Source organism: Haemaphysalis longicornis, unplaced genomic scaffold, assembly GCF_048455015.1.
Source record: "Haemaphysalis longicornis isolate Haplotype H1 unplaced genomic scaffold, Haemaphysalis longicornis Haplotype H1 scaffold_1, whole genome shotgun sequence".
Taxonomy (NCBI): Eukaryota; Metazoa; Arthropoda; class Arachnida; order Ixodida; family Ixodidae; genus Haemaphysalis; species Haemaphysalis longicornis.
The window spans coordinates 144,192,540-144,264,628 of record NW_027526203.1 but is presented as its reverse complement, the minus strand read 5'-3'; the positions used below and the strand labels follow the sequence as shown (position 1 = coordinate 144,264,628).

Sequence of the window (72,089 nt, the reverse complement as noted above, 5' to 3'; positions counted from 1 at the left end):
CAACGTTTTCTCGCACGCCTTTGCACTGAAAAAGCGCTCGGCCTTCCTATGTATATGAAGAAAACGTCCTTTTGGAGTGCGTTTGAATCTACAAGCAGTAAGAAAGAAATAATTGCCTAAACTACAGCGATGCACTTACCTGATTTATATTTTCGCATATCTGCTAACGCGTTGGTAATACTTCTGCTGCGCCCCTTCAGGCTATACTGTTTTACCACCGATAAATAACGCCACCCTTTTGTACCTGGTCACTTATTCACCTGCCGTTTCTTCACGCAGTGCCAACACAACAAATTGCTACCCGTGACTCAACGTTTTTGAGATGTTTACAACGCTGTTTCGATTCCAGTGGTGCGAAATTCCCGAAGCAGCAGCTCCCGGCCCAAAGATTGCTTGGGGCGATTCTACAAAGGCCATCTACATCATCGGAAGTGGTGTACCTGGACCATAATTGAAGCCCAGAGAATGTACTTTTTATTTGTTTGGTATTATATTGCATGAAGGACATGAGATACCCGTCAGCTTTAGGCCAAACGTTGGGCGTTATACAGTCAGTAGCCTGAAGAAAGACGAGTTTCCTCCCTGTTTTGTAAACAGCAAGCTGCTGAAAATTCTATAAATAAAAACAATAATTTTATCTTGACAGGCCGTTATTTGCTCTTGCACAAAAATATTTTCATTTGTGTGTTCCATAAGGGCAATCTGCTAATATTTGTATTTGTTATTTCAGTATAAGTCGTTTGTGTTCATATTTGTATTTTGGATATCAAATAAAAAGAAAACATCGCTACCTCGACATGGTGTCATTTTGTAATTTTCATCTCACACTTGTGCATGCTCATGAATTCGAGAATGACAAAATACTTAACATTTACCTACCCAACTCAGTTCTCTGTTCGTGTCCCAAGCTTGTATGAGTATAAACTATCAGTTCAAGATCCGGATAGGTTTTAGGTATACAGATACTTGCTTTACAGCTTTGCTTGTAACATGGCATTATAAATAAAGGGAGTTTTTTTTCGTGGTATGCGCATTGAGGCCTGATAAATCAGGTTGCAATATACTGAGATTATGAAGGTAAAACGTCATTGCATAAAAACAGGTCATGAAGATGTTCCAGAAGGGCACAAATTAAAAATGATTTAGGGAAATTGCAGCCATTGCAACCCATTTATTTGTGGCATTGTTTTATACGGCTTAAACTTTCGATGCTCTAGGGTGCGTTCATCCCCAAGTGCTATGGTTTTGGTGAACTGCCTTGAAAGTATTGAAAATGCTGAACCGCGACCTTGCGCTTCGGCGTACAATAATATAACTCGTTAATAACGGAAGCGCGAATGAAACGAGGCCACTTAAAAAAATTGCACGAATTCCGAGAACTGTCTGCTAATGCGCCGCATTTTTATGCCGCTTCTCTTGAGTGTAAGTCTGTTAGAGCAAATTTTATTGGTTTTTCAAAGCCCGGTCCGTCCAATTATCTCCATTTACCCTATCAATCACTTACTTGCGCCAAATCTGCATTTTTTGTAAATGAAGGGCGTAACAAGGCTCAGCATTTCCGTATTTTTTACTGTCCTTGTTCTTTAGTTTTTCATAATTCTGTTCGACCAATTATCTCCATCTACGCTATGATAACGATTAAAAGCGTAATTTCAGCTAAATCTGCATTATTGTGGAAATGCAAATCGTTATACAGGTCGCCATTTTTCGTCATTGTTTTATATTTTTCCTAATTTTTAGTTTCTCAAAATTTTGTTTGACCAATGATCTTCATTTACGATATTATAAGGAATAAAGGTGAAACTTCCGCGAAACCAGCATTTGTCTGGAAATGCAGGGCGTTACAAGTTACACGGCCGGGCGCTTATCTGGCCTGCGCGAGAAAACGCTAAGATATTTGTTGTGTGCTCACGATCCATAAAAGAAAACGCAGTATCTGGCCTCCCAACGGCTCTTTACCTGGGCGTCGACGCAGCAATTCTGCAGGCGTCGCGACACAATGTTAGGTAGAGTGGGTGATTTAATATTGCTTCATTACATTACCAGATGCGTATTTTACTACCGCACCCCTATTACAAAAACAAAGGTCAAAGCATGTAACCGCACCATCAGAAGAGCTACGACGAGCAGAAAAAATTTAGTACACCATTTCATGCTTGGTATAATTGCCACTCGTGACGAGACAGCTCTTATTTGCAGTACAACAGTGCGCCTTACGTGTTAGTTATTTGCAAGCATTGTCATATGGGACACTTTCCACCAATGGCCAAGAATACTTTCGGTAACCAGGCAGAATACCTGTTATCAATACCGTTTGCATCGATTGAATAAATCCCCGCACGGCGCATCATACTGTTGGAACGGGCACACAGCATGACAAAAGGTTTCCGCTCGTACCAGTGTACTTAAATTCCCGCAAACCATATAGTATTATGCCTCTTTGGTAGAGCGATTCAAAAACGGTGGTCTAAAGAAAGCCACCCGCCGCCGAATGTGTTAAGACTCATGCTTGACGCGCAACAGCATGCAGAATACTTGTAAGCCCACGCTTGCACTACCCAGCAGCCCGTGGGTCGTGGCGCAGTGGTTATGATGTCCGCCTCTTGATCGCCCCTTGATGTGTTGTAGTAGACCCAGGTTCGATTCCCCGTAGGGTTACGTGAATGTGCTTATGAATACTTCGTGTGTCTTGTATAACGTAGCGTATATTAGAGCATTCACCACGGTGTGCTGGCGTTGGCCTGTCAATGCGGACGAAAAAAAAAAACGGATAGAACCGATCCTGGCTGAGTGCATTGATTGTTTTTCCTTTTTTTTGATGAAAAGCAACAAGGCCGCTTATTTGAGGGGCCGTATGATTTGGGGGCCGCTCGTAAGCGGGAATATATTAGCATAACGGGCTAATAGAATAATTACGGCTACGGTAGAAAAATTACGGCTAGCGGCCCGCCGAACACATGGCCCGGGATTTAGGTGGCCCTCTAGTTAGGCGGCCCTCAATATGGCCGCTTAAACGCCGGGCCGCGTGTTCGGTGGGCCGCGTGTTTTGCGGGCCGCTTGTGCTCGAGGCCGTCTGAACTGCCGCTTTATAAGCGGCTTTAAATTGACGCGGCGGCCCGCCTGCATGCGGATCGTATAACCAGGAATTGACTAAGAGTGTAGCCTCTCTCGCTGCAACGATATAGACTTATACCTCTGAACTTGCTCGTGCTCAATGGGGCCAAGTATGTGAACAGATGAAAGGTAATCTCAGCATGAGGCGTACTTGGTCCCTCCTTAAGCACATGTTGGATCCCAGTCACTCACGAATAGCTACCAATAATCGGCTCATGAAAATTATTCAACAATTTCCTGGTGAAGATGCACAACTCCTAGACCGTCTTCGTACTCTCTACATAGCTGAAGGGGATACCATGGAGCTGCCGTCATACACGGGCGATAATAATCCGGACTTAGACAGAGAAATCTCCGAAACGGAAGTCAGAGCGGCACTCATGAAGATTAGGCCTGGATCAGCACCTGGACAAGATGGTGTAACAAATAAACTTCTTCGAAATTTAGACAACAACTCCATCTACATCCTCACACAGTACTATAATCTCTATTGGACCACAGGCACTTTGCCTCCTTCATGGAAGCACGCTAAAATAACTCTCATACCTAAACCGGGCAAACCATTGAAATTGGAGTATCTCCACCCAATATCCCTCACTTCATGCGTAGGGAAAGTTCTTGAGAACATCATCCATGCCCGCTTAGTTCAACATCTTACCAAAACCAATGCACTTCCCCACACCATGCTAGGCTTCAGGCAGGGTCTTTCGACACAGGATCTCCTTTTGCAACTTCAACATGAGATCATTGTCCCGGCCTCGAAAGTAGATACAGCTGCTATTCTAGCACTAGATCTCACCAAAGCATTCGACAGAGTTTCACACCGAGCTATACTCCAAAATCTGGCAATGTGTAACCCCGGGCAACGGGTTTATACTTATATTAAAGAATTCCTTACTAATCGTACTGCCGTGATTCACATCGGTGATTTAGTATCGGACACCATTCACATGCCCTCCTTTGGTACCCCTCAAGGTGCAGTCCTTTCTCCTCTCCTCTTTAATCTGGCTCTCCTTAATCTCCCTAAGCGTTTAGCTCAAATTCCACATCTTAGACATAGTCTATATGCTGATGATATTACTCTGTGGTGTGCCGGAGGTTGTGATGCACAAATTGAGGAGGCGCTTCAGTCAGGCACAGACATCGTCGTAGCAGAAGTGGCACTGGCCGGTCTTGAATGCTCCCCAAGTAAGTCGGAGCTCTTGACCCTCCCTGCCCCCCGCCGGTCACGCTCCACTGCAGACGTAACTATACGAATACAAAATAATCCCATACCATGTGTCCCTATTCTTAAAGTCCTCGGTTTGGCCATACAGCGCAACAGAGCCAATACGCGATATATCACTCAACTCACCTCACAAGTCAACCAAACTATTGGCCTCATCCGTCACATAACAGCTTGAAACAAAGGAATGACGGAATTTGAGCGCCTCCGGCTGGTTCAAGCATTCGTGCTCAGTCGCCTGACATACGCCCTCCCGTACCTTAACTCAAGTAAAACGGAGCTGTCTAAAATCAACTGCCTCATACGAAAAATATACAAAGCGGCGCTTTTACTCCCTCAAAGTACTTCCACTGCCAAACTGGAACGCCTCGGCATTTACAACACAGCTGAAGAGCTCATAGAAGCTCATTCTGTCAGTCAACTTCCCCGCCTTTCTACCACTTCTACTGGCAGATACATCCTAGAGTCGCTCGGGCTTCATGCACCGATTGTTACTGACTCCAGAGTCTACATCCCACCCGACTTGCACAATCTCCTGCTTGTGCGGCCGATTCCCCGCGATATGCACCCGGAGCACAATATTAAACGCCGTGAACATCGCGTACGCGTTCTAGCCCGCAAATACCCCATGGGCCAGTCCACCGCCTATGTGGACGCCGCGAGTTATACCCATCACAACGCCTACGCCATGGAGGAAAAAAAAAGCTTAGGAGAGGCCACCCCCTATCCCCGCGCATTGGCAAAAGTGTGGAGGAAGTCACGTGTTTTCGGCGGCCATTGGAAGTCGCGTTAGCAACGGCGTCCTAGCAACGGCCCGCCCGCCGTCCGCCAGTCATGGAGGAAAGGCAGCGCCTGCCTTGTCGTCCGATTGCGAAGATTGCTGCTTCGCTTTGCTGCGCTGTGGTCTTGCTGAACTCGAAAAGGATGCTGCGAGTTGCGACAGCTGCGCCGATGTGAATATGTCATTTAATTTCTACTTGCAAGTGCACCTTGTACCGCGTCAAGCTTTTGCTCCGGTCGCGATCACGACGCGCCTATTGAAGCGCAGATATCGTGAACGCGCCGTCCCGTCGTACGCGTGGACACCCGTCGATTAGATTTTCGGGAAGTGATACACAGTGTGCAGTGCGTAGGCGACTTGCAACCGAACGATTCGCAACTGAATTTTTTGGTTATCGCCGCTGCATGTAGTTTGCTAGGCCGGCGATGCGCGGCAGTGCCTTTGCAATTGTTACAAGGTAGATTCCCGGTTGATATAATTCCATCGTCCCATTACCTTGGTAGGTGTCCGTCTGTTGACTGCAAGAGTGCTGGATCTGGAATCTGTATCTTTTTGTGGTCTCGCTCTGGATTTCGCTTTTCAACGCTTCAGACTGCGATGTTAGTGTATGAACGTTTTCAACTCATATCTTCTTGAATTTATTGACACTGAGACAAGTTGAAAATCGGCGAAAAAAATGTTATTGACGGTGGGTGGCGCCACGCCACCCACCCTCTTCGTTTTTTTTGCTCAATAAAACGTTTTGCCTCCTCCTCCTCGTCCTCCTCCTCCTTCGCAAAAATTCTATCGAAGGCACGCGAACAACGGTAAAAAGATTCCACAATTTTTTAGCTTGAAATCTGCATGAAGTGCTGCTTACCTATATATATAGAACGGCCGTTTAATTGACTAGTCATCTCTGGGATTGCCAGTGAACCTGCAACGCAAACTTGGGCACTTTCCAGTCCGGTAGCCGCACGGCGTTCGCCCAGTGGTTGCGGCGTTCTCCATCGCTTGGGAACCTATAAACGGCGGCGATTGCAAACAAAGGATGAATGCACACCAATGTACAGCAATACTAGTCAGCGGAATGATGCACTCACCGGTGGAAAGTGACGCCCAATTCCTTGGGTACCGATCGCGACTTGCAGCCTGGCACCGAGCCTGGCACCGAGCCTTGCACCATTGTTAGAGGGAGCCGCTTCGCAAAACTGCTGCGGCCACACTGAAGGCCGTGTAACCGCGCGTTTATGTTCACGGTCGCGCGCTGCAAAACGGCCTTCTACCTGCCTATGAGCTGATTTCCGCCGGCTCGGCGCTGGCAGATGCAGACGACAAGACAGGCGATACAGGACGGAGGAGGCGGAGAAGGTGCACCGAGAGCAAGGGAAAAAGAGTCCGCCATTCGACTTACAAAAATGGCGTTTCCGGCTGCGCTGGGTGTGACGTCAGGGCCTCTCCTAAGCTTTTTTTAAATGCAGAGCATTTCTTAGCCTCGCCTCTTCCTGCGTCGGACGGCGTCCACAGCTCCGCGTCCGCAGCAGGTGCGCCTCTCCTCCTTCCCTCCTCTCTCTCAACAGCAGCTGGCGCGCGCATGATTCGTAGTCAGCCCGTTCGCTCCGCCGCGGTCTCGGCGTAACAGGTGCGTGATAGCGGCGCGGTGGGGCGTGAAAGGGCGCGCGCTGCTTGCGCATGCGCGCTCTCACCCCCCCCCCCCCCCGTACTGCTCTCCCTCTACTGCGCGCGCTGCAAATATGAAGCGGCTAGCGGTCGCTCGTGCTTCAGTCACTGCGTTGCTCCTTCCTTCCTTGCTTGACGCTCGCTCCCACGTTTACTCGTGTCTGCTACTCCAGCATCACGGAAGAAGCGACGGAAGCAACACTGCCTTCAACGAGTACTGAGGCCCCAATGCTCTGCATTTACTCGTGTTCCCCTCGCGGGAAGGCGCGGGAATTTTTTTTCCTCCATGGCCTACGCAGTCACCGCCATCTTTGATCCAAACGCAACCTCTTACCATTCACTCACTATCCGAACGCGCTGCCCTGCCACGGCGGAAGAGGCGGCTATTGCACTAGCGCTGACTCATCGGCCTACCCCAACAATTGTTATCTCCGATTCGAAAACGGCCATTCGAAATTTCGCCCGGGGGATTATTTCCCCGCAGGCTCTCCAAATTCTCCTTCAAAATCCTCCCACTTCCCATGTGGAGTTGGTTTGGACTCCTGCCCATGCGGGGCTGGAAGGAAACGAAGGTTAGCTTGCAGCTCGAGAGCTAACCCACCGAGCTGCGCCAGGTCGCACCCCTTCCCATGGAGCCCAATCAACCCGCGACAGCCTTCTGACTTTCCAGGAAATTACCTGCCACTACCGCCTCTCTCGCCGGCGCTACCCTCCACCCCATTGGTCACTCTCTATTACCGAGGAACGGTACTGACGCCTTCTCCAAACCAATACCCTCCCCTGTCGCACCAGACTACATGCAATTTATCCATCTGTATTTCCCTCTCCCCAATGTCCCGACTGTGGAGTCCACGAAACAGTTGCTCATATAATTTAACAATGCCCTCAAAACTCATTCCCCCTCATCTCTTGTGTGGAGCACTGGGAGGCGGCGTTAGGCAGCTCGGATCCGCGGGTCCAGCAAGGACTCGCTGAACGAGCAGCCCAGGTCACCGGCGCCCTCCAAGCGCTGGTCACCACTCGCCGTTGACCCAACAGCTCCAGAATAAAGTTCTCTCTCTCTCTCTCTCTCTCTCTCTCTCTCTCTCTCTCTCTCTCTCTCTCTCTCTCTCTCTCTCTCTCTCTCTCTCTCTCTCTCTTTCTCTCTCTCTCTCTCCTAATCCTCAAAACATCCCTATCGCTGCGCCAAAACACGACCAGAAAAAAAAAGCACTAACTGCTACCACGTGGCTTTACTACTTGTTACATTTATATTCCTGTTAACTCACGCTAACTGCTCTTTTACCTGCTGACCTCTATTACTTAAGTCGAGTCCTACTTCTGCAACATTATCACAAACAAAGGAACGAAAAAAAATCAAAAACTTATCGTTTTCGTCTTCCGCGCCGTCACCTCCGATCCGCTGCCGATCCGCTGCCGACCCCGACCCCGGCGAAATGCAGCGCCCCTAGCGGCCGACGCCTCTGGGTAGTACAAAAGCACAAAAGCAGACGACCCTCACCGCCCTCCATGTGTTTTCAATTCCAAGCCAGAGTGAAAGTTGGTTGTGGCGCTTTGTGGCGTTTAAATGACTGCATACTGTATGAAATAGCCCTTAAAGTAGTTGCAGAGGCGAAACAAAATAATATCCGCTAAAAGAAGCCGATTTGTCGGCTTTCTTTTGAGCGAGCTGTCGCCGTGGTCGCGGCGTGGGACAGTATCGCCAGGTCGAGTGGTTTAATTGTTTGTCGACAGTTACAGTTTTTTCTTCTTGCGTGCGGTCGACAAAGAAAAGTTCACGAGTAGCATAAACACGGAACGCTGCTCATCCTATATCCTGAGGTAACTGCAAAAGGTTGCTTCAGCGGGAGCATGCCCCAAGTAGCACCAAAACATTAGAAGAACATAATTTTTTTGTTTTGTGTTAACGTTAGAGCAATGTTCTTAAAGGGACCCCGAAAACCTTTCTGAAGGTGGGAATCAATTGCATTCAGGTGGTAGAACACATAACGGGGGATTTTTGAGCCAAGTGTGAGTCCCATACGTTGTACGGATAATTGGTAAACAATTTTAAATGCAGAGCATTTCAGTAACTCACGATGTCACCCGCGTTGGCGTCCGTAGTCCGCACGCTCACTGCGCATGCGCGTCGAGTCGAGGCGATAGCGAACACTCTCTCGCGAGGGGCATTGGATTGGATTCGAACACTCTCTCGCGAGGGGCATTGGATTGGATTCGATTGGATTGGCTTGGATTGGCTTGGCTTGGCTTGGCTTGGCTTGGATTGGGTTGGATTGGATTAAAGTGGATTGTGTTGGATTGTGTTGCGTCATAGCCGCGGCACGTTGCGTCATAGCCGCGGCAGACGCGCTGGGGCCGGCGCATGTGCAGTACTCTCTCTTCCGCGGTTTCCTCTCCTTCGGGCGCGCTGCGCATATAACCGGTGTGCCGTTCTCCGGCGAAGCAACATCTGCGCTTGGCTCAAACACCTAGAGTCCACGCCGCTTTACAAGTACGCCAACGTCGTCGACTGGGATCGGCTTACGCAGTCCCCTCAACGTATATAAGCGGCGGAGCGCGCGTTCGGAATTCAGTCAAGGGCGTCTTTGCTTGGCTTTCGCTTGACGTGACGCTTTGCTTGACTCGAGTAGATGCGACGCATTTACTCGAGTTCCCCCCGTGGGAAGATGCGGGCGGCTTTTTTTGAAGATCGCCTTTCTCAGCCGATGGGCGCGACGCCGCAGCGAGCCGACCGCGGCTGATGCAACGGCGACCGCGGCTGACGCAACGGCGATCGCGGCTGACGCAACGGCGATCGCGGCCTGACGCAACGGCGAAGGTGCCCCCTGATTCGCCCAATCGCCGGCGAGGTTGGCCGCCGGCGGCGTCACTGCCATTGGCTTCCGGCAGCTCTTCCTCCTTCCTGCGCGATCCCGAGGACAAGGAGCTGCGCTGCCTGCGCAGGCTTTATGACTGTGTCCAGCTGAATGTCCGATGCCTAAACGTACTGGACGTACCCACAAGCAGCTCCTTGTCCTCCGAGTGAGACGTCACGGGCTGTAGCTCGCGGAGGTTTCGAAAATGCCGCTGTATGATACGGCTCTTGTCGCCGAACCTGTCCTTCAGCAGCTGAACGGCACTTTCATAACAGGCCTCCGTTGTTGGCAGCCCGGCGATGGCAGCTGCTGCTTCACCCGACAGGTAGTTTCTGAGGTAATGAAACTTATCGGTAGCGGTGAGAGCCCGGTTGGTGTGGACTGCGCCGTTGAATTGCTCCCAAAACGACGTCCAGCTACACACGTCTAGGGCTGGATGGTGAGCATGGGCAGACGGGGTCCAGAGATCTGAGATAGAACCGTCGTTGGGGCCTGTGGCGTGCTAACCGCAGCCGAGGGGGCAGGTCGCGCCGTGTCGCTGACGCCGAGTTCCTCGAGCCGGTACGTAAGGCGAGTCAGAGCCTCGAGCGTCTGGTCGTTGTAACGGGCCGCCGACTCGTACTCCCTGAGGCAAGCTCATCAAGAGGCCAGTACAGAAGCTACGTCTTCTAGAACTGAATCCCGCCACACTTAAAGGGGGCCTGAGATGGACTTCAAAGTGTTTTTGTTTGTGTCCGAAATCTACTCTATAGTTCTTGTAGAAACAAGTCCAAAAATAGTAAGCATATTCGCTCACGCTAACAAAAGTTATTACCCCGACGAGACAGAACTATTTGTTGGCTCGGCGGCTTGCGATGACGACATAGTCCGACCTCGTCCGAGGCGAAGCACTCATTTCATGGTTGGCCGCCGGAATGTCCGCGATTTTTGACGGCGGCGGTTTGGTTTAGAGCGTCGTCGTTACCATGGTTACTTTAGCGAGTGGGTCGCACATAAGACGACGACGTCCTTTTTTTTTTAAGCTACGTTTTCAGTCTTTACGGACTTTGAGCAGGAGATACTGGTGATTGCGGAAGTCGACCTTGCATGCGCGAAAGTTTCCGTTAACGGTAACTTATTTTTACCGTCGCTACATAGCGATACAGAGGCTAGAATTTCTACCGACTGTAGTAGCGAGCCCCCTGCGCCGGCGAAATGTACGCTCGCGTTTTGATTAGATTACCGGAAAGTTCCGAGTGAACGCCCTCCCCCCGAAACATCGCCCACCCCCTTTTACGGGTGAAATATTCAATTCACTGAAAGACGCGCGCCCACCCCGTAAAATCCATGGCTTTAGCGCCGATGAGTGAACAAAACAAACCCGAATCATCTCTTCGTGTGGAGATGCGGTCACTTATTCGTCCTTTCCGCGCTTGACCCGAAATTTCGCCCATCTCGTATTTTTCACTTGATATCACTGTACTTAAATTTGGGTGGGCGTTCTTCCGGAACTTTACGGCACAGCAAATGCGCTGTGTTCTGCGCTTCATGCAAGCAATCTTAGTTGATGTTGCTTACTACATTCTTGCTAAATGATGATCAGGAGCACGATAAGTGAAAAATTTTTTTAGAATGAGCGAGAAAAATTTCCGCCCCTACTCCAGCTTCCCACGCTTCCAATGGTTCAGATGCCTTTATGAACTAGCATAGCTCTTTTATGCTTTCAAAATCGTCTTGGGCAAGGTAATATAGGTAACTGCGGAATCATTACAATATATCTTACTCATTTTATATCGAAATATTTAGCGGTGGCGTGAATTCTGGTTAATGCAATACTTGGTCCTAATTCTTCCCACTAGATGGCGGCGTCAACGTCATGTTTTCGATTTTTTAAGCTCTACAGTAGAAGTATACGGCTCTTTTAAAAAAAAATTATTGTATTGTGAGAGTTCAATCTAAGACGTCCAAGATTCGAGCCATTTCAAGCGTAAGCGAACAGTTCTGGGCAACAAACGTTAGTGCGTGGCCTCCGCGATCGGCTGCCGGCGGCGCGCCGTTGCTCCGGCCGTCCCAATCGCCCGGAGAGAGCGTAATTGCGAAGAGGCCGTTTCGCCGTTTTCCGCCGCACCGCGGTGCGCGGAGCCGATGGTTGAAACGAAAGCCGGGTATGCTGCAACGCTACTCGAAATGGCGTTTCGTCAACTTTCGTGCTTCGTATCGCAATGAAAAGAAAGCATAGCTGATGTTATGGATGCAAAGCGACTCATAGGACCTGATAATAATGAATTTATTTTACCTACGATTGCAGCTATGCGACTTCTTTAACATTTGCCGCATGACGCCTTCGACACACGGACAATATTTCCTACTACCAATGAAAAATTTCTGGTGCTTAAATAACGTTCGGTTCGCTAAAAGGTGATTATTTTTCAGGTATTTCTTATCCAGGCTTACGTACTTTATATAATCTGCATGGTCAATGCAGTTCAGTAGAGCGCGGGGCGCAATCGCGTCATACGCACCCCGGATGGCTGTGCTCTTATCTGACCTTCGAATTACTGCCTGTTGGATGGAAGCACCCGTCATATTTTTAGGATTAACACGTTTAAAGAGTATTACTTTGAGCGATAGCCTCAAAGATATGGCAATCTGTTCTAGACATCTGCGTTATGCACGTTAACAGTTTCAATTTCAGTCGCAACAAATAAAACAACTTGAAGTCAGATGCACCCCGATTTCATTCTATTCTTAGACGTATTTTGGTGACGACAGGCAAGCCCAATTTTCCCTATTTTGGACCCAAGACTAAAGACATTTAAATGTTCAATTACTGATATCGAAGCCCATTCATGTGTAAAGCAATGATGGCAGGCTTCATGTTTGCTTTGGACATGTACACACTGCAGCTGTTTTCAGATGCCCGTTCTCCCACACGAAAATATGCGAGACTTGTCCGTATAAAAAAAAAAAGGTGGCGACAACAGTGTTTGCAAAATCATTTTAGTGTGACAGCGCACAACCTGCATAAAACTCCTCGTAAGATGGGGGGGCAACCGAATGCTTGTAATGCTGCTTTCTTTAGATAGTGACAGTGTGTCTTTCGTTGAGAGAAAACTGCATAAAGACGGAATAACACCATCGTAAACGGCGGCTAATTGTTAGCTGAGTTGCACGCCGCAAAAAGCGAATATAAATTAAAATCTTGGAAATAATAAAAAAGACATGTGTGTAAGAATATAATCAATAGGCTGCATAACAGGCGTTTCTTGGACGAGGTATCAAGCAAAAATATACAAATGTTCAACTTCTAAATATAACTGGCAAAATCAAACACGGCGCCAATATAAAAATGCAACCACTGCGCTCGATTGTTGTCCATCACCCAACCTATGCGGAAATAAAAATATAACTGCTGTTCCAACAAGCAAGCACCCGATAATTCTGTAGCCGAGAAGTTTTCGCACCCAAATATCCGCGCACCTGAATGTCCGCACGGAAATGTCCCGCACCGATCAAGCGGAGCAATCACAGCGCGATTAACTTTTCAATGCTGTTCCTCGAAGCTTCTGAGACAAGCGGACTTCATGACCCGGTAATTTGGTTTGTCAGCTCAACAAAAATAAAGCTGCAACACAGTTACGCGAATTCCGGCCGTGAAAACACGCAGCAACTCAGGCCCCACAAAGCCGGCCAGTGGAGTCGGTGCAAGCTGCCGATGATGATGATGATGATGATTAGTGGCTTTCCCTTTGAATCAGGGCGTCGGTTGTCAGCAACCGACTTGCCTGTTTTATTACGTTTACATGCCCTACTCCCAGGTTAACCTATAGATTTGCTTCCTCCCTCCCATCTCTCCCTCTTTTCTGTTTTAAACTCATCGCCCCCACCCCCCTTTTTTCTCCCCTCGCTGTTCTAAATTCTCGTCCGCATGATTACTCCACCTGCGTACCCATCCCTTCCCTGCTTTTCCTCCACCACCACTCCAGTCGCCTCTTCGTCACCTCTATGGCCTTGAAGTTGAGGTTCCCCCTCGCCCCAAATCCCAAGGCCTCCGCCAGCGTCGTTTCCCCCTCACCCCGCGGTGGCCGTATCTCTGTGCAGCTCCTGACAATATGGTCTATAGTTTCCCGATCACTGCCGCAGCATGCACACGTTTCATCCCGCTGCCTGTAGCTACCCGTGTATGCCCGGGTTCTCAGGCACCCTGCCCGTGCCTCGAAGAGCAACGGCCAAACCATCCGAACCATCGGCTAACACCGCCACCTCGCGGCGCGTTGCGGAGTTAGCCAAATTACATGTTTTTGCTGGGGGACGCGCCGAATGGGACGGCCGGAGCAACGGCGCGCCGCCGGCAGCCGATCGCGGAGGCCGTGGTTAGTGTCATTTGCTTTGCGACAAATTCGCCAGATGTCGCTACTCGGCAGAGCCGGTCGACAGAGCATGGGCACAAGCACTCGACAGAGCATGGGCACTCGACAGAGCATGGGCACAAGCGTGGAGACCCAAAACAAGGTACAGGGGTGATGCACCATACCCAAAAAAGGCCAGTAAACAAAAACCAGCAGAGACGGAAGAGCGGGACAAATCAGCACCAAATGGAGCTGGTTCAGCTCATCGCACAGTCCCTGGAAAGCATCCTAGCCAAGAAATGGCCCACCCAGTAGGAGACACCTGCAACAACACCGATGGCCGAGGGAGCCCACCACCGCCACCGCCATCTCTTCAGCAGGCCACAGCCACCACCGTGAAGCCCCCAACCCAACAGACCAGATACATCCCGCAGAGGGAGGGAGCACCTCCTACTGACCCCCGGAAAAGTGCCCAACAAAAAAGGAAGCGTTCCTGTCGACACCGCACAAAGTGGGCAGGAACGGTAAACATCGGCTTCCTAAACCTGCACGGGGCAAGGAAAGCTTCAAAGTGGGAAGAGCTGTATGCAACTCTTGACCGGGAGGCCATTGCAATCTATGCAGTAACTGAGACGCACCTTCGGGGCTCTGAGGAACCGCCGATACATGGAAGTTGGCATTGGGCGGGTTGCAACCGGGAAGCTGACTGCAGAGGTGGTGGGGTGGGCGTGCTGTGGCGACACGGTGATGCATGGGCGAGATTGGAAGGATCGTGCCGGGAACATCTCTGGATCACCGGAAACATCTTTGGTAAGCCCACGATCATCGGTGTTGTGTACCTAGCTGTCACCCAAGGGCCACACGACGGCAACTGCAGCATACTGCAATGCATGGAACAGGATGTGGCACGGTGGGGAACCAACAAACAAGTGCTCCTGATGGGAGACTTCAATGGGCACATTCAGGCCATCGATGGGTTCCAGGACTATAATGGTAACCTTATGGTTGGCCTGACTGAGAAGCTCTCTCTCGAGATAGCCAACCTGCGAGGAGACTGTGAAGGTGACTTTACGTGGTGTGCTCGCAACAGTCGTAGCTGCATTGACTACGCACTGATATCGTCCTCACTGGCAGCACACATCAGACAGGTCCACATCGACGAAGGCGGCCTCTTCAGCCTGGGGAGTGACCACAATCGCATCAAGCTGTCACTCTCATCGCCCCACCAAAAACATGTGCGACAGCCTCGAAAACCTGCAAAGCGCTATCTGCCGGCACCTGCATACAAAACAGTTGCCAGCGAATTCGAGTGCAGCCCCATCCACGCAGGGAAGGCAACGTACTCGGAGTTTGTCGATGAGCTCAAGAGAATCATGCGCAAGCACGAGGTTCGCACAGGCTCTCGTGGAGGCCCTCAGCGAAAGCGGTGGTGGGACAGGGAAATCAAAGAGGCCCTTGAAAAGCGGCGTGCGGCGAACCGGGCACACAGGCATGCAGTGAAAAATCTCACAGCCAGTGAATGCCTCCTAGCCTGGGAAGAGTATCTGCGCTGCAGACGAGCAATGCAACAGCTGGTCCAATGCAAAATCGCAGAAAACGACCAAAGGCAACTGGAGGAGATCACTGCAGCAGGCCGCCACAGCACCCGGAAGTTTTGGACCTATGTTTCCTCACTCGACCGCAAATCGCCACTGCCAAAGCTCCGAGATGAAATGACAGGTGACACAGTGCTTGATATACGTCGGCACCTCCAATCGCATCTTGAGAGAATCTTTGACCATACACCCAACCAAGGTGACGTCCAGCACAAAGCCAGCCCGGTAGGAGAGCCGCCAAGTGAACAGGACTCGTACATGGCTGACTGCCAATGGGAAGTGACACCGCTGGCTCTCAAACGTGCTCTTGCTCGCATTGGGGCTCACACGGCAAGCGGACTCGATGGCATCCCTGCGGAACTGGTCAAGTGTCTGGGGGAAGTGGCGCAAGCACACCTTGCAGCAATCCTCACCGGCATAATCCACGGCGACCCCATCCCAGAGGCATGGCCAGTGGGAAAAGTGTCATTAATACCAAAGAAAGGCGGTGACAGCAGCCTTCTCAGGGATCACAGGCCACTCACAGTCACCAGCGTACTGTATAGGCTTTTTGCCCAAGTGCTTAAGGCCTGGATGAGCGCGTGGGCGGAGCAAAGTGGTCACCTGACGGAGCTGCAAAATGGATTTAGACGGGGTCGTCGGGTGGAGGACAACCTGTTTGTACTCTCCCAGTGCATAGACATTGCACGGAAAGAATCCCGCGGCCTGGTGACATGCTTTCTCGACGTCACTAAGGCATATGACAATGTCCCACACGGCCGTATGCTGCGGCACATGAGCGACCTGGCTATGCCATCCAAATGGATTGACCTTCTGCGGCGCTTATACACCAGCAACAAGGCAGTGGCATGCTTCGGAGAGGTCCTCACGGAGCCAGTGGCAATACACCGGGGACTGAAGCAGGGGTGCCCGCTCTCCCCGCTGCTATACATGCTGTATGTAGCGGGGCTAGAGAAAGCCCTTATTTCGTCGGGACTTGGTTTCACGCTGCCCTATTCTGAAGATGGACTCCCGCAAATGTGGACACTACCGGGGCTGGTCTTCGCCGATGACCTTGTCCTGCTCGCTGGAAGTGTGGCTGAGGTACAGGGACTTGTCACCGCCTCGGCTGAGCATCTGTCAACACTGGGACTGGCCTTCAACACGCGCAAGTCAGCGGTCCTGTGCTTCTCCGACCCAGAGGACAAAGCTCGCATTGTGCTGCTGCCTGGCGGGGAAGAAGTTCCACCGATGCACAGCTATTGTTACCTTGGCATCACTTTCAACACCACTGGCGATAAGTATGCTACACACGAGGCTTTACTGAAAGAAAGGTCGAGACGCGCCAGCTGTATCCTGCGCAGACGGTGCTTATGGGGGTGCAACCGATACCTGTTGGTCCGTGACCTGTGGAAGTCGGTGCACGTCCCATGTCTCACCTTTGCGAACGCTGTGGTGTGTGTGTCGGCGCCAACACGGGGGTGGCTCGAGCGTGGTCAGCGAGAGGTGGGCCGCCTTGCCTTGGGCTGCCATGGCCGAGTGGCTGTGGAGGCCATACAGGGTGACTTGGGATGGTCAACATTTGAGGCTCGCGAGGCCACCAGCAAAATTGCATTCGAAGAGCGACTCCGAGTCATGAACGACGAACGCTGGGCGCGGCGACTTTTCCGCTACATGGCATTCAAGGGTGTTCGCACACAGTGGTGCAACCGCCTCTACCACCTCCGTCGAAAATTCGGCTTCACTACAAGCCCGATCGAGGTGGGCCCGCCGCACAAGATCACGGAGAAGGTGCGCTCCAGGGTGAAAGAAGAGGAACGCGCTCACTGGCAGACCACAATGCACCAAAGTCTACCCTGGAACTGTACCGCAACCACAGGCAAGATATAGGCCGGATGCGTGTCTACGACAACAGCAGCGGCAGCACACTCCTCTTCGAGGCCCGTGCGGGGGCACTGCGCACGCTGCTGTACTGCCGGCACTACGACAGCACACCAGAGGTTCAAGCAGCAAAGTGCAGGGCATGCGGCGACCACGAGGAAAGCGTGGAGCACCTGGTGCTGCACTGCCACAAGCTGCGCCCACCCGCCAGAGTCAACGCCACTATACAACAGGCGCTAGGGTTCGAGGACGGCGTCGACAATGCCATGGACGTACACACGACGAAAGAGCGACTGCAACTCTGGCAGCGATCGGTTCGGCTGGGTGCGGCTGTGGTGACGGTGCAGTGAACGCACGAGTGAACTGCAGTGAATGGTGACAGTGCAGTGGACGTACATACGCATGCAGTGTACCATATGCACAAGACTGCAGGAAAACTGCTACCTTTAGCTTTCTCGCTGGTGGGGACGGTGCAATGACTTTAGGCATTCAGCCGGGGTTTTTTTTGTTTTTTATTCTTTTTATATGTATTCTGTTAACTTTTTCACCTGGCTTGGACATTTCGGTGTCCGCCCGATACAAAGGGTTTCTGGCCACAACGATCATCATCATCGGTAAGCCGGAATGCAGAAACCGCAGAGTGCAATCCTTTCGTTTTCAGCGGCAAACGGCTACTCTTGCTTCATTTAACACGGTAAACGGTAAAGCGCGCTATAAGGACACTAGGCAACATGTTCATTCAGAAGGCCGGTGGAGCAAACCACACTTTCTGCGATCATGATTTGATGGGAAGCAATGAAATGAAACTCTTTGGCAGTTGTCGTTACGGGATGAGCATGCTCTTGCCCTTGTCGCGACCGCCGCAGAGAATCAGCTGCGACAGCGTTTGGGCTTGAACTGATCTATTCAGCCCGCGTGAGCGCACTTGAGCGTGCGCCTCGTGATCACGAGCAGTGCCCGGCGTCGTCCAAGCGCTGCGTGCGGAGCTGCTCCTTCGTCGTCGGCGCGGCGCTCCCTTGGCGCGCCGTTCGTTACCACCTCTGAAACAACGTCGAGGCTACGCTCGAAACACAGATGGTGCAAAGAATCCTTTCGGGTACAGCGTCCAAGAAAGCAAATGCAAAGAAAACTGATGATACTCTAACACCAGACACGGAGCGCTGAGCGATCACGCTGGCTGCAAGCGTCGTTGCTCCTGCGCTCACTGTATCCTTCCGCCGAGAACGGAGGAGCGTCAAGCCCGGTTTGGCCTGGTGTGTAAGTGCTTTACACTCCGGTATAAAACAATATGTGTGACTGTGTAAAAGCACCCACACACAAAAGATGTTTCTTTCTGATGTTTTTACGCTCGTAAAAAATTGATTAAATCAAGAGCGCACAAACACGTCACGATTAGTTCAAGAAATAGCCGTTGCGCTCCGACACCATCGACCCCCCAAAAACCCCCATCTCAGGGGCCCTTTAAGGCCCCGGAGGATGTTGGAGATTAGCGGGCGACGAAGAAGAAGAGACCCAGCGCTCGAGTGGAGCGTGAATTACTATCATTATCATTGTAACCAAGTCATCGCCATTAAAAGGGTCGTTCGATCAGTGGTCCCACGGCTTCGTTTCCTGGCGGCGCACCCGCAACGAGGTGTCCGATCCACAACATTTGGTGCCGAATCCCAAGGGAAAACGAGCGGCTCCCACCGACGTGGACAGCGAGCGACGGCGACGACGAGTTTCTTCTAGAAACGGTCGCCCAAGCAAGCTTCGTCCTTCTCGGTAGGGTGCCTCGATGCGCGCCCGCTCTGCGGAGGGTGGCGCCACTCTTTGAAGGGGTCGCCGCCGCCAAGAATGTCGAAATTCCAAACTCGTCAAATAAAACTCTCACAGCTAGTGAGACACAAAGGGATTGAGCTGAGTTGAAAAAGCAGATGGCAGACCGGGAAAGAAGATACACCGCACTTCAAGAACATCACACACATGCTGAGAACGCAATTCAAAACCTCAAAGAGCAAGTTCGAAAACATTCGAGCGTAATCATCATTACCTGTGTTATAACTGCAGTGAAATGTGTTTGTATCATTTTGTACATAATGTATTATGTATCAGCAGTGGAGGATGTCGTTCATCACTTTGTGCATAGTGTATTTTTGCTTCAAGGTATTAAATGATTTTCCTACATCCGTGTACGCCTTTATGTTTAGATTGCAGCCCAAGGACGCTGGTTCGATTCTCGACCGCGGCGGCTGCTTTTCTGATGGAGACGAAAATACAAAACGCCCGTTTGTTCGAGATTTCGGCGCATGTTAAAGATTCCTAGGTGGTCAAAATTAATCCGTAGCCCTCCACTACGGCGCCTCATCACCTATGTAAAGTAGGCGCTTTAAACCTCACCAATCAATCAATCACGTTCAGATTGCACAGTGCATGCATGACACACTTTGCCGCCAGGCAATCCTATATATGTAAGTACTGAATAATAGTTTCAGTGGCTGTAAGCGTGCCGGACATTCGCACTTGAATATGCAGCAGTTCCCTTCCTTCGTGTACTCCGCCTACTTTCTGCTATGTTTATATATAAACGCAACGACAGCAAGTTCACGGCGCCGGTATGACACGACGGCGTGAAGTTTTCCGCCGTGTCACCTATCGTAAAAAAAGAGAGGCATTCACCATACCTTCGCTTATCACCTCAAAATAGAGAATCCTTCACCAAAACCTTACTCTTCTGTTCATCTACGCTAGGAAAAGAATGTATATCAAAAGTAAAGCCAAATCAAGCCCACACTGTTAGCGAGACCTGGCACTATCAAACGCGCGCCCCGCGCCTAGCGCATGCAAGAAAATGGCGGTCGCGCTAGCAGACGACGCGGTTGTCCTCACCCTCAGCGGAGCGGGCGCGCATCGAGGCACCCTACTTCTCGGAACCGCACCCAGGGAGATAACGCGCGGACCGGGCTGCCTACCAAGCGAATAAGCCGGACTTTTTCGCTGAACGATGGACCGGCTGAATGCGAAACGCGCTGCAAGGCGAGCCCAAGCGACGAAAATTTCGACAGAGGCGACAGCACTCATCGAGAGCGGCTGCTCCGACCGGCTCGCGCTCCGGAAGGTGTTGGACAAGCTCATGGCTAGCCGCGAGGAGCTTAGCAAGATCGACGCCCAGGTCGAGGACGCGGTTCCTGTCGAGGAGCTGGAAAGGGAGTACGAGTCGGCGGCCCGTTACAACGACCAGACGCTCGAGGCTCTGACTCGCCTTACGTACCGGCTCGAGGAACTCGGCGTCAGCGACACGGCGCGACCTGCCCCCTCGGCTGCGGTTAGCACGCCACAGGCCCCAACGACGGTTCTATCTCAGATCTCTGGACCCCGTCTGCCCATGCTCACCATCCAGCCCTAGACGTGTGTAGCTGGACGTCGTTTTGGGAGCAATTCAACGGCGCAGTCCACACCAACCGGGCTCTCACCGCTACCGATAAGTTTCATTACCTCAGAAACTACCTGTCGGGTGAAGCAGCAGCTGCCATCGCCGGGCTGCCAACAACGGAGGCCTGTTATGAAAGTGCCGTTCAGCTGCTGAAGGACAGGTTCGGCGACAAGAGCCGTATCATACAGCGGCATTTTCGAAACCTCCGCGAGTTACAGCCCGTGACGTCTCACTCGGAGGACAAGGAGCTGCGCAGGCTTTATGACTGTGTTCAGCTGAATGTCCGATGCCTAAACGTACTGGACGTACCCACAAGCAGCTTCTCGGCAATGCTGTACGACGTTTTGCTGGAGGCGCTGCCGAAGGAGATCGTCTTGGCATTCCACCGCCATGGACGTCTTATCGGTACCAACTGACTGCGCCTCGAGGATGTGCAGAGAAAGGCATCAGTCTACTGATAGGATCGGACCAACTATGGAAATTTGTGAGCGGCGATATAATACGCAGCACGGAGGTGCAAGGATTGGTAGCGATCAAGACCACTCTTGGATGGACGTTACAAGGTCCTGCTAAGAATACAAGCTTCGTGGATGAAACATCCGAGGTCATGGTCTGTGTTATGCGCGTGCACGCAGAAGCTAAAGGACTGGAGCATGACGTTCTGGAGTCCTTTTGGTCGCTCGACGCAATGGGCGTAGCGCCAGATGAAGAAGCTTGTGGCAGAGCAGACACATTGTCTGTTTTCAATAAAAAAATCACCAAGATTGGGACTCGGTATCAGGTAGCCGTGCCTTGTAAGGAACCGGATATCGAGCTGCTGCAAGATAACTACGGCATCGCACTAAACTGTTTACGAAATCTGATGCGACGCATCTCAAAGACCGAAGGACTGCTCGAGAGATATGATTCTGCGATTCGTCAGTACATTGTCTCCGGCCATGCTGAAGTTGTACTTGACAAGGAATTGGTAGACGGGCATACCTACTACATGCCACATAGAGAAGTCATCCGCGAGGACTCACTCACAACGAAGCTAAGGGTAGTGTTCGATGCGTCTTCCCACGCCAAAGGAGAGAGATCGTTGAACGGCTGTCTGGAAACCGGCCCGAACCTGAACCCGGATCTACTTCAAGTTCTCCTTCGCTTCAGATGGTACTTAATACCGATGACAGCAGACATCGAGAAGGCGTTCCTGCAGGTAGAGATCCGAAAAGAGGACCGGGACCTGTTCAGATTTTTGTGGTTTAAGGAAACACCTGCTGTTCCTTTTGACGAAAATGCCGTAGAGGTTTGGCGGATGACGAGAGTTCCTTTTGGATCTACAGCTAGTTCATTCATGCTCACGGCTACTATACAACATCACTTGAAGACGCTAGTTGATCCTGACAAAAGGAACGTAGCACAACTTCTTCTGAAGTCATTCTACGGAGACGACCTCCTGTTCGGCGCCGATGACTTGGAAACAGCGGCTACTCTTTACATGCGCACAAGAGAGCTGATGGACGACGCTGGAATGCCTTTACGCAAATGGAGTACAAGCTGCAGGCAACTAGAGAAGGTGTTCGATTCCAACGGATCGCATGCCTCCCTAAGCATTGACAGAGCTGGATCCCAGTCGAAAGTTCTGGGATTGGGTTGGTCAAAGGAAACAGACACCTTCATCTACAACCCGGAGAACATTTTTACTTTCTTGGAAAAAGCAAAGGACACTAAGCGATTTGTGCTTCAGACCGTATCGCGGGTCTACGATCCGTTAGGGTTTCTCGCCCCGTATGTAGTCCGAGGAAAACTTCAGTTTCAGCAGTTATGGCTTATGAAGGTGGACTGGGACGAAGAGCTTCCTGTTGATATTGCAGATGAGTGGCGTGACTGGAGAAACGAATTGATACATATGCCAAAGATCCAAGTTACCCGAAGCATCAAGCCCAGAGTTACGTACGTGACATGCAGCTACATGTTTTCGTCGATGCGAGCCTGAAAGCTTACGGAGCTTGTGCGTATCTTCGGGTAGAAGATGCAAGTGGCAAAGTGACTAGTGCTCTAATAGTAGCCAAGTCAAGGATAGCCCCTCTGAAAGCTCTGTCATTGCCACGACTAGAGCTAATGGGCGCATTGACAGGAAGCCGGTTGTTAAAGTATATAGCAGAATCCTGGAGCGACCTAATGACAAGAACGCAACATTTCATATGGACGGACTCCACCATAGTGCTTGGCTGGTTACATCGAGCAACTTCGACCCTAGACGTCTTTGTGAAAAACCGTGTCAAGGAAATCCTGTCCAACACATCAGGCTGTAGCTGGCGACATTGTCCAGGCGAAACCAACCCTGCAGATGTACTGACCAGAGGGGTCTCCTTAGAAGCACTGGCTACCGACGTGAACTGGTGGCAGGGACCAGCTTGGCTGAGCAAGACCTCATCGGAATGGCCGGACATCATGCATCTACAGCCCCAAAGCAACAAAACCTCTTGCATGGAAGCCGCAACCCCTACAACACTACACGCTGCGGGAAGCACAGTGCATTTAGCCCCACTTATGGACCCCGCCAGGTTTGGCGCGCTGCGCAAACTTCTCCGGGTTACTGCATGGGTATTACGCTTTGTCTCCAACGTTAAATGCCAGACGAAGCAAGCTGGAGCCCTCTCTGCAGAAGAAATATTGGCAGCCGAGAGATACTGGATTCACCATGTTCAAACGGAATTCTTTCCCAAAGAAAGAGGTTGGCAACAAGAAGGTCAAGGTCAAGGTTCGCTTTTGGCGAGCAGGTCATGGATAGCCCAACTACACCCATTTTTTGATGAGCATGGTATTCTCCGCGTCGGGGGAAGGCTACAAAACCTCACCGACAGCCGGGACGTGAAGCATCCGATGCTATTTCCAAGTAGACATCGCTTCACCGAACTTGTGTTTGCGGATGCCCATCGTCGAGTGATGCACGGAGGAGTGACGGCAATGATAAACAGCGTACGAGAGCGATTTTGGGTCCCAAGAGCACGACAAGCGGCGAAGAAAGTAATCAATCGATGCGTTCTATGCGCCCGGTCTCCGATGCCTAAACGTACTGGGTATACCCACAAGCAGCTTCTCGGCAATGCTGTACGACGTTTTGCTGGAGGCGCTGCCGAAGGAGATCGCCTTGGCATTCCACCGCCATGGACGTCTTCAAGGTGATACGCAGGGAGCGGTGCCTTCTGCTTCAGTAGAGGCAACCAGTGCCACAACGTCTTGCCAGAAGCTAGAGCAGCTCTTGAGATACACGCAAATCAAGCTCGAGGCAAGAGAGCAATGCGCTCCAGTGTCGACTCCTACCGAATCGAGTGACCCTCTACAAAGTAACGGCCACTCAACGTCGGTTCTGCACGCCTCTCAAGCAGGGATGACCGAAAGGAACGAGTGCTTCTTTTGGAAATCGCCGAAGCACACTACTGAAGCATATGCTACGCTTCTCTGAGCATTTCAGAGAAGAAGAAACGACTATCTAGCGCTAGGCGGTGCTACCGGTGCTAGGCGGTGCACAATGACGGGTCATCGATCAAAGGAGTGCCGACGAAAGATAAGGTGTACGACATGCAAGGGAAGACACGCAACCGTCATGTGCGACCTAGACTATGCATGCAAAGCAAAGAGAGACGAGGCGCACACTGACCCGACCGGCAAAGCCCCGGTGCAGACGCAGGACGCCAAGTCAGCATCACCTGCCCTCACTAGCTGCCAGTTGGGAGAGGACATTTACCTCCAGACCTTCCGGTCGTGGATCATCGCTCCCAATAGAGCATGTTACATACGAGGCATTTTGGACAGTGGCAGCCAGCGAACATTTCTCAAGGAAGACCTCGTGGAGAAGTTGGGACTGAAGGTTGTGGCGGAGACAAGCCTAACTGTGAACTCATTTGCGTCAGCTGTTCCTTCGGAAGAAAGACGGCGCAAAATATTGAAGCGGAGACTACGCAGCCAGTTCGACGACGCCAAGCATGTGGTGCGTGCAATTGCTGTACCAACGATTTGTTCGAACGCCCCAAATACGGAAATGAAGGGTGCTTTCGTGAAACATCTACGGAAGTTCGGCTACAGACTTGCTGACGAATGTACCGTTCCCCAAGAATGTGACAGCCGAGGAATGGATCGACTTATAGGATCCGACCAGCTGTGGACGATCGTGAAAGGAAACGTCATTCGAAGCAAGCAAGTCCAAGGATTAGTAGCTATAAAGACCTCGCTCGGATGGACGCTTCAAGGCCCTGTACGGGAACCGAGTCCTTCGGATCAGACAACGGCACGAGTGTCTTGCGTGCTTAGTACGCAAGTGCCACGCAACGACAAATCAACAGGGGAACCTGCATGGCGTCTACACAGCAGCATTGTTGTCCTATCTCCAGGTGCTGCATCCATCTCACAGCACACCAAACAAAGAAAGGAAGCAAGGGAACATAAGGGTTTTGAAGTGGACTTACAAGATCAAAGACTATCCAGCAAGCATCTGAGTTACCCGGAGCCAGATAAGAGATGTTGGATGCGTGAGCGTGAACATCCGCTTTTTAAGGATTTGAGGCGGCTGCCGATATCACCCCAGGCTTTACAGGTCGCAGACATATGCACTGTGCCCAAGCCAACAGATCAGACGCATTCTATGCCAACGTTACAAAAAGCTTCGCGAAACGATACAGCAGCGCAGGCATACTTAAATGGCTACAGGCATCGTCAGCACAGCAGACACTGTGTCCATGATAATCATCTGAACACGTCGGAAGCAACGCGGTTGAAATCCTGGATGCACCGGAAGAAAGCAAGTATCCGGAAGCAAAGGTGGAAGAAAAAGGCTGTCTAGGTTCTAGTACGTTTGCCTTTCACCAGGACCTGTGGTGCTACGTTTCGCCAGGAGCCGTTAGCAAGACGTTAATGTTTTTCCTACATCTGTTTTGTGGCCGGGAATATGTTGCGAATTGTTAGAAAGAAGATGAGGCTCATGAAACATACCGCACCAGTATCATTATCATTGTAACCAAGTCATCGCCATTAAAAGGGTCGCTTGATCAGGGGTCCCACGGCTTCGTTTCCTGGCGGCGCACCCGCAACGAGGTGTCCGATCCGCGACACGGGCCTATAAGCAAGAAAATACGAGCTGCTCCTGCACACCTTCCGCAATTCTTGTTTTCTTTGTATGTCGCTCACTTTGCACAAACGCCGCCTCTGGCGATTCAATTTGAATATCCGGCGATTAAACGGGTCTCGGTTGGACAGACCAGTGAGAAAGATATAACTACGTCGAACAGACTACGACTGAACAAGCATGCGCCTGCGCATATACTTACGTCTACAACTGCAGTGTGCCAGGTAAACCATCCGGTGCAACGACTAGTGCTGGGTACGCGCGGGGTCCTCTCGGCAGTGGCGAGAAAAGACCCCTTGGGCCAACACTTGCTTGGGCCCTTGCCCTTTTTTCTTTCCCTCTCATATGGGGCGAAAAGGCAGTGGATCTCCAAGCAACTTTCCGCAGCCGCTGTCTGCGGCTCAAACCTGTCTGAATGAACAAAAAGCCGTGGGGGGATGCATCTACACAAAGAAACGTCGCACAATGCGACGGGACACTTATCCACCCGACCTTGGGGATAGCGCCGCGGGGTTCGCCTTTTACATTCGTCTCGACGGACAGAATGAGGAGGACTCGCGAGCAAGATTTAACATTATTTCATAAGGCATGACTGAACGAAACTGATCGATCGTGATGCACGAATCAAGGAACGCTTCATAACCAAACATGAAATACGAGTGGGTACAAGTCCAGTTTTATAGTAGTCCGGGATGTAGGGACAAAATTTGTCAAAAACATCAGTGACATTTTTTTTGTAAACTAGAGCTTAAACGTTTTGATTCACTAGTCAGAAATATGATGCTTCGATGAAAAAAGAATTCTGGGCAACTTAACCAGTCCGGCTGGTGCGTACAGAATAACTACTGCCGTGTGGTCACATAACTACAAAAAAAAGTTTTTTTTTCGTACATGCATGCTTTAAACAAGCGAGTTACCCCTGCAGCCTTGAGCACTGTTAGCGAACACGATTACGTAATTTATCGCCTGATCGCCGATAAAGCATGCCGTCACCAGGAACGCGAGTCCCTCCACCGTTAAATGGCTCCGAAAATTAGTCTCACGACTAGAAATAATAGGATATCATTTCACAGTAAATCACTGGATATTACGTAGCACGGCTAGAAACTGCTCTTTCTCTAATGTTTTCTAAAATGTTTTCTGAGTGCATCTAGAGCAATCTCTCCCCTGCCCAAACAACCACAACTTAATAGTAAATAAGCCACAAAGAGTAAAATCAATCGGCTTTATAATAGGTGTTGCTTGAAGAGTATTAAAGAAAAACATAACAATGGACACAAATCGTAAGATAAACTTTTGAAACGCGGCATTAATAAAAAAAATCAGTAAGTGCAGTAAATAGCCTACTAAAATCAAAATACAACAATACGTTCAAAGCAAATAAGGCATACAAGACCCAGACAGAAGTCGGTGGCTGGTACCAACAAATATATTTTACATGACCGGCTCGAGACAGCGCACCGTTGGCGTTGTCTTATTACCGCTGTTTCCAGAAAACTGCACGTGCACTGCTTGCGTACTCAAACGCTTCGTCGTCGTTTTCTACCGTCGTTGTCTGCTTCCATCGTGGCACGTTAGGAGCACACTACGAGTAACCATATCTATTCTTCAAAATGTCTTTTGCATCGAAATGCCTGTGAACCGAGAAGTCCGTGCATCGGAAAGCCCGTGCGCCGAAACGTGCTTCACCGAAATGTCCCAAAACCGGTCACAGCAGTAACAGGGAGACACTGTGATCGGATGATTCCTTTCATATTAGCTCGATGGCATAGGCGCCAACCAAGTGGGCAATGAAAGGCTCGATCCCCCCCCCTCTTCCCTCCATCCTCCCCATTTTCCGAGGGCTTCGTGTCTTTGGACCGCACACGAGGATGGGAAAAATATGGGTATGCAACTTTTCAACAACAAACACAGCTGAAGGTGTTAAACGAAGTTCGCGCATGCCGAAGACGCCGACACCAACCACCTACTAAGGACGTGCCCTTCCCTTAGTGCAGCGAGATCCAGACACCTTCGCGGCACAGGCCTGCATCCTGGGAGACCTCCTGATCTGCACCGATGGCTGTGGGGGCCCCACCACCGCTGTCTTCTGGATTTCCTCCGGGAAACGAGTGCCAACTTGTACCTCTAAGACTTTATGCCAAAGGGCATACTATCGCAAAAAAAAAAAAAAAAAAAAAAAATTCGAGGCTATATATTGCCCTTCGGCTGATTATCAGGAACGAATACTTCCTAATCGTCTTGCCCTGGCCTGTGTGAAGAATTCTGGCTTTAAGTTAGCACAATGTCTGCAAGGCACAAAATGGAAAAAAAAAAGGAGTCATTTCAATTACATTTGAACCAGGATGTAACGAACTTCCATGTGACTAATTCCTGGATTTAACAACGTTTTTCAAATCCCCATTGCTAACCCCATTGAAAACGGTGCGTTTCCGACCTGATCTTATATAACGAAGGCATGACAACAGTTACACCTTGATGTAACGAATTTGCTACGCTGACGAGATATTGTTTTTTGCACTTTTTTCTGAAAAATTGGCTGGAAATATGCACTAATTTAGAGAACATTGCCCGCACTGCAAACTACCGTGCGTTTCCAATGTGAGTGTGGTGTCGGTTAGGTGCTAGGCCCAGGTTCGTTGGTGATGAGTTCTGCTACTAGAAAACGAAAAGCTTTGTCTTTTCAAGACAAGCTCGAAATTTCAGGAGCCGTCTCCACCGGCAAGTAGGATCAACGTTGTCGTCCGGTACAGTAGCCCAGCTAGCACCTTCTCAAAAAGTTTGAGTGCAGCAATTAAATAGCATCAAGTTCGCGAAAAGGCGCCCTTTCAGCGTACGTTTGCTCCTTGAAACTGGTTAAGGCAGCGAAGAATGTCAAAAGGCAAAATTGATACTTAAGTTACGCTTGCGAATACAGGGGTAAATGACCTTGATTCTTTGGACTGCCGTGTACTGAAAAACTTCGTGGGAAAGCAGAAGCCGTAAATAGCGCATTTTTGCACTGTGAAACAAATTCCAGAAGGGAGAGTTCGTGCACGATCCCTGATGTCAAGTATTTTGATTTAGTCTCTGCTTCATTTACGCGTGCCTTAAATCGAAACTTGCATATAATGAAGACCTGCATGTAACGAAAAATTGAATTTTTATTAACTTCGTTACATCCAGGTTTAACTTTACTGGTAACTCTGTATTTCAACGTGGTGCGCGCTTTTACATGGCGGATAAACCTAGACTTGCAACAAAATTGACGAATTGATTACGTCTGCCGCAAAGGAAAGTTTTCAGTTTCAATTTCGTCTCCTAAATATTTTTATGAAGTTTCATCGAAGGTAATGCAGTTGTCAAACATTATAGCTTTTGCAGTAAATTAACAAGACCGCAGCATCAGTCATCAAAATATTTAGGCAGCAATCGTGCCCGCCAGCGCAGCGCTATGGGGATGAATTGGAGTGACAGCGGAGTGCAGTTTATATACGTAGACGTTAAAAGTTGAAATCCACTTTGAAATAGAGTTATGCGGCTACAAAGGAAGTCTGTACAGCTTGGTTAGATACTTCGCAAGGGAACAAAAATACTTCGCAAGGGTTCCGGCGCTTGACTTCACCTTGGGTCCAGCGCCCATCGACATCATGCAGTCTATTTCCCGACTAAACTTATAACCAGGAGGCTAGCCGTTTGTAGCGCGAGCGTGAGCGTAGGGTGTCATTATTTGTGGGCACTTACGCGCTCGTACAGGCTCGAGGCAGGAGCACGGATGTATGGTTAGCAACCGCCACCAACATGTTACGGAGAGGAAGACGTGAAACGAAGATGTATTTACAAGGCATATTCACACCCGCTGTGGTGGCTCAGTGGCTAAGGCGTTGTGCTGCTGGGCACGAGGATTCTGGTTCGATTCCCGGCCGCTGCGGCCGCTTTTCTGATGGAGGCGAAAAGCAAAAACGCCCGTCCGTACGAGATTTTGGCGCACGTTAAAGATCCCGAGGTGGTCAAAATTAATCCGGAGCCCTCCACTACGGCGCGACTCATCGCCTGCGTTGCATCGCCGCGTTAAACCCTACAATCCATCAACCAACAAGGCGTATTTACAGAACAGAAGGCCCCGCGCAGACCAAGAACGCCAGAGCTTTGTCTACTTCCTTTTCAATACATGTACACCTCAGAGTCGACCTGAGCGCGCCCAGGGTCTTGTTTTGGCTACAATTAAGCACATGTGCGAGCAGGCTAGGCACTGGCGTTCGTGTATCCTTCCTCTGGCTGACGCGCCATAACAATGTACTTTATATGGCAAATACGAAACGAAATAAAGCGAAACTGCGGTGTCGCGGTTTCGCGTTGCATGCGCAGGGCAACTCTGGCTTTCCCTGTAGGTGTGAGTTCGTTGCAAATCTACCAGATCATCTAATGGGTGTTAATTCGATCGCCGCTTTGATAAGAAATAGGTCTCACATTTTTGTTTTCTGCTTCAATAGCGCAGAATTTGCGGTGCAAACGTGACAGGGATGTAAAAATTACGCGTAAAACTATCAATTCCTATTCATTTTTCCAGTATTACTGTTTTTTGAAATAAATTTAGCTTTATGATGCTTACTGAAAATAGTTAAAAGCGTGTTTTCGTGTATATTTGAAGTAACCGGCATTTTATTGCAAATCGTTGTTTCCCGGCAACAAGTGTGTTTCTCGATGACGCAAAGCCCCTTCTGCTGCTCTGTGTTATCGCTCTTTCTTGCGCTCGGTGCAGATGACAGACAAGAACAGGCTTTTGACGGACTTACCCTGCGGGTCATGAGAGGGGGAGCAAGCCCCCACCCACCGCGCGCACCCGCATGAAACACGCCTTGCAAAACCAGGGGAAGGGCGGTGGTCAACAATAGGACTGGTCATGAATGGGACCGGTTGTTGACGGAGCTATTCGGGTCCTTCAATGTCTCTGATTGAACTGAGAGAACAAGGGCAACTGAGGGGAAAGTCGCCTTCCCTGGGAAATGTTTAGCGCGGACTTGCAGCGGCCAAAAACCACAAGTGGTGCCCGATTGGGGCTGTAATTTATCCTTCTCAACATGCTGGCGGCTGGGCTCATAACACAAAATAAACACGCGCGCATACACACTTACAACCGTTGTCTCGATCAGCACATCTCCGGCGTCAAACTGCAGTCAAGCACTGAAATAATGTGGCTGCTATTTTTAAAAGCATTGGCGTAGCCAGGATTTTATACGGGGGGGAGGGGGGGGGGGGCGATGTTTGTTAGCCTTCCTTCCCGCCCTCACCAGTAAAGCTTACCCACTAAACTGCCTTTCTGTCTCTTCGTCATGATGTCTGCTAAGAACAGACAGTTGGTTTCACTCGCCTAGAGCGTCCTTTTTCTTTATTTCAAGCCTAATTCGAGATAGCTAGGTGATTGTGTATACTCTTCAACCAATTTAACAATGTAACAAACGGGGACCTTATTTCAGGTCATAAGATTTAGGTTACGCCAGGGCTCGCGAGTTGAAGAAGTGGAAGGGGTTCGGACACAAGAAGCGCGGCACATTTATGTATTCGGAACAATTTCAAACAGCTGCCTCTCCCTGCACATTGACTAGAGCTCTGATCTTGCTAATATCAGGGGCCCAAACAGACATCTGTTCTCCTTAATTGTTTCTCCAGTCATTGACCAAGGCTTGTGAAACTTCATCGAACCTAGTTTCCATGGCGCAACGCATGGTTTAGGAACTGTGACGGGAGGTAACGGAGGTTGCGTGAAGGCTGCGGAAAAGATTAAAACGAAGAGCTGAGAGAGGCACGCGTCGATCGCGGAAAAGAAGATAGAAAGGTGGCCTCTTTGGTGCAAAAAAATATATACGTGACTGGCTGAACGAGCATGTGGCTTCCGGTGGTCTGTCAGCTTAAGACTGGTAATACGCTATTAGGAATTGTTGGCCCAAGCTGCCAGAGCTGCTCAAACGAGCCGGAAGTTGGCCTCGGAAGACACGCCAGAGATAGCAGAATCGGTGGCGACACGCCGACAGCACGAGATGGAAAGTTCCATATATGTGAAATAAGGAAATAACCCGAAATATCCTCCTCCTTTTAGTATGTCAAAATGGTGAAGAGGGAGCCAGAAGAACCGAGCGGTACGCGCTGGAGCCTGTAATACCCGTCCTAGATGACCCCCCCTCCCCCCCCCCCTTCTCCACCCCACCTCCCTCACAAGAAATTTCGGGGGGAGGGCATGGTTTGACCCCCTGTACCCCTGAGGACTTTGGTAAAAGCCAGTCGTCGTATTGTGCAATTAGTTTGAACATTTCTTTAATGCTTCAAGCATAACATTACTCTGCCGTTGTAACTTAAATGTTATGCTCACGTTCAGATTTATTATGTTACCTGACAGTATTACCTCGAGCATTTTAATAACGTTAAATTTCTAAAGTTACTTCAACGTTATGCCTTGAACATTGTAATAATGTTGCAATAAAGGTGTTACCTATAACGTTGCTGTGCGGTTGCTTCCTAACATTATAATAATGTTTACATTTTTACATCCCATTAATGTTCTGCCGTGAACATGCTCTGAACGTTATTATAATGTTTGAATTTTTACATTACTTTAATGTTGAGTCCTGAGCAAGAAGTTTTTTTTCCGGCCATTCGGGGTGCACTCCTCGACATGGTGGACGGCTTTCTTCAGCGCGGAGTGCGACCTGACTCCTTCCGTGAAGGCCGTGTCATCTTGATCGCAAAACCAGGCGGGGATCCTACGCAGCCCCAGGCGTACCGACCAATTACACTACTGAACACTGACTACAAGATTGTAGCATCCATTTTGGCCAGACGCACCAGTACCGTTTTGCCCGATATCATAAGCCAAGCGCAAACGTGCAGCGTACCAGGTCGCACAATTTTCTCGTCCCTGGCATTGACGCGCGATTTGTTCTGTTACGCGACAAAGATTAGCGCTTCTGGGTGCTTAATCTCTCTCGATCAAGCGAAAGCTTTTGACAGAGTGGAGCACCGATACTTGCTGGGAGTTTTGCGCCAATACGGCTTTCCGCCAGACTTTGTCGCTATGCTCGAGCTGTTGTGCTCGGACGTCAGCGTTCGAATCCTTGTCAACGGGCTTTTAAGTAGTCCGTTCTCTGTCACCCGTGGGATAAGGCAGGGCTGCCCTTTGTCACCTTTGCTTTTTGTCATTTGTCTCGACCCACTGCTGCGCCGGGTTGATGCAAGCACTGCCATCCGCGGCTTTCCGTTGTCAGGCATAGGCCAAGTTAAAGTGTCCGCGTATGCGGACGACGTGTCCCTGTTCATTCGGGACGAGGACAGCTACCGAGCGTTTATGCGGCTATTTCAGGAGTACGGTGAGCTGTCTGGAGCTCGACTGAACAGGGGAAAAAGTATGGATGTGCGCTTCGGCACATTTGCGTCTGGCTTGGCGGGCGACGTAGAATGGGTGACGGGTGTTCGAGTACTAGGTGTGGTTTTTCATTAAAATCCAGCAGGGATACCGTCAGGCCCAGGCGCCGACGCACCGTTCAATTTTTAACACACTCACTCAATTCGTCGGCATCCACAGGAGCACAGAGCAACTCAACCAGGTGATCTGGCACGCATGGCAGCACCCCACAAAATGCGCTAAGCTTGTCCTCGAATTCCTCTGCATCCCAAGACACGCTCTCGGTCGAGAAAAGGGTGCCAAAATGTCCCACGAACACCTCGGCTATGTCTTCAACCCTCGTGCTAACCGAACCATCGGCAAGTGTAACTTGTGGAACAGCGGCTAACCCTACCAACCTCGTCAAGCGAGCCGGCTCGAATATGCCGGAGCATACATGAACACAGTGAACTTGCCAAAGAGATCATCGTTGGAGTCGGTGAAGTGTTTCAAAACAGTTAAAAAATTCGGCTTAATATTAGAAATATGCCGATGAAACTTGTAACCTAGAAGCTGCAGGGTGTTGATGCACAAAATCTTTTTAATTGAAAAGCACAGTACCTTTTTCGTTTTTGCTTTTATATTCAATTTACGCCATTATTTAATGCCTCATAGTAACTTTTTACGTCCGTTGGCGGATGCCATTCGAGCTTGTACATCCGTTTCTGATTGATTGATTGATTGATTGATTGATTGTAGGGTTTAACGCGCTGACGCAACGCAGGCGATGAGGCGCGCCGTAGTGGAGGGCGCCGGATTAATTTTGACCACCTGGGGATCTTTAACGTGCACCGAAATCTCGTACACACGGGCGTTTTTGCTTTTCGCCTCCATCAGAAAAGCGGCCGCCGCGGCCGGGAATCGAACCCGCGACCTCGTGCTCAGCAGCGCAACGCCTTAGCCACTGAGCCACCGCGGCGGGTACATCCGTTTCTGGATGTCCACTGTACGAGTCCGAAAATGTACGTCCAAAATTGGACGTACAGTGGCCGTCCGAACTGGGCTTTGGATGTCCGGCTGTATTTCGGACGTCTCACGGACGTCCGTGGTTGCTTGAGAGGGAGAGGGGCAGACTTCTTCAGTATGTCAGATGCTTCGTAAATGCTTCCAATATCCGGAAAAGGGTATGTGTACGGGCTTTGGCTTTACCCTGCACAGTGCGACATGCGCTGTAAGCCACCGTGAAGGGCGAAACACTCAGCGTGTGGTTTCCCCCATGTTACCGAAGGTAGGGTCACGTTCTTGACAGAAAAGGAGCATATGTTCTTCAAACTCTGCACTCACAGGGAAGTCACCATACTTAGCGTTTTTATTGCTGGGTGGGGCCGCGGGTGCGCTTCTCGCTTGACACTTCCTGCTCGGGGAAGTTGTTTCGGCTGGTACTTCGAACGGAAGATTGGAAATTGCGTGGGCACAGCTTCCCGGGGCAATTGAGGCCTGCCCCTGTTGATTGAAACATTGTCTTCGTTCACGGTATGTTCAATATGCACCTTTCGCCGAAGTGTAGCTCGCACACAGCGGTGTTTTCCTTGAGCCGCGTGTCCTCCAAACAACGACAGTTTATTTTTGCAGGACCTGAACACCATAGAGCGGCCAGACACGAAACTCTGGCTCTGCTTTTGCGGAACTAATGCACCTTTAAACTTGCGGCACAGGAAACAAGCGGTACTTCTCTTTGGTCAAAGCGGCAATCGCCTTGCAGACGATAACTCTATGGTGTAACCGATCGCCCGCGCCCCCTCGCGGATCCCTATCGGCGGCTTCAAAGCGCCTCGCAGGCGCTGCATGCCGATACACGGCCGGACTGGAGGAGCGGCGAGCGCGCACTTTCATACGGCCTGCGCACCCAACAAGGAAACGATACAGCAGATTCTTGACAGAGTGAGGGCGCTTCGAACCAACCCTCTACCCTCCCAACCCTCTTTTTAAATGCAGAGCATTTCAGTAACTCACGATGTCACCCGCGTTGACGTCCATAGTCCGCACCGTCGTTGTCCCTACTATATTAAAAAAATACTATCCGGCGCCCGGTTTCGATCCCTCGACCCTGCGGGCGGAACTCAATGTACATGGTGCTCTACCCACTGCGCCACAAAGCCGACACAGAATGGGACGCTACGAACGCGCCTTATATCGTTGACTCATTCAAATTACTGCTGACGAGCGCTCTCTCGTCAGCAGTTGCCACAAGTGCAACAACATTAACGAAGCGCAAACTACTTAACGTCGTGCGCCCCCGGAAATGCTCTGCATTTGATCATGCCCCTCGCGAGGGGGATGTTTCACTGCGTCTTCTCTCGGTCGCGGGACCCGTGGCGCCATCTGGCGGAGGCGCGGCACAACTCATAGCACTTTGAAAAGATGCGGCGCCAGCCAGCTGTGTGTGTGCGTGCCGCACTTGTACAAATGGCGAGTGCATTGGCTGTCCAAAGAGCAAAGCATTCGTGCAAGTAAGCCGTTGCATCAGTCAGTCAGTCAGTTAGTTAGTTAGTTAGTTAACAACTCCGCAAGCATTTGCGTTTCTTGCTTTGTAAACAAAGCGAAACACGCAAGAAGGACAAAATTTCCTTGACTCATTCAAACTACGTCAAGAAGCTGCTGACACAACGCATTCACTACCACCAACTCCCCAAACACTAAACGTTAACGCAATACACCCACCCCCTATGCGACGCATTTACTCGAGTCCCCCTCGCGGGGAGATGGGCCCAATTTTTTCGTTGTATTTGAGAGTCCCTCGCACTGATACTGCCTGTTCCTCACTCGCCGATTTGCAGATGGGCCCTATTTTGCTGTTAATACTAGTTATGTAGCTGTGTCGCCCTTATTTAACCTGAAAGAAGCTATCGGACATGCGTCGCTCGACGACACAAGCCACGGCATTTGGGCCGTAACCGTGTTTCGCTTGCTGCTTGAGCTGTCAGAATCGCGCGGATTTCACTTGTTGCAACCTCATTTTTCTTAAACGATCTGATATTTACAATCCGTTCGACTAGGCGTCTCCCAAACTCTTCCAAAGCGGCTGCCCGCTTTCGAACGACGAACACGGTACGTCTCGGTACCGTCCGGCCAAGTCGCTCGGGTATACGGTAGGTTTCTGCGCATGCGTGGTGGCGTCCAGACGGTAGACGTTACCGTACCGGAACCGTTTTTCCGATCTGCTATAACTCTCTAATTTTAGCAGTCCGTCTGTTCCGTCGTGTACGTAGTTGCCGTGTTGACCGGTACCCGTCTGGACACTTGTGCATTCGTCGCGGTAGAGGAATTAGTTCCGCGGGCCGGCCTTCGCCATGCCCGCGCATTCGTCACGGTGGGGTGCGCCTCCTCGCCCTTCCGCGCGCGTAGGCGCAGTCGGTCCCGGTAATCACGGTAACTACGTACACGACGGAACAGACGGACTGCTAAAACTCTCTTTCAATGCTTAATAATTAAAAATACTTAGCCTGTGGAGCCCGTCACAGCGCATTCAGGTTTCGATTATTTTAACAGCGAAGCTTCTTTGTTGATTCCGGCGTTTCGCAAAACTCGGTATAACCGTATAGAGAAACCACCGGCACCAGCAGACTTCAAATCCGTGTCTATAGTAGATCAACGGAGTTAAGAGTCAGTCGTCCTACCCACTCGGCTACGACCGTGAGTTAGCAACCTAGATTCAAACGGCTTACTCACTCGGCTGTGACTTTAAGGAGAGGAATCACGCCACCTGCTCGACATAGAACACATGATCGGGTGCTTGTCGCACCTGCGGGCACCTATTTTTCTTAGTCGACGCATCGCCTCTGGCCGAGCGAGCCGATAACGTGCTTGCCGCACGTGTTTTAGATCTGCCGCGGAATATCACCGGTACCAATGAATGCCTTCGCTGCTATATCTCACCAAAAAGAAGACTCGTTGTGCACTTCGAATTGCATGATTAAGAGTTTTAGCTGTATGTTTTTGACAGGGCGCTCGCTGCCAGCGGTCCGCTCAGCCCGACCGGAGCGTGAGCAGCAGAAACACGTTTAGCGAAGCGATAACCGTATCTCCCTCGGCGGGAAATCATTCGCGTCACGGGTCGTGCCCTGTGCGCGTGCAAACCAAGGCATCATCCGAAAGGAAAAATAAGAACTGATATTTCAATCACGGAAAATGGCGCGTTTATTGCCTGCCTCACCATTTTCATATAATACAGTCGCTGATAAGATATGAAGGCCTCGCATATTTTTCTTCATGAGCCCCGAGTTGAAATGTTTCTTTCAATTTTTTCATTAGGCGCTTCCGAGTGATAATGTTAGGCTGTTTGACCCTATTAGACCGAAAATTCAGAAGGGGGGAAGGAGTCGCCTATTTTAATGACGCACATGTAAATTTACACGGGCAGGTATCACATGTAACCACGGCAGGGTTAGGGCAGTGGCAAATGCGTGCGCGCCGCCGCTCTACCCCGCCCGTGCTGTAGGTCAACCGGCGAGGGTTAGAGTTCCTGTATATAGCTCCCTGCGGGAGCTATATACAGGAACTCTAGCGAGGGAGGGGCTTTAGCGAGGGTTGGTCCGCAGCGCCACGAACTAGCGGCGGTGAAAGGTGGGAACTTTACACGAAGCGCAGACCGTATGAACACGGCCGCTGGATGAAAGGCGCACTGAGTGCGCTCTCATCCAGCGGCCGTGGTATGAAAGCATAGAGTTAATACTACTGACTCTAGAGCAAAAGCTGCCCGGCCAGCCCGTGCATTGAAACTGTGCTACACACGGGCGCTGAGATGATGCCACCCTCACAGCGTTGCCCGCTGCCTTTTTGCCTACTAGAGTTGGCGGCACTAGTCGGTATTCACCTAGTAACCAGCGCATTCCATCATGGCAGCCACCGTTGCTGTGAGTGCGCCGTGAAAACTTTGCTGTGCAGAAACGTTGTGTGAAGTTTTTCCTGTGGTAGGTAGCGAACTTTTGTGCCATGCTGCCGCGTTAGATGCAGTTTTGCATTCTCCGCAACTGAAAAGGGTAGCGCCTAGATTAGCGGGTACTTCGTACGCTCGGCGAGGTAGCTTTTGCGGGTGCGTCAGGGGAGTTCGGTCGTCGCTTCGGAGTTGAGCGGACGTGTTTTTTCGTGCTCCTGTGCTTCGGAGGGGCTTCATTTCGGCGGCCCGTTGCAAGCGCGGGCCGTTGGACGTCGCCTGGCTTTCGCTCTGCTGGTGTGGGCGGTCGAGTACCCAAGCTTAATATTACTGAATACCCAAGCCTAATATTACTGAAACTCTCTCAAGAGATTTTCCGTTTTTCTAGGTACGCTTAGAGGATTTGTCATTGATTGTATGCTTGGGGACGTTGCACAAGGTACATGATTAATGTTGTCAGGTTACATTAGGTCGCAATAATTCTATTTAATAGCAGCTTAAACAAAATCTCGACAAAAGCAAACCACAGACTAGAAGATATCATGTAGAACGCGCATTTCCATTCTGGGTTTGTGGAACTATAGCTTTCAGTACTTTCAACTACAAAAAAAGTAGTGCAATTGTTCATTAGTCGCTGCAGGGCTCTTTACCTTTTAAAATTTCATGCCCCCTCTCCCAGAATAAAGAAAGAGGAAAATTGTGTGAGGAACTAACTATTTCCAGCAAAGCTATGGCAGGTTTAAAGCCAATAAACAGACAGGGTTAAAAGCCAAAAAACCTTTTTGAAGAAAAAACAATTTCATGATAAAAAAACCTACGCACTGGAGAAGAGGAGAAGAACGAAATAAACAAATACAAGCAGAGGCAGCATAAAAGAGCAAAAAATCAACAAAGCAAATGCAATTCTACGAGGCAGTTAGTCACGAAAGCTTCCACGAAGGAGCAGACACTTCAGGAGAAATTTAAAAAAAATAGAAATTATGTACCCTATTTACATTATGTACACAGAAAATCAGACATATTTCAGTGGTTTTAGACAAGATGGAGCTGAAGTAGCCAAATCAGTCCTTGCCTTGAAGAAGCAGATTGCAGTGATTAAGAGAGAAAAACAGTCACAGGTGGTGTAGGGGTGTTACCAGCATGCAGCATCCTTTGTTTGCCCATTTTGTCATTCTGCCTGCTTCTTTTATGCCTATCTTTTTTTCGCCCATGGTGCTGTCTTTGTACTGGCCATTTCCTCGCCATGCTTTTTTTTTTTCCTCGAATTTTTTATCCTTTATTTTATGCCAGTCCTTTCCTTTCCTTTCAAGTTTACTGTTCCCGTTTCCACATGTACCACAGCCAGCTGGACAGTTCTTCTTTACTTGGTTAACCTCCCTAGCTTTCTTCTACAGTTTCTTCCTTTCTTTGAAGTCGCACATTAGGTCATCTTAGCCTTGCTCTTACCATCACAAACTTCCCTAGAGGTCTGGTGGTATTACTGGTGGTGAAATAAAATTTGTTGGATAAGAATTGCTTGTACATATGACCCTCTTGCTTTTTCTTCGTTTATTTTTGCTTCTGATACACGGACTGATGGCATTGCGATGGCCCATTATTTTTGATGAAAATAAGAATGCTGATGACCACAATCTGAATGAGCATTAGCCAGAACTTTCATAATCAGCTACAGCATTACTGGAACCCAGCTTCGGTAATGCAACTTCATCATCCTTGTTGCTGTGAGCACGCTGGAATGGAAGCATGGAAATTCTACAAGGTCTGGTGTGGCCCCTTTGTGGCCACCGGTTTGATGTTGGCATAAATGAGAAGGCTGTGCTACACATATCGAATTCCTTCGTTCTATCTTGTATCACACTCGCATATCGCATTCCTTCCTTTTATCTAGTGTATACAGCTGAAGAACGTCTCCAGATGGCCCTGGCTGAACCGATACGTGCAGATGTAACTGTCGCAAATAATAAAATTGAGAGTTCAATTTATTGTCGGCTTTCTTAATGACTGCCATATGCAATGCACATTAAGTGTCTGAATACTCAATATTAGCGATTGATAGTCTCATGCTAGGCAGTCTGATTCACCTGCTATAGTTATGTTTGGCAGCTGTTTCAAAATTAACCACTATGATTGAACTAATGAGCGGCAATAACAATTTATAGGTGCACTCAAATTAATTTACTTTTCAAGGGAGACGTATATCCTTCGTCGACTTCGCCTTGCACAAAATACATGACGGTCCCATCGCGACCCAAGAAAGCGCAAATGTGTGTTACCTCAACATGCTTCCTAGGCGGTTTCTGTTGACAGACAGATTTCCGGCCGAACCCGCAGGCATTTCAGGCAAAACCGCCTGCAGGCGGGGTGGTCCTAATAATTGGGCGTGAACAGAAGTGGCCGTTTCCGTTCATTGGCGAAGGCACCCAGGGAAGGACAGAATAATTTTTCTTAACCACCCACCACACGGGTGCCCATCTCACATGAACGAAGTTTACTCCTCCCCCACCTCCTCTGTGCAGGTATACTATACATGGGCCATATGAGAGCAGAGGTGCAAGTATACGTAATTAAACAACGTCGCTGATCCGCTGAATTTAAGAAATGTGTCATGCAAAGCGTCAAATATATTCTCGAAAATTTCAGATTGCGTGTTTCAGCGATCGAAGGAGCATGCACCAATCGCACACACCCATACAGGAGATTTCTGCACCTACATTCGGGATTACCTTTCGGCTTCGCCTTGTCCTCCTCTAGAAAACCACCTTATCGTGCAAATAAAGTTACCATTATTATTATTAGTTGGCGGTTGTTTTATCTCTGACTCAAGTAAAAAACCGTTCAGTGAAAGTATAACAGCACCCGTAAACAAGAGCCTAGTTATACGCTAGGCATGGTAAAATGGTTCGTACATTTGTTAGTTTTTAATTTACGAATCATATACGATTAAAAGGAGCCGATCTGCCCAGACATGTTTCGCGTAACATGATATGACCGGCTGACGGCGAGTTCAAATCGGCAGCAGCCACTACGGACATGTAGAGAAGGTGTCCTTGAAGATAGGCGGCGGCGGCTTTATTCCGTATCGTCGGCAGTCTTCGCAAGCGTGTCTTCGCAAGCAACGAAGTGACACAGCAGACACTAAGGCGTGTTAGAGTGAACCTTTGTAAATTAGCCCCACGCGACTGACGCTCCTCACAATATAACGAAACTGAATTTGGCGCCTCAGCCCGACGTCTTTTTGCTTATAATTTCATTTATTTTTGTTCGTCAAGCATGAATACTTCAAGAAAACTAGTGAAAAGCATACAAACTCGTCAAGAAACTCAGTTATTTCCATAAAAGTTGCCTAATTTTAGCTTAGGGCCCTAAATCTGTGCCTCATTTTTAAGAAAAATTGTTAGCCATATCTTAAACTACTGATCTGGCAACTACAGCGTGGCATCATGGCGGCATTCGTGTTTAGCAGTGTTTAGACACATTTTTGAGCCAGCTTTACCTGCCTGTAAACAACCTCCGTGCTATCAACAGCTATCAACGCAGCGCGGCCGGTGACTCGGTGCGGCCGGAGCTTTAAGCCTCGCCTTGGGCCATCGGTTTTTTCTTATTTGAGAAGGACTAGTAGTGCCATTTGGTGGAAAGATTTTTATGTGCCCCTGTCACACGAGGAACGGCCGCTAACAGCATTTGGATACGGCGACAGCTGTGGACAGCTCGCTGGTAAGTGGTCTGTTATCAGTCGATGCGTTTGTCAAACGTTTGGATAGGATTAACTGCGAAGTACCCGTGCCGCACACAGCACGTACACGCACGGGCAAAGAAAAAAGCGCACACTCTTTTTATTGCACTTGTTTGTGGCTTTTGGGGTATGCATTCGCATTCTTTTGTAGGCCGGTTTGTAACAGGGCATCGAAGGCGAGAGCGGGCTGGCTACAAGTGCGGTACGGTCGTGGCCGGCAGGCAACCAACAACAACAGCGACAACGGCACGGGAACATCAGATCAACTCCACAAGTCATTGGAGACCACTACGGGCCAAGGTAGGCCCACCAAAACGCTCACCCGAGCACAATTCGCTCGGAAAGTCAACAATGCAACCGAGAAAGCAGCCCGCATGCCGCGCGACATGGCTAGAGACGAGAACAAGGTGGTGATCAGACCACGAGGCGGACTCACAGTGGGAAAAGTTAAGCCTACCAACCTCATGCGGGCCATCGCAAGGGCGGCAGGCATGGACCTACAAGATGCAGCGGCAGAAGACACGGCTTACCCCAACGCCGCACAAAATATCATCGTGGTCAGCACTCCTAGCGAAGAGAGAGCCAATCGATACGCGGATATCCGAAGAATCGAACTGGACGCACAAACTTTCGAAGTCTACGCCTACGGCACGGCACCGGACAACACGGTAAGGGGAGTTATACACAATATCCCCGTAGAAGACACAGAAGAAGACATCAACGCATATCTCAAATGTAGCTACAATTCGACGGTCCTCGGAGCACATCGCATCGGTACATCCGAAGCAGTCATAGTCCTGTTCCAAGGCGACCGGGTACCAACCCACGTCAGATACGCCGGAGTAATGATCAAGTGTACAATTTATAAGCAACACAGGGAGGGGTGCAAGCACTGCGGCCAAGTAGGACATCGCAGGGATGTTTACCCCACGCCCAACCTCAAGGTCTGCTTCGGCTGCGGAAAAGCCGATCCGGACCAAGACCACGAAAAGACATGTCAACCACACTGCAAACTATGCGGAGGCCAACACCCAACCGGTGACAAGAACTGCAAGAACCGATACAAAACGCCGTTTCAAGTCAAGAAACGCCAGTGGGAGGCCAAGAACGCAAAGACCGCTGCAAACGCCGTCGGGGAGTCTCGCCCATCGTCAGCATTAAAGACGAGACTATCGAGGGAAGACGAATTCCCAGAACTACCAAGCGCTGGCAAGAGAATACGTCATCCATCATCGCGCGGCGCCAGCCGCGAGAGATCGAGCAGTAAAACAAGAGGTGCCAAGACAGCGGGATCGCCGGCAGCGACCGCCGCCGCAGGTGTGACATGGGTCCGAGTAGCAGCCGCCAATGGAGGCGGAGCCAAGCAGCAGACCGGCCAAAGTGGCCTGCGCTCACCCAGCCGAGGAGACAACGACAGAATACAAGCTCTAGAGAAGATGGTCAAAGACCAACAGGAAACCATCGCCAAGCTAACCAAGCAACTCCAAGAAATCTTCGTCACGGGAAGGTGCAACATGGCAGCACCGCCAAAGACTCCTCACGAGATGTGGCTAACAACGACGGCAAACGTAGCAGTCACGGCACCTACAGCACCCCCACCAACAGAAGTAGACGTCAATCACAACACTGCAGGCGGTAACAATGAGGAAACAGAGACGGAGGAAAGGGAAGACGGCGAAATCATTGAAACCGACCAGAACACATACTCCCCGACGCCAAGGCCAGCTATAGCCGAAGACCCGGAAAAGCTGAACCACATCGGCTTCTCGGTGAGACTCAGCCACAACACCAGAAGAATCGAGAGAATCGAAGCTCGACTCGACAAGCAAGGAGCGCAAATAGACAAGCTTGTGGCACAGTACGGAGAAATCAAAGTCAGCCTGGACGAAACCAAGGCCCAGTTTCGAGACCCAATCGCCAGACTGGAGCAATACCTATACGAGAAGCTAGGGGCGCCAAGTACAAACGTGACTGGCCACAACGCCGCCGGAGACACGACCCAACAACAACAACATCATGGCTAAGAAGACCCGTACCACACTCAAAGTCTGGCACTGGAATGCCAATCGCCTCCGATGCCGACTGGCACTACTGCAACAACACGTGCAAGCCGCGGACCCCCCACCAGACATAATAATGGTCCAAGAAACACACCTGGAAAAGAAGCCAACACTCCCCGGATACAGAACGCACGCAACACCTCCCAGTACGAGAACCAGCTCCAAGGGTGCCGCGCAGGGAGTGTGCACGTTTGTCAGGAAGGATCTAACAATCATCCCACACGACCGCTTCCTCGGCCAAGACACCGCCCTAGAGATGTGTGCGACCGAGGTGGTGGTCGGCAAAAAGAAGCAGACAACAGTCTACGCCATTAACGTGTATAGCAATCCACAACACCGAAGTCAACGGTTCAAAGCGATGTTCCACAAGACGTTGCGACAGGTTGGAAACAACCCAACAATAATAGCCGGAGACTTCAACGCACAGCACAAGGAGCTCGGATACGGGCTCACCTCGGCTAAGGGTAAAAATCTGCTCGAGGAAGCCGAAGAGACCGGGTTCGAGCTCATCACAGATCCACAGCAACCGTCCCGCATCGGTACCTCCACCGCCCGAGACACCAACCCCGACCTCGCCTTTGTGCGTCTCCCCAGCGGCAAGGCGTCCAAGTGGCGAAACACGGGGCATAGTCTCGGGAGCGACCATTACATCATAGAAGTGGAGGTCCCCATCAGGGGGGCGGACGCAAGGACCAACAAGAATACACACAAGCACAGGTTAACCGATTGGAATGCCTTCCGCCGAATCGACACCGACTCGACCATCGACGATATCGAGCAATGGACCACGAAGATGGTGGAGGCCAGCAAACAAGTCACAAAGGAGATTGAAACCGACGAACAGATCCATGTCATGGACCCTAAACTGGCCTATATGATCGAGGCCAGAGGATCCCTGCAAAGACGATGGAAGAGACACCGACATCTACGAAGCCTGCGCAAGCGCATAGCGCACCTCGGCCGAGAGATCGAGAAGTACAGTCGCCAGCTATGCGCTCAACAATGGCACGCCATATGCAACGAGGCCGACAGACAGCCGCACGCCAGCAAGACGTGGAAGCTTCTCCGGCACCTGCAAGACGAGACGCAAAGCAAGGCCTATCAACATCACAGACTTGCCCAGATCGTCTACAAGGCAACCAAGACGCACGGTACTGAAAAGCTTGCCAAGCTACTTAATGAACAATACCTGCCTGCCACCCCTAACACTGACCACCCACATTATAGAGGAACGGCAAACCCCGAACTCGATAAAGACATAGAAGAATGGGAGGTCCGCAGAGCGGCGCAGGAACTGAACTGCAGATCGGCTGCTGGTCCGGACGCCATAAGCAACAAGATTCTAAGAAACATGAACGAGACGGCAATCAAAGCCCTAACGATGTACTACAACAAATGCTGGCGCTCGGGTGAGCTCCCAAAACAATGGAAGACAGCCCGTACAATACTGATCCCAAAACCGAACAAGGCAGCCAGCATACAGAACTTACGACCCATCTCCCTCACATCATGTGCAGGGAAGGTGCTGGAACATGTCCTGAACAATCGGTGGCAAGACTACCTGGAAGAGAACGACATATACCCCGACACCATGCTGGGATTTAGACCAAAGCTCTGCACACAGGACGCAATGCTTCTCCTGAAACATGACATGCTCGAAACTCCCAGCAAGGTTGACTGCAAGGCGATCCTAGGCTTAGACTTGAAAAGCGCCTTCGATAACGTCCGTCACTCCGCCATCCTGGAACAGGTCAACAGACTTGGTCTAGGAAAGCGGACGTATAACTACATACGAGCCTTCCTGTCACACAGGACGTCCAGCATCCAAATAGGGCAATTACAGTCGAAAGCTGGGCAGCATAGGCACGCCACAGGGGTCGGTCATCTCCCCACTACTATTCAACTTAGTAATGATACCGGTGGCCGAAAGGCTAGCCCAGCTGCCGGACCTACGACACACCATATATGCAGACGACCTGACGCTGTGGGTAACAGGAGGCTCGGACGGACACATCGAGGAGACGTTGCAGCAGGCAATACATACCGTCGAAACCAGCCTCCACGGCACGGGGCTACACTGCTCACCTCAAAAATCGGAGCTGTTGATCATACCACCCTCCGGCCACCGAAGAAAGAAGGGAGAACAAGAAGCACACAGAAACATCAACCTCTACACCAAAGACGGAACCACCATCCCGCACGTCAATACCATCAGAATATTAGGCCTACACATGGACGCAGGCAACGGTAATCACACGGCGCTCGAAAAGCTGCTAATGAAAATAGGCATCACCACCCGCCTCATAAAGAGAATTTCGACGCGGCGTGACGGCATGCGGGAAGCCAACCTCCTGCGACTACTGCAGTCGTTTGTGGTGAGCCACGTATCGTACGTGGGCTCTTTCCACCGATGGCTGCAGTACGAGCGGGATAGGATTAACGCAGCCATAAGGAAAGCATACAGAACGGCTCTTGGACTCCTGCCATGTACTAGCAACCAGGCCTTGGCGTCCTTGGGAGTCCATAATACTCTCGAAGAGATATGCGAGGCTCAGCGTACAGCGCAGATACAACGACTACAGAACACCAGGACTGGCCGGAAGATTCTACAGCGTGCGGGCCTCAGCCCGACAACAACTAGAGAAGAAGAAGAGGCTAACATGCAAAGAAAGAAGCTGCCGCCTATCATTAGTAGACAGCTGGTGATCTCGCCGCTCCCGCGCAACATGCATCCGCAGAGGGACAAAGAGCGCAGACAGGCCAGGGCCAGAGCGCTGACCGAGACCTACGAAAACGACCGCACGGCTATGTACGTCGACGTCGCTCAGATGCCGGAAAGACCACAGCACTTCGTAGCAGTGGTAATTCGCGCTGCGGACGGAAACACAGTCAACGCGTGCAGCCTCCAAGCCACCAATGCCGAGCAGGCGGAAGAGGCCGCTATCGCCCTAGCTCTGTGCGGCGGCGACGAGGCCCGAACTGTACTGAGCGACTCGCAAATGGCAATCACCAACTACTCCAGAGGCAAGGTGGGAATGGTGGCAGCCCGCATCCTCCCCAAGCACAAAGAGACCACAACGCACATAAGGTGGTTCCCGGCTCATGTAGGACCCATCGCCGGGGGTGTGGCCAACCGCAACGAGAAGGCGGACGCCGTCGCACGAGAGCTCGCGCGCCGTGCGGCGCCCCACCGCCTCGCCTCTCAGATTGCGGTGGAGAGCGCCCCTGACATGGAGCCCATTCTCAACTACAGCGAGGTCCTGGCCTGGCATAGAGTGGAAAGGGCGCAACTACCCCCGCCCCACCCAAGATTGAACAGAAGAGAGGGGGTGCTGCTACGACAATTGCAGACGAGGACAGTCCTCACACCGGCCCTGGCTCGACACATGTGTCCCGAAATCTACGAGGAAGTGCTGTGCAGTGTGTGCGCGGACGAACCTGCAACTCTGGCCCACATTATGTGGGGGTGTGGTGCGAGTGACTACAGTGCAGTGTCGGACCCACTGCCACCGGACATGGTGGACTATGTTAGTTCCTCCAACCCGAAGGAACAGCTCATCGCCGTCCAGCGGCTCGAGGACGCCCTTGCCCAGCAGGCGCGAACGGGAGACCCTCCATCCCCTAGCGGGAGGAAGCGGGCTCGCCAAGTAGCCAAAGCTGGAGCATCGGCCTAGAGTTCCCCGAGGTCTAGCCTCCCGATAGGGGGCGGTGAAGCCCTGCGTGGCCTGACCCGCCCCTGCACGCCGGACACAAATAAATGTCATTTTCTCTCTCTCTCTCGAGATGAAATCGTTTGTCGCGCGCGGAGTCGTTTCAAAGCAACGTGACGGTTACTAAGGTAGCCGAATCGCCTCCGACAGCGGTGCATCGTCGGGCCGGGTCGTATCTATTTGTTAACGCTCCTGATGGCTTACCTGTCCAAATATAAGTCTTTGTGTTGTTTTCGTTCAAGGCTCTGACTCATTCTTAGCGCTCTGGTCGGCGAAAGCCGCAGATCAGACGGCCACCCCCTTCGAAAACTGTGCCCTGTAGATTCGGTGGGGTTGTTTGCTCGCTTGAGTCGACTCTTCACATCTAACAGCGTACCCTATTAAGGAAACGGAGACATGCGTAAAAGATGCTATGAGCCTATCGAACGATTAAATGCATATAGTGTGGACCACGACGGCGACGTGGTTCGAAACCGAAATGTTTTTATTCCCTTTCGGATGATAATGAGGGGTGTGTATACAATCGGGGCCCGTCAGTCGCCAGCTAAGGCCACGTAATTAAAAACACAAATTCATGCCCTTATGCAAGAGAACCGAGTTTGCCGTAGCATGACGCAAGTCTGCCGGGCATAAAAAAGGATATCATTTTTTAGAAGAACAATGCACACACTCTTCTTTTGTTGGTAATAACTTTGTCATAATCAATAGTAAGACCATACACAAAAATTACTCGATTCATCTGACACTCGATTTTGACACGGAGCTTGCAGCTCCAAAAAGTGCACTGTGGTTTTGCGTGACGGAAACTTCTACAATCACGGTAAATTAACTAAGGCAGGTGTGTGTGGCATGCAGCGTTGGTAAGTTTGCGAGAATAGCGTTTCCATTTCAGCTGTTTTTTTTGGTTGCCATGCAATCACAAGTAATTTGGTGCCATGAACGAGGTTTACGTTAGCTAACAAGGCTGTAGTAACGGTTGCGGCTACAAATGACCTTATGCACCAATCATGCTTGTCAGCTCGGTGACACAGAATATTAAGTTGTCAGAATACGGATGACTGAGTCGCCTAGTTTATCACTACTGTAAAAAAAGAAAGTGTTTTCTGACCCAGTGAAGGACTTTCCTGTATGACTAGCTGTGTTATGACAGATGACCATACTTGATGAGACAAGCCGTAACAAATTAGCTTTGGATGTAACACCAGGAGGGAAATAGGTGGAGGTATCTGCAAGTGTAACTGAAACAGTGGGTGCCTGTCCGGCATGAATTCATTATTTGCTGACACGATTTTCTTCTGCAGATCCTGATACATGATCGAGTTGAATGACTTCATAGATCTTAAGGCAGGATAGGCTGTGCTGTACAAGGCAAGGCTGCATTCGGAAACCAAGTTGGCCCCTCCAGCAGAAGTGAGTATTGCCACGGCTTGCAACAGCCGTCCAGCTCAAAAAAGCTGCACTTTTTCTATGAAAGTGAGCCACCATGGTAGGGGAGAGGCAGTGTAAGGGTTTGCATCTTTAACTGTGTGCCCATTCACTTGAATAGATGCAAGCTGGCATCTTAAAACAGCAGTTAACAAAATCATGCAATACCAAAGTGTTTTTCAGTCAAAAACAAAAACTAATTTATCAACCTACAGAAACTTGCATTTTATCTTCACTGTCATTTAAAGTTGTGCTCGAGTATATTGTGCGGAAGTAATATCTTTTTTATTGCTGCTAAAGCCACGACTGTTAATGTACTGGCACTTGGTTTTATGAAGCCTTTGCATTCCTAATTTAGGTACTGGAATTCGCAGGGAACCTGGCCTTACAATTTTATTACTGTACCGAATTATTAAGTTCATTTAACCATAGTGTCTATTTTGAATTTTACGTGTGGGGCATTTTTTTTTCTTTTTTGTTTTTTCAGGCAGATGTTCCTCTGACTCCCTGCCTGCATTCCGTGAACGGGGAAGTTAGCCTCCACATCGATGGCCAGCGTGTCTTGACTGCATCATCTTTACTGGGAAGACTGTGTAGTCTGTTTGCATCGTTCTGGGTTTTCAACATTCACTATCCCAAGAAGGCACACAGAGCTCTAACGTTTGTGGAACATGCCTTTTTGGACCTTGCCAGCACCAAACCACGTGTGAAGGATTTAGAACTAATTAACTTTTATCGCATCAATATCGCTCACTAATATTTGTTTTCAATCCTGTAATCATTGGATAGTAGTCAAAAAGAATTCCGTATAATATTTTCTTTTTTTACTGAAAAGGGGATATTTGATGGGCCGTTCTGTATGCTGATAATACAGCTATCTTTCAGTGAAGCAATAATATTAACAAACTAATTTAACTTGAAACAATTATCCAAATAATATTGGCAACTGGTGCGAAATGAATCAACTAAAAATTACCCGAAAAACACGAATTTCATGGCTTTTTGTTCTCACTCTAAAGAAGCTGTCGCGATACCACCCATTCTGTTCTATATCATTGCCATTAACCCGTCAGACTCGGTCACTTTTCTTGGTGCATTTGTGTCTTTATCAAAACGCACTGGTATTTTCCGCAGCATATTTTTCGTTCTTTATATTACTCATTTATCCATAGCCATCTCACTGCAGTCTGTCTCCTACATCATTTATCTCTTGTGCCTTTACCACCTACAAAATGCTTGTTACCTTTCAATATCAAATCGTTGCACAGCTGTCGCTCATTTCACCACAAATAGAAAAATTGTTTTGTTGTTGTAAACCACTGCAGCCATTTTTTCTTTACTTTGTGTACTTAGTACTAATTCGTACTGATAAGTTCTGATAAATACTGACGCGTTCTCGATCCTCTAGTATTATATAATGATTTCACTTACCATGCGGTTGTGTTTGTGCCTATCAGTTTTTCAAGTATTTCCAGTTCTTGTATTATTATTGTTTCTACAATTTGTTCAACTAGCACACAGCTCTCGCTCATTTCACCACCTACTGAATTTTTTTGTTGTTGTTGTAAACCACTGCAACCATTTTTTCACTGTGTACTGAGCGCTGATGCGTACTGATAAGTTCTGATAAGTACGGACGCGTTCTCGATCCGATAGTATTCTATAATTATTTCACTTACCATGCGGTTGTGTTTGTGCCTATCTTTGTTTTTCGCGTATTTCTAGTTATTGTAGTAATATTGTTTCTACGGTTTGTTCAACTAGCATCGTATTGCTGTCTTCAATTCCTAACTGGCGTGTTATTTAGCAATGTACCATTTGTGATTTCCAATATGAGGTCTCCATAAGTATTTATTTCGGAACCTCCTTGTGTACACTATGTACCATGTAAACTTGTCTGCGAAAGTTCGTTTGAAATAAACCTGAAATCGAGAAAAACCGTGTGAAATTAGTACTCCCGCAGGGAACTAGAAATTCTCCCTTGTGGCCTTGAAAACCTCCTTTCGGAAGGCCTACAAAACTCCCCAAGCTTTCGTCAAACTCCATTCAAAAGAAGTAAATGCTTCCCTTGAACCTCCTAAAAACGCCCCTAAACTAACATAAGTACTTCCAAAGGGAGCCATAATAGGCTCCTATTCAACCGCCTAAAAATTCCATAAACATCACTTAAAATCGCCCTTCAGGAAGTAAAGGATACTCCATTTTGACCTCCTTAAATTCTCCCGAACATTTCTTAACACTCCCTAAATACCTCCTTTCTATAACCTAAAAACGCCCTGTTTTGAGGAGGTAAACAAGACCTCCCTGTTCCATGTAGTAAAAAAGCTCCTACGAGGAGGACCACTAGAGGACAGGCGAAAAAGAACCTCTAGGGAGTATATGGGAGGGAAAAAAGTTTAGAGTGTAGCGGCCAGATGTCTGTATGGGGTCTACATTTTGTTTTCCCGCCCTGAAAACCAATGCTTAACGTATCTTTGCCGTACGACCACTTAAAACCATCGGGTTCTGGTTACCCAGGAGGTGCGGTTGAACAAGTTAATCAAGCCGTATGAAGAAAGGGCGTAATGGGCGCGACGCTGCGCCAAAACAGGCCCAAAACAATCGTCGCTAAAGCAGACGACAAAGCCAACAGAAGGGTTCCGCCGACGCGCCCGCCGGGGTGAGCACGGGGAACGCTGGGTTATACCGCCCAATCGCCGCGCCATCTACATTCTGCTCCGTGAGTAAAATGCGCCCCCACCCCCCTCCCCTGCCGTGTTCGGAGTTTTTTGTCCTGCACGCCACGAATGCACCATTGGCTGGTAGAGGTAGAAAGCTTTGCTTTAAAGAGGGGGCGCGTTCTTCTATAATCCCTCAAGTGTAGTTCGGGCGGTCACTGCTAGAGGGCTACGCTAGAGTGTACTAGAAGTACACTCTAGCTACGCTATTGGAAAAAGGTCTAGTAAGTACGCTCCGCCATATCATTGTGGACTGCAAGGAAAACCACGACCTGCCACTCCTTCCAAATGCCCTTTCCCCTGACCAGTGGGAGATACTGCTGTCTAGCGGTCGCCTGGAGGACCAAGCACTCCGTGTAACCCGGGCTACGACATCACGGTAAACACACGGCTTCATGAACTAAGAATACACCCGTACATTTGCAGCATAATAAATGTTTCATCTCTCTCTCCCTCTCTCGACCACCTTCGGAGATGGGCAACACTCAGCGGATCGAATCGCTATTGATAGAAAGGGGGGGACGTACCAGGTGTTTATGCTATGCAGTTAATTTTGTTGCCCTTTCCTTTTTTTTTACTAGACCGCTACTTTTAAAAATGCACCCACCAGAGAAAAATATTTAGGTCATCCGCTTGTAAGATTTCTTCACTTATAGCGTCCTCGATAAACACGCACCGGTGTTGCCCCCAAAACCGGCGCGGTGCACAGTGCCCCACGACGGTGCGTACTGGCAAGGGGCGTTGATTGAAGACAACCAACTCATCAAAACGTTCACAAGTGGAAATACAGCACTGTAATGAGACACAGCGGCATTAGAAAGTGATATTTATTGAAGGCCAATGATTATATGTACGCACAACTTAAATCCGTCACACATGCGGGACAACGTACCGCCACCGCTTCCACTAAACAGTTAGATACAAGCTGCTTCTCATCTTCGTTTGAGCCATAACGCGAGTGCCTGTTTTGTCCCGCCCGTCCGTTACAGCAAAACAAGTAGGTATTCATGGTCTAGGCACTCCAGTGACAGTTCATGATAATTTAATAGAACGAAACGAATGCCAATCCCCAACTGGCTGGCAATGCAAGCAGCCTTCTTTGAAGTACACGTAGTTCGCGTCCTCATTTACAATCTCTGGCCGTTGTTACCGCTAGTTCGGAGTCTGTCGCATCGTTGCATGCCCGATGAATTCGCAACATAGGTCGGCAAAACAGCAAGAACTCACTCAAACTCATTCACAATTTTTTTCATTGGCGCTGTACTTTATCAAATTCAGACTAAAAAAACTCGTCTGTTCTCAAAATCACTCATACTTACTCATCACATACTCATTTGAAATCGTACTCACTTGTACTCAAACTCATTTGTCCACACGAGTATTCGTACTCAATCTGTACTCATGAGCACTCAACCTGTAATCATGAGTACGCAATCTGTATTCATGAGTACTCAATTTGTATTACTCACGAATACTGAACTCAATACTCAATACCCCAGGCGCAATTAAGTGTCCGCGTAGATTGGCGTCCGTTCGTACACAGATCACTGTCCGCTTATTCGCTGTTGCTCGATGCTGGCGTTTGCTTTTTGTTGTTCCAAATACTAGAAACTTCGTTACAGGGCTTTTGTCTCAATGAGGTTCGGTGAATATCAAATCGGCTTGTTTTTTAATGTGTGCGCCGTGGTATTCCCCTCGTCGTATCTGAACTTGACAGCGTTTACGGCATTGCGTTAGTCACATCGCTTCCGTCGGCGACCGTGTTCGTGTAGCTCGTGTAGCTCGTTGCGTGCTTGATGCATGTGGGAGCGCAGACGGCTGTTTTGTCCGCTGGCGAGCTTCGGTGTGCAGGGATGGCATAGTTCAGCGCGTTGAGGACATTGCTTCGATTGAGGTGTGCGTTGCGTATGGTGTGGGAGCCGGTTGGCTTTTCGTTTAGCGTGCGGTGGCGTGGTGTTGTCGTGGGGTGGCGTGGCGAATCGGTCAAAATCGTTGCGGCTCCGTGCTCGCTTTCGCCTATATTGCTTCGAAAGTGAAAACGTTGTTGTTGGGAAGCGGGCGTAGTTCGTCTCGTTCGTTCGGCCCACATTCCTTGGCGTCGTAAGCGTCACTTCATCGGTAGGTCGTTCGATGCCTTCGTCTGGATCGGGCTCATTCGTTGGCGTTCTTGCCGTGTCCGTGTCGTCGCTCAAGCTCTCCTCCTTTGCCCGTTGTTTCAAGAATGCTAAAATCTTTATCTCTCCCGTACAGGCAGGCTCGAAGGCGTTCCGTTCGTCCCGAGCCCGCTTGCTCGCGGTTGCGTCCTTTTGTCCAAAATGGGGTTTGTCGTCTGAGTTTCGATCGGAGCGGCGGGCGCCGGTGATCTTGTACGTTCCGGCTCGGACGTGCCGCAAGCGCTGGCCGTGTCGTTGCTCGTTGACGGACCTACCTGCACGAGTGCAATGTCGTTCGTTCGCTGGACTCGGGTTGGAGCAGCGGGTGCCGGAGAGCGCAAACGCTCCCATAGGGTTGAACCGCGCGCGCCGGGTTATTTGTTGCTTGTGGCAAGGTTGATTTCTGCGGTTGTGACATTCGCTTGCCAAGTTCGGATAGCAGCACCGGGAGCGGAGGATGTCGCAAATATGGGTTTCCTGCGTGTGTGCTGGCTTGGTCGCGTTCCGTGCGCTTTGCCTTTCGTTCGCCGTGGTCAGCTCCACCGGTCCAAGTTGGATGTCGTTCGTCACCTCTGGTCCGTTTCGTGCGCTGTGCGTCTCGTTTTTAAATGCAGAGCATTTCAGTAACTCACGATGTCACCCGCGTTGGCGTCCGTAGTCCGCATCGCTCCCCCTACACTATATAAAGAAATAATACTTACCGGCGCCAGGTTTCGAACCAACGACTCTGCGGGCGGAGCGCACGGTACATGGTACTCTACCCACTGCACCACAAAGCCGACACAGAATGGAAGGTTACGAACACGCCTTATATCCTTGACTCATTCAACCGTCGACCACAGGTGCGCCCTCTCCCCCGCGTCCTCCTCGCCTTCTCTCCGCTCGCAACGCCCTCTCTCGCCGCGTTCGGTTCGGGCGCACAACAGGTGGGGACGTGCGCAACACCCTCTCTCGCCGCGTTGGGTTCGCGCTGATAAACAGTCGGTTCGCGCGCAAGAACATGTGGGGGCGCTCGCATCGCGCTCTCTCGCCGCGGTCGGTTCGCGCTTAAACCACATATGTCGTTCGCGCGTGCTCCGGTCGCTAACATCTGTGGCGTGATCGTGACGTCAACATCACGCGTTCGTGTGGTGGCGCGATTTTGGCGCTATAACACTCTCTCGCGAGGGGCATTGGATTGGATTGGTTTGGATTTGGATTGGATTGGATTAAAGTGGATTGTGTTGGATTGTGTTGCGTCATAGCCGCGCCACGTTGCGTCATAGCCGCTCCACGTTGCGTCATAGCCGCGGCAGGGGGTTCACGGCACGTTTCACCAGCGACTTCATCGACAATGTATACGCTGGAAGACAACAATTACAACAACAACACATACGTAATCCATACGACTTGCAGGCGCGCCCCCCGCGGAAATGCTCTGCATTTGATCGTGCCCCTCGCGAGGGGGATGTTTTTTCGCACTGGCTTTGGTCAATGTTGGCAAGGATCTTGGCTTCAGAAAAGCGCAGGGACACTCCCCGAATGAGTCTCTTGGATGAACCATCGGGCGCTAGTCCATACAGGGTGACGGCATGGGTAGTATCGGCGATCCTGAGTTGTCTCACGTTGCTTAGAGCCTTGGGTGCATCTGAGGACGGAGTGCTGATCGTGACTACATTTTTTCTGGGAAACTCCACTAACATGGGTGTGCGGTCATTTGCCACGTATGCTGCGTTCCGTGCGCCGTGCGTCTCGCTCGTCATGGACAATCCACCAATTCGGATGGAGTGAAACTTTATTTTTATTAAAAAGAAAAGAGAGTTAGGGCCTGCGGCACTCCGCACAGGTGCAGTCCCTATTCCGGGACCCCATTGGTCAAGGCCGCCGCTCTCGCCCGTCGAACTAGAGCCCTTTGAGACTCTAGCCCCGAGCAATTGAGCAGGGCTGCCTCCCATGCCTCTCTGGTAGGGGAAGGGTTGGGGGATAACGCAGGGTTGCTCTGGCATGCCCACACCATGTGGAAGGTGTCGGACACCTTCCCACAGTGCAGACACCGCCCATCTGTTTTAGGGTCAAAATGCTTTGCAGGGCACATACATGTGTTGTATGCAGGGCACATACATCAAAATGCAGGGCACATACATGTGTTAGTCTGCAGGCGCAACACTCTAAGAAAAAAGGGGGTCAAAAGGAGTCCCCGGAGCCGCGACTACCTTTTACGCTTGGTGAGTCAAAAGGGAGTCACAGAACATAGTCATAATTTTGGCGACCCTTCTTTGACTCGGGTTGGGGGTCAAAAGGAGTCAAAAGGAGTCCCCGGCGCCGCGACTACCTTTTACGCTTGGTGAGTCAAAAGGGAGTCACAGAACATAGTCATAATTTTGGCGACCCTTCTTTGACTCGGGTTGGGGCGCAACTTTGCGGGAGAGGAGAACTGATACGAGGAGCATAGAAAAAAAAAAAAAAAAGATGCCGCTCTTATTGGTCGACGCAGGTGTGACGTCAGGCGTTTCCCGCGAGCAGGCGAGCAGGCGCCGCGGAGTGGAAAATTTTGAACTGCCGGCGTGCTCCGCCGGAGGGGCGTTCTTTGTGTTGTGGCCGTTGGGGTGGTTTTCGTAACTACGTGGTCTCGCTGGTCAGTGTCGCGACAATTTTACAGTGCTTTTGCCGTGCTCCACGTGAGGACAGCGTCCATGATATGGGAAGATATACGGACGGAGCTGCGGCAACACAGCAACTGCATCTGATAGAGGTAAGTGAAGTATTCACCGCGGCGAGAGATTTTCCCTCGTGAAAATACTTCGTGCACTCTGCGAATAACGCTCAATTGTGTAAGATATGCTGCTTGAATACTATGCGGACAGTCGTGGCAGAAACGTCCAACCACATGTCTGCGTGAGTGGCAGGTTTTTCGACGGCCTGAGTATGCGAACAGGGCAGCATGACCGTTGGCGCTAGCCGCCGCCGATGGCTCACCGCCGACGAAACGGCGACCTTGAACACGATGGCCGCTCCACGGTCTAGGCGCAGTGAAAGTTTGTTTTACTTCCTCTGGCGCTTTTATTTGACCCTGAACACGGAACGCTCAGTGCGCTTTGATGAATTTGGCTCAGGCTGACAGAGGGCGAAATGTCAACATGAAAAGAAACGAGTAGGTGTTCGACAGCGGCTTATTTCGGCGCCGAGCAGCAGTCACTTCGTACAAATGCGGAACGCGTATGTATTGGTAGAATATAATTTTGCGCTAACAGTAATGAACAATTCAAATACGAACCGCGGAGCGCACGGCCGAAGATCCCGGTGCCGTCACCTGGCAGCGGCCGAGGAAAACGTACGGACATGCGTAGTTGAGATGTCGGGAGCGAGGCTGCGTGTCCCACTGCGATATGTTGCTGTCTGCTCGCTCGCATCGCATGTTTGCTTTGTCGCCATGCCGCAAGAGCGCTGACAATTGCTAGTGATCCGGCGCGAGACAGTATGGTATCTACGGCCGCTGTGTGCTCGGCTCACACGAGTGCCTGCTCCCCCTGTGTGCTGGCGTCACATTGCCGACATAGCTTTGCATGTAGGGTGCCGTAACTTGAGCAAATAACGATGGACACCTGGGTCGCGCCCAAACCATGCTCAGTACTGCCCGCTCCGCAGATTTTACTAGCACTAATGGGCCTGCCCTCCTCCCCTCCCCCAGCCCTCACTCTCACTATAATGTTTGCGAAGGTAAACGAGTGTTAAATAAGTTCCCTTTGATAACGGTTGAAGGTGTATCAACTGTTCCATTGCAGTGGCCATCAACCAAAGGAAACGCCGGGTACCTCGAGGAAGCGTGATTGATTGAAGGGTTTACGCACCAACGCAACGCAGGCAATGAGGAAGGCTGTAGTGGAGGGTTCCGGATTAATTTTGACCGTCTGGAGATCTTTTAACGCGCGCCGAAATCCCGTACACACGGACCTCGAGGAAGCTGGCGTAGCTTTGTGGTTAAATGGTACGGCGAGGCATAGTGAAATGCGGTTTTTATTTTTCAGGTTTTTCAGGGTATGTCTGAATACCGCGTCGGTAAGCTTACGGTGGCTGGTGCTAGAGGAATATAGGAGGTACGCAGAACGCTTTTAATGCTACTCCAGCGCAGAGACTGTGCTCGTTATGAGACCATTTCTATGTTTGGCTCGCAAGCCTGGTCTCGCCTGCTCCAGCAACGCGTATATGTTTTGTTTTTTGTATAAACATGAAATTGCGCACCATCCTGCTGCAGCTTGCGCACCGTAAGCGTTTTGTTCATAGGCCGCCGGTCTAACGAAAGGTATATTAGCATTGTGTGGGCTTTGGAGTGAACTATTATTATGCGTTAGGGTGGCGCAGGAGCGTTTGCAAGGCCACATGCGGGAGCAAAAGGCGGGGAATATCCTCCTTAACGAGCACACGTACGTGGAAATCAGGCACAAGGAAGCAGGCAAGGAAATTTGTGTGCACGCTATGTCCGGCTATACCTAAGTATACTCAGCGTTATCTTGCACTAGATGACAATTCCTTTGTAGTACTATAGCTCCACACAGCTTTTGACTCTATTTATAATTGTCAGCTTCACGGCGAAATGCAAATTCGGCCGCTTCGCGCTAGCTGAGCCGTCAAATAAACGTTTCTAGCGCTAGCCACCACAGCTACACGTTCGGAAAAAAAGCCTATAAAGCGCGAGCGGTACAAACTCAAAGAAAGAAAAAAAACAACCCCTGGTGGACAGGCCACGATAATTTTTATCATGGGGGTGCGACAACTCGCCTTATACGCCGCAGGTGCGTTACGATAGAGAGGGAGAGCGAGGAGGAGGGAAGGAGCCGCCAACTGCCGATGAGCGGCCGGGATAAATGTGCCGGCAGTATTTCTCTTTCGCCTTGAGGAAAAGCCAACTGTAGGTGTGTGGGGGGGGGGGGGGGGGAGGGGGCATTCCTGCGTCATTTGCCGTTCGATATAGCGGGTTTCGCTTGTATTTTCATTCGATATAGACGTAATTTTTGCTATATGTTTCGCTGCAACTATACTGTTACCGGAAGGAGTTCGACATACTGGATAAATCGATGCAAATGGTTTCCATCAGTTGGGTTCGGCTGTACAACTTTAGTTTGTTCTCTTTACAGATGCAAAAGGTGTCAGCGCTCCTGTTTGGTTGCCCTATTTGGCGGAGGAAAGAGAGGATGACATCTTCACGATACTGGTGAGCACAGTGAGCTTAATTTGGGAATTAGATGGCAACATTGGCAAATGGCTCCTGGCTTGAGTTGTCATCGGCATTAGAAATATTAGGGTGTACCCAATCTTAAACTAAAAGAAATGATCTACATGTAAGAGAGAGCAACTGGGAAAAAATTGTTGCTCTTTAAAAGGCTGGCTGACGTGTTTAGGCTTAGCGTTCATGGTTACTTTGACCACAGGTAGCGAAATAGCCCTGACCCTGTACTTTTTTGCTTTCCTAAAGGTGAAGTGCACTTAAAATTTCGGTTTCTTGATAACCTCAATTTTGTAACTTACCATAAAGAGAAGCCTTAAAGGAGCCATGAAGAGAAAATAGAACTTCGTGTAATTTGAAAGAACTAGGATTCAGTATCTCACTCAGCTTCATTACAACCCCAAAAGATGTTTTTTAACGAAAAAAAAGCGAGAAGTATTTAAAAACTTTCAAATTTTGCGCCACAGTGACGTGTTATGAGCAAGAATGACGTCATACGGGCGAACAATAAATCATAATTTTCAGTGCGTTAACTGCACATTAGCATTCAAGTGATGCTGTCAAATGGAACTAGAGGCCCCATTACAGACGTCCAGTCATGTGTCCTCGCGACAGGTCAGTTAGGCGGCCGCCAATCGCACAAACAAGGTTCCGTGACGTCATAGAAAAGTTGCGGGAAATTGGCTAGGGGGTCGCGACTGCTTCACACGTTTTCTTTAATATCTCCGTTATTTGTTCGAAGATTGCGATGATATTGGTATCACTGTTATCGGGACTAAGCAGTCTTTCAAATAAACCCAACTTGTACTTTGTCTTCATGGCTCCTTTAAGGTGAGCTCCAGACCCTGGGAAGGAACCAGTGTGTTTAAGATATCAGCCAGCAAAGTCAAGCTTTGGAAAGATCCACAGTGGGGTAGTTGCTAGTGCTTTTTAACATCTTGAAGTAGCACAGACTAGATACATACATGTGAAGTCGAAAATGAACAAACAGCGCTTTGTAAATGGTTCGGCGCAACATGGTATTTACTGTGTAACTTGTCCTCATGCAATTTGTGAGTGCGTGACCTAAGCACCTATTCCAGGAAAAAAACATTTACTTCCACAATATGTGCGCTCCAAAAACGTTTTCCTGTGTTAGCTGTGTGCCATGGGATAAAGCTGAACATAGCAAAAGTGCGAGAAGAATGCAAATGCAATGGGTGAAGCAGGGCATTTTCTGAAGCAGGACATTTGCTAAATGGATTATTCGTGAACAAAGAAGCAACGAATGTAGATGGAAGGGTTGGCGGTAGCTCAGCGTTTTTTCGGTCTCTTCGGTTATTTTGATCTTATCACCAAGCGTTAGTGGCATTTGTGGCATTTGTTTGTTGTGCTCAGCCAGAAAAATAAAAATTGACCTTGTGGCTCTGAGCACCCTTCACCGATTGTGAACAAAAAAACAGGCACGAGCGGCTGCAGTCGCGATTGCTTGAGATAATGCCTTGAGCATACTGGGGTAGTAAAGAAACGAGTAGAAAAAGAGTGGTGCCTCAAAGGGACAAGCCGGGAGATAGCGCAATGTTAAAGGAAAGGCTGTGGCTAGCGTTCCGTCCGGACGGAACGATATACAAGTGCTAAAAGTCCATCCAGACGGAACAGAGCGCTGCGAGTTATCCTTCCGTCCAGACGGAATACAACTGAGAGCTTAGCGTTCCGTCCAGACGGAGCCGGCGTGAAATTTGTACAGTTCCGTCCAGGCGAAAGTAAAACCGGCTGAGTAGACGCGACCTCGAGTATTCATATTTGGTGTAGGGGTTGTGCCTCGGGTAATAGCACAATCGTACCGGGTTCGATTCCCCCCGGACATTTTTTTTTTGCGTGGTTGGGCCAGCGTTTTGTAACAGCTAACTTAGCGCACAATGTACAATTGATGTGGTGAGAGCGGTCGGTCTTAACTTTGTACTCAACAGAGCCAAGGCCGACGTAGCCATCGCTAGATACGCCCGATCTCCTGTAATTATTACCAGTGATTAATTAACAGTGATTCAGGCTAGTCAGTGAGCGGAAGCGGTTTGGCCGGTTGGTTAAAGATAAGAAAAGACTGCTCCCAACGCGAGTTATGTTTCCTCTGGACAGAACTTTAGTGACAGTTGCCATTCCGTCTGGACGGAACGCGAAGAGAAAAGTGCCGAGTTCCGTCCAGACGGAAAGGGCCACTAAAGTTCCGTCCAAAGGAAACACAACCCGCGTTGAGAGCAGTCCTTTTTTATTTTCACCCAACCTGCCAAATCGCTTCCGCTCACTGACTAGACAGAGTCACTGTTAATTATTACGCGAAGAGAAAAGCGTCGAGTTCCGTGCAGACGGAAAGGCAGCTGTCACTAAAGTTCCGTCCAGAGGAAACACAACTCACGTTGAGAGCACTCTTTTTTTTTCTTTTTACACAACCGGCCAAACCGCTTCCGCTCACTGACTAGCCAGAATCAATGTTTATTATTAGTCATTATTAGTAATCACAGATGATCGGACTAACTCTAGCTCAATCCGAACGGATCTCCAAACCGCCACACGCGACCCGCTTCACAATATTTCAGCGACAGCACTCGGTATTGATTTTTACCCAACCGGTCAAACCGCTACCACTCACTGAGACTAACCTGAGCCCCTAGCTGTTAATTAATCACTGGTAATAATCACAGGAAATCGAGCGTAACTAGCGATGGCTACGTCGGCCTTGGCTCTGTTGAGTACAAAATTTAGACCGACTTGGCGCAAAGTTAGCTGTTACGAAACGCTGGCACAACCACGCAAAAAAAAAAGAAGCATGTCCCAGGAGAATCGAACCCGGTACGATTGCGCCATTATCCGAGGAGCAACCACTACACAAAATATGAACACTCAAGATTGCGTCTAATCAGCCGGTTTTGCTTTCGTCTGGACGGAACCGTACAAATTTCACGCCGGCTCCGTCTGGACGGAACGCTAAGCCCTCAGTTGTATTCCGTCTGGACAGAAGGATAACTCGCAGTGCTCCGTTCCGTCTGGACGGAACGCTAGCCACAGCCTAAAGGAAAATGTGGCAAAAAAGCGGCCTGAAAGGTGGGAAGTATGCAGGTTTTTTAACCGCATAGGGGTGTCAGGTTGCGAGTCGTGCATCACATGAAGCTAGCTGCGTGTACTTGTGCGTTATACAACCGGTGTATTTAATGCGTAGGTTCTAAGGGCAGGCTGCTGCGACCCCAATGATTAATCATAAGAAGCGGGTCTTCTCATAACCGGGGGGTGTACTATAACTGAGCTTTCCCTGTAACTTATCATCGCAGGTATTTTCTTTTTCAGTCCACGTGGCATAGTAAAGACAGTCAGAGTAATAATTTATACCTATTAATGGCTGTTCACATAAAGAACTTTTTTACAGCAACTAAATTTCAGCATTATTTATCTTTTTTTTTTACAGGACCCAAATACTGCATACTCGCACCCGACTCTGCTGTACACGGAAATCAGCGCACTCGGGTCCGAATCAATTAAGGTGGTGTGCGAACATGCATCCGTTAACGTCTTTGACTTCACGTCAGGAATCGCTCTTGTATGTGCCATGTCCTGGGCATACAACCTGCAGTACGTAAAGTCTGCAAAGCAGACCTTTACAGTTTTGGAGGAACTGATGGTGGTGCGAAAGGGCGCATGCTTGAGCACCTTAATGCCTGCGACAAAGGTAGTCACTACCTTGAGAGCTCGTGCAGGGACAGCCAGGGAATAAATACATTGTCCAGGGCCAGCAGATCAAGTGGTGGGTGTTGCAACATATAGCCTCCGAGTAAATTTCTGTGTTCTAAAATGAACAAAATATTCTCAGGAAAATAATAACAATCATCAATTAATAATTTTTAACACCCTTTTTTTATGTTCATTTGCATTGCGTATGAGTGGTCAAAGTGGCCTTATCATAAAGCCGAACCTAGCTGTATGCATTAAATATGAATGTGTTCAAGATTACAATTTTATTAAGCAATAACACTCTCCCGAACTCTGTTTTGTGTATTTTATTGTCCTGTTTTCAATTTGCGAGTTGTATTGTTCTATAATTTTTTCACTTCAGTTGTCTAAAGTGACATTTTCAAATATTTGTTATAATGTGGTTTTAAGAAAATTTGTTTTCATATTCACTTAACATTTTGTTAAGTTGTTGAGCGAGCCGCTGATGGCTGATCACTGTTGTAGGGTTGTATTTTGTATATGTGAACTCAGTGTTGCTTGTCCCGTTCAATGTAACTAGTTTTTGTTATGTGAGACACAAATGTTGTCTAAGGTGATAATTTTGAATCTTGTATTTCTCACGTTTCTCATGTTGTCTAAGACAAAAACTCGTGATTTTTATTTTGTATCAATTTTTTTTAGTCATTGAGCCATGCATAATTTAAAACGGTTGTAGGCTTTATTTCAATAAAATAGTTGTGTTGGTACTTTGCATTGATGTTTCTTGCATGTATGCATGGCTGTCCTTATACGGTCATAATAGTCTCTGTATGGTATTTTTTTACCCTATCGACTCTGAAGGGATTCTGTTTGCTCGAGTCGGAAAATAGTCGACTGGACTTTTTCTTTGCAGATTTTCAGTGTCGGTGACGGTGCTGCAGAGTCCTGCATGCTCTATCTCAGGGGTCATGGGATTCCCTATCAGCAGGTCAGGGCGACTTGCCTGGGGTCATGTAGTAGCCAAAGTAGCCACGCGGGCTATCTATAGCCAAACAGAGAATCTGTGTGACTGTTCGATTCCCGGCCGCGGCGGCCGCTTTTCTGATGGAGGCGAAAAGCAAAAACGCCCGTGTGTACGAGATTTCGGCGCACGATAAAGATCCCCAGGTGGTCAAAATTAATCCGGAGCCCTCCACTACGGCGCGCTTCATCGCCTGCGTTGCGTCGGCGCGTTAAACCCCACAATCAATCAATCAATCGAGTCTGTGTGACTACTTTTACTAGTCGCAAAGTAGTCATGAAGACTCTCTTCATTTGAAAATTAGGAGTCGAGGTGACTTACCTTACAGAGTCCTGCATACCCTTTTTTGACTCGGTCTAACAGAGTCACAAGACTCTTTTCCAAACAGAGTCAGGACGACTTTCACTGCTGGGCCATAACGTAGTCAAGCAGACTCTTTTGGTTTACTAAATCGGAGTCACCGTGACTAATTTTCAGGAGTCCTGCAGACTCACTTTTGACTCTCCGTCACGACTCCCTCCCTAAGAGTCCCAGGACTCTGTTTGAAAGAGAGTCTGGTGGCCCTCCCCATAAGAGTCCAAAGGTAGTCAATTCTGTAGCAAGCCAATGACTCTGTAAAATGAGTCGGTACTGACTACCTTTTTTCTTAGAGTGAACAGTATTCGCTCATCGACCTTGCTCAGACCCTTTGCAGGGGCTGGGTAAAGCGGGTGGTTAGCGCAGTAATGTTTTACAATTTCTCTAAATCGCAGAAGTGGTTTGCTAATCTCCGAGCCGGGAGAGCATGGGTAAGGCGCCCGGTGGGTAAGCGCTCGGGCAGCCGCGGGCGCTGCCTCGTTACCTCTCAGACCCTGATGCCCTGGAGACCACACAATTTATTTAGGTGCGGGGCGCTAAATAGCTTTCACAGCCTCGGCGAGAGTCCGTGATTATTGTCCTTGACTTCGGGTCCGAGGCGGCGAGCGCTATGGCAATCGCCTCGGCTTGCGCGGCCGGTAGGAGAGCCCATCGACTTGCTGGTCCCTGTGAATTACACCGGCACTGAAGAACCCTAGAGGCGACGGTCCTGCAACATCAACGTAGAACACACCGCGCCTATTTCCGTATTTCATTTCCAGGGTCTTAGTGCGTGCTTCCCTCCTGCCTTCGTGAGTGTGTTTTTCCATGTTACGCGGAAGTGGATGCACCCAGAGCCTGTGCCGCCACAACTCTGGGAGTTTGCGCGTATCCTCTGGGGTGCACTCGTGCTTGATTTGTAGGCGATTAAGCAAGTGGCGCCCCGACGCCGTCTGTGCGAGTCTTGTGTACTTATTTGTGAGATGAGCCTCTTTCAGCTCTTGATACGAATTGAGCACTGATAACCTGGTGTTGGGGGTAGCCACCGGGAGGCCAAGGGCTCGTTTTGTGGCCTTCCTAATGATGACGTCAATGCTATTCTCGTGTTGCTTGGTCGTACGTAGGTAGGTTGCGGAGAAGATGATCCTACTGGTCACAAAGTCATGGGCGAGCCGGAGTGCGTCCCTGCCCCGTAACCCGCCGCGCTTGTTGGATACGCGTTGTATCATTCGACCGACCTGTTCACCTGTTCGCTTCAGTTTGGCAATGGTGGTGTCTGGGCTAAGTTTGTTGTGGTTAAGCAGACACAGGATCCTGATTTCTTCCACTTCTCTGATAGAACCACCTTTTAAAGAGATGTAAAGCCTTGTTTTAGGATTTGGTTTAATGTGCAAAAGTTCTGATTTTCTTGGGGCACATTGGAGGCCCGACAATGCTGGCAGCCCTTTGAAGGCGGTCCTCCATTTCCCCGAGGCTGCCTTCTGTGCTCCAGATTGTTATGTCATCGGCGTAAAGGGCATGTTGTATGCCCTCTACCCGAGCTAATTTGTGTGGTAGCTGCATCATAGCGATGTTAAAGAGTAGCGGCGACAAAACCGCTGCTTGTGGAGTACCTTTTGTACCCATGTAATATGGACCGTACTCCTCATCTTCGATCCTCAGAAATGCTTGACGTTTGGAGAGGAAATATCTGACGTACGCAAAGGCTTTCTGACCACAATCCGTTGTGCTTAAAGGAGCCATGAAGAGAAAACACAAGTTTGGTTCTTCAAAAGATTGCCTCGTTAGAATCATACTGACACCACTTTTAACGTAAACTTCGGTCGAATAAGCCACATAATTAGGAAAAAATGGAATGGCCATGCGACCCACCAGCTCATTTCCCGCAACAGAACCTATGATGTCACACGAGACAGCTCTGCGATTGGCGGAGGGCGGCAAAAGCAAACGAAAATTAGGCAGAGTATAAGTCTGCCGAACGAGCTATTTGCCTTAAATTTAGGGCACATTCTTTTTAAAGCCGTAAGAATGGTGGTAAGTGTAAGTTACGAAAGCACATGTAAACATAGAAGTACCGCTGGGTACTGCTGCTGTTGGTACTGCGCGCACTATTGTTGTTTAGCTGCACAGGACTTCGGGGCTTTGGGAATTGTCTCAGACGACACTGGCCGATTGATTGACGCGACGGTGCCTTACGTGAACATATTTGTCGAGCGAGCAGTATGTTTCACGAAACGATTTTCTCCCAGAACGAAAAAAAAGGCAGAAAACAACACGTCATGGTATGGTGGCGCCACCTAGGTTCAGTAACGTAAACAAACGCGGGAATACCTCGATTTAAACTCTACCGTACAGGGTGGAGAGTCGAGACACCCTTTGAACGGTCCCGTGCCGCTGTGATTGGGTCAATGTGCTCAGCGCGTTGTTCGTTTCGTTTCCCACGCGACCCAGCAACGCGAAACAGATAAGTTGATTCAAACTTTCCCAGTTAACCGCGTTGCAGCGATACTTTTAGCGCGATTTTGATACAATGACTTGCTTCGGCGGCGAGCGAGCGATCCAAAATGGCGGCCCCAGCGTGTACGTGTCTCTACCCTGTATGGCGGACGCGCGAATCAAGGGATCCTAGGCTGCAGAGCGGTCTGTGATGTCATTGCAGCTACGAAAACACACGATTTAGCGGGAAAATCAAAATTTTAACATAAATTGATTAATTTCTCAGTGAATAAAGCAGCGTTTGCATTCGAACAAGCGCTGGGGGCACTACGAAACACGAAATCTTTCGAATAACACAAACTTGTATTTTGTCTTCATGGCTCCTTTAATTTTGCTAGTATGCTGCTGTACCGGACGTTGTCAAATGCCCCTTGAGATCTAGGGCAAGGATGGCTTTATCGTTGTGTCGCATTGTAGTTGGTCGAATTACGTCGCGGTGTAGCTGGAGAAGGACGTCCTGTGCTGACATATGTGGGCGGAACCAGAACATAGTGTCAGCAAAGAGGCCCGTGGACTCAATGTGTGAAAAGAGACGATCCCGGACCATCGCCTCCATGAGCTTACCCGCGCATGAGGTGAGCGAAATTGGCCTCAGATTATCAATATTAATAATCTTTCCTGGTTTGTGTATAAAAGTGACCAAGGAGGTGTTCCATTCTGGGGGGAGTGTCCGGCCGTCCCAGATTTGATTTATGTAATGTAACAGTTGGAAGTAGGCCAAGTCCGATAGGTTCGCCAATAGTTGGACTGTTATACGGTCTCTTCCCGGGGCTGTACCACAGCGCATCTTAGCTAAAGCTGCCCGAAGGTCTTGTAGTGTAAAGGAGGCATCCATGCCTGGGTTTTGTTTGCCGGCGTACTGATACTCAGGTCCATTGGGGTCTTCCGTGCGGCAGAGATATCTGTCACATAGAGTATTCGCGAGTTGGGTCGTCGTACCTTGGTACCCGTGTAGGGCTTTTCGGAGTTGACGTTGCGTTTCCCCTCTCGTCTGAGTTGGGTCAATGAGACTGCGAAAAAGGCGCCATGTCCCCTTTGATCCCATTTGACGCGCAGCCGAATTGCACCTCTCTATCCAATTTGCGTCGCTAAGTTGGACAGCGTATTCCGCCGCTTTTCCAGTTAGTTCACTGATGCGGGCTCGAAGCTTGCGATTAAGTTTCTGTTTCTTCCATCTTTTAGTAAGGCTCCGGCGTGCCTCCCATATATGCATCAGATGGTTGTCCACAGTTGGGTTCTTTTCGGTTGTATGAATTGTTGTAACGTGTTGCTGTTGTAAGGCGGTGATCTGTTTTGCCCACTCCGTATAGCTGTCTGTGAGGAGAACAGGTGGAACTTCTCGCAGCCTAAATTAATGCCAGTTGATTAGTTTGGCCTGGCCCCACTTTCTTCTAGCAGCCTTCGCCAAGAGGTTGACCCTAATGAGGCAGTGATCGATACCGAGTGTCTCCTCCAGTTTTTCTCACGTAGCGTCTCTACTATTTCTAACTAGGGATAGGTCGGGACACGTGTCGCAAGTTACCGAGTTTCCCATACGCTTGGGACATGCCGGGTCCGTGAGCAGCGTAAGTCGAAGCGTGCAGATTAACTTCGCTAACTTGCGTCCCCTGGCCTGCTCGAAGTGGTATCCCCAATGAAGGCTTGGGGCGTTAAAATCCCCAACTATCACGAGGGGTGCTTTGTAGGTCGATTTAAGTGCTCGATAGAAGACTTCATTAAAAGTTATGCGGGGCTTGTGCGAGTGGCGGTAAATGTTGAGCACATGTATTGGAGGATCACGACGTCTAAGTGGAAGGACCTTTACCATACTGTATTCCTGTTAGGTTTCCAGATCTAGATCGACTTGGAGCGCCGTATACTCCTTGTTCGCCAGGATGCAAGTCGAAGGGCCCCCCTGGAATGAGCTATACCCTGGAAGTTTAGCATCTGCTCCAGGCTCTTGAAGAGCCAGAATTGCTGGTGCGGGGCTGAGGGACTGTAGATATAATTGGAGATGCGACCTTTTTTTCCTATTCCGAAATCCTCTACAGTTCCATTGAATGATCACGAATGTCTCATCTGGAGTTTTGCTTCGGGCTTTCCGCTGCGGTCGGTCAGCCATGATTGAAGATTATTGAGATTTAAGAAACATGGCCTCCTCCCAGGATTAACGGTGTCTCTAACGGAGGCACCAGTGGTTCCGTGGGGGTAGTGGCCGAGCTGAATTCCTGCGGGCCTATGGCCGGGCGAGGCACCACCTTACGCCTACGCGAATCCGATCGCGGGGATCATGAGCGGGAGCGATTGTCTCTGAGTTGTGTGCTGACCGACCCAATCCTGAACTGTGTCCATGACTGAGTCAGTTACCGCTAGAATTATCTGAGAAAGTTCCTGCTGCCAGAGCTCTGCAAAGGATGCCCCGACTCCTTCTAGAATTTTCTTTGGCAGTTCCTCTATTGTGCGCTCCAGTTTTGTCAGCCGGTGTTCCACCTGTGGCACACGTTGTACAAGTGTGCAGTCTGAGCATCGGGAAGCGCTAGACGCCCCAGACTAGGGTGCCTGGATGTTCCTCCTCGCCGCCCCTCGGCGGGCGAGGAGGAACATTCAGGCACCCTACCCCAGACGCGACCGAGGCGCTCTCATCCCGCTCTGGTGGCTCGGACTGCTGCATTGGCTCCGAAGTCCCAGCTGTTGTTTGGGACTCCGTGAGCCCAGCTAGCCTCGTTTCTAACCCTTGAATTTTGTTCACAAGAATTTCGCTCTGGCGCCTTAGCTCCGCATTTTGTAGGGTGACTTCGGTTGGGGTTTTGGGGAAGGAAGGGGAACAGAGAGGCCTGGAGGCAGCCCTAACCCAATCGCTCACCTCGTTTTGGGCGTTTGGCAGGGTTGGAAAGTCCTCAGCACTGAAAATCTGCGTCCTTAGCACGGTCCCGGATCCGGTGTTGTTCTCGGACCGGAGCAGGTCTGCCCGACGCTGGGGTCGAAGTCTTGTGGCTTCCCTTGCTTGCTTGAATTTTCTTGAGGTCTTCTTTCCGTTTGTCTGTGTTTGGTGAGGTTCCAGGCTTGATAGGTTTCCGGTATTTGCCGTTACATCCAGAGGTGCCGGTGAGATGGTCGCCCCCGCATGCATATGAGGCAACGGGGAGTGCATTTGTGTTCGACAGGGCCCTCGGGAGTGGCAACGACCTCGGAGACGCATTGGTCGCAGCGTCCCGGCTTGGGTCACGGGCAGATATCCGCCCTGTGTCCCAACGTGTCGCAACGATGACAGGCGGGGATCGTTTTCTTGTAAAATTCTCACCTGGATGCCATGGTCGTTGTAGTAGATTTGGCGCGGAACGAATTTCCCCTCGAAGATGACCACAGCGACGTTGCTGTTGCCAAGTCTTCTCACGTAAAGGATTTCGCCGCTTTTTCATCGCAGCTTGGGTTTGAGAGAGGCCGACGTATCATTGGGATCGATGGTGACGACCCCTTTGAAGACGTCGCCTGTGGCTTTGGCATGTCCCCGGAAGGGGAGCTGGCGGCCGTCGACTGTCAGCGTGACATCACCGAGCAGTCGTCAGGCGGCAGGCTCTGAGTTGACTCCACACACTATCACGTTTTGTTCCCACACCGGCCACACAGACAGTTCCACGTTACCGCATTAGCGTAGGAGATTGCGCACTGCGGATCCGACTTTTGCCTGGAGCATAAGTTGCCTTTAAATCTAGCGTTGTGCTCGGCTTGAGTACCCCGATGAGTTCGTCGCGCCCAATGTGGGGCGTGTGCTTCGGTCGCCACTGGGGCTTGCTGGAACTGAGCGTGGAGGGCCACACCTCCTTAGGAGCATGACCAGAGCGAGCCGCCGTCTGTTGTTGGCCTGGAGCGGCGTTGCCCTTGGGAGCTTTCGAACTGTGTTTGCGTCGCCATATGCGAATCATGTCTTCTTAATATTCTTCCTCGGATGGCGGACAGTCCTCGTGTTGGGCGGTGTCCATGCATACGACTTGCATTGAGACAGGATCGTAGCCCGTGATGGTCTTCGACGCCGCCATTGCCGGGGAAGCCCCGGCCTGCGCTAGCGGCAGCATGTTCGCTGCTTAGTGGCGCGGCAGCCGGTGAATTATTGAATCACTCAGAGCTTCCTCAAAAATGGGCCCACCTTTATAAGAGTGGTATCCGCTTGTGCCGCTGACCTTCGCGAAGACGCTGATGCCAAAATTTTCGAGGTCCGAGTTGAATGTTGGCCACAAAAAACGGAAATTTGCAGAGCCCATGTGCACCGAACAGGCGACTGTTCCATGCACGTGCGATGTCGTTGGTTGCGCGGACCGGGGCCGGTACAGCACGTGCGGAAAATGTGCGTACTGGCCCCGTTGCGTTCCGCGCTTTCGGCGTTTCGTTCGTGTGCGTCTGGACCGGAAGAGCGGGTGCCAGGCACGTGGTGCTTTCTGGCTCGTGCGAGCTGCGTACGTTGCGCGGCTCGTTGCTCATTGCTAGAATGACCAGCGCGCGGGCGATGTAGCTCGTCGTTTGGCCCGGTGTCAGAGCAGCGTGTGTTCGGGATCACGCCAGAAATGCACTGAGCGCTTTCGTTTTTGTACTCGCAGCGATTACCTGGGTGAGGTCTGGTGAGCAGACAAGCACAGTTTTGCATGCGTCGTCTCGTTCGTGTGCGTGCCGTCGTGCATGCATGCTGCCTGTGGCCGAATCTCGTGCAGTTCAGGCACTGTGGCAAAATCGCCAGTTGTCTCAAAAAACTTTCTCATTCTTCACGCGGTATCTTCCTCACAAACAGCGCCGCTTGCAAGCTCCTCTGCCGTTTGTCGTCGTAAGCAGCCTGAAGTATCGGTGACACACTCGTTCGTTTGGAGAGCTGGATACGTTGCTCGTTGTCCACTAGAAGACGCGAGACGATGCCGTCCTTACGGCCAGAGCAATGGAGCCCTCGTAATCGTAGTGCGCTCACGAACTGCTGTTTCTTCGTTGAACATAGGACCTAGCCTTCCGTTGAAGTCAGCAGTGGGCCGACCACCGTTGACGTTGATTGATTGATTGATTTGATTGATTCTGGGGTTTAACGCGCCGACGCAACGCAGGCGATGAGGCGCGCCGTAGTGGAGGGCTCCGGATTAATTTTGACCACCTGGGGATCTTTATCGTGCGCCGAAATCCCGTACACACGGGCGTTTTTGCTTTTCGCCTCGATCAGAAAAGCGGCCGCCGCGGCCGGAAATCGAACCCGCGACCTCGTGCTCAGCAGCGCAACGCCTTAGCCACTGAGCCACCGCGGCGGGTCGACCACCGTTGACGTGGGGTCCGTCGGTGCCCCACGTCTGCGTGTCGTACTCTCGTAGTCGTGGTGCGGTTCGTCCG

General features: G+C 50.0%; 1 long non-coding RNA gene across 1 annotated transcript; it reads left to right on the top strand.

Annotated features, from left to right (window-relative positions):
- Nucleotides 1–56,606: 56,606 nt before the first annotated feature.
- LOC144166355 (uncharacterized) lies at nt 56,607–63,421 on the top strand. Its single transcript, XR_013321655.1, has 3 exons — nt 56,607–56,752; nt 59,133–59,209; nt 62,658–63,421. It is a non-coding gene; the product is annotated as an uncharacterized LOC144166355 (long non-coding RNA).
- Nucleotides 63,422–72,089: the final 8,668 nt, after the last annotated feature.